The 71,747-nt window shown below is 37.6% G+C and overlaps 5 protein-coding genes and 1 pseudogene across 7 annotated transcripts; 2 read left to right on the top strand and 4 right to left on the bottom strand.

Moving 5' to 3' along the window:
* Positions 1–26,163: 26,163 nt before the first annotated feature.
* On the top strand, positions 26,164–26,780 carry LOC100801751 (uncharacterized; annotated as a pseudogene).
* Positions 26,781–34,312: 7,532 nt separating this feature from the next.
* Positions 34,313–35,502, bottom strand: LOC102664585 (protein MAIN-LIKE 1-like). The gene is made up of 3 exons (XM_006584290.1): positions 35,470–35,502; positions 34,771–35,148; positions 34,313–34,675 (listed from the first exon to the last, which is right to left on the bottom strand). The coding sequence occupies exons 1-3, from the start codon at positions 35,500–35,502 to the stop codon at positions 34,313–34,315; spliced, it is 774 nt and encodes a 257-aa protein (XP_006584353.1).
* Positions 35,503–39,567: 4,065 nt separating this feature from the next.
* Positions 39,568–41,123, bottom strand: LOC102667953 (uncharacterized). The gene is made up of 2 exons (XM_006583661.3): positions 41,077–41,123; positions 39,568–40,769 (listed from the first exon to the last, which is right to left on the bottom strand). The coding sequence occupies exon 2, from the start codon at positions 40,703–40,705 to the stop codon at positions 39,950–39,952; it is 756 nt and encodes a 251-aa protein (XP_006583724.1). The 5' UTR covers positions 40,706–40,769; positions 41,077–41,123; the 3' UTR covers positions 39,568–39,949.
* Positions 41,124–44,394: 3,271 nt separating this feature from the next.
* LOC102667572 (heat shock 70 kDa protein 4) lies at positions 44,395–49,207 on the bottom strand. Of its 3 annotated transcripts, none has more exons than XM_006583658.4 (4): positions 48,918–49,207; positions 47,843–47,936; positions 46,299–46,521; positions 44,395–46,188 (listed from the first exon to the last, which is right to left on the bottom strand). In XM_006583658.4, the coding sequence occupies exons 3-4, from the start codon at positions 46,516–46,518 to the stop codon at positions 44,546–44,548; spliced, it is 1,863 nt and encodes a 620-aa protein (XP_006583721.1). In that variant the 5' UTR covers positions 46,519–46,521; positions 47,843–47,936; positions 48,918–49,207; the 3' UTR covers positions 44,395–44,545. The 3 variants fall into 3 exon arrangements, with proteins under 3 accessions (XP_006583721.1, XP_025985075.1, XP_006583723.1); XM_026129290.2 differs by having other exon boundaries at positions 47,843–47,925; XM_006583660.4 differs by lacking the exon at positions 47,843–47,936.
* Positions 49,208–50,614: 1,407 nt separating this feature from the next.
* LOC100800667 (microtubule-associated protein 70-2) lies at positions 50,615–58,666 on the bottom strand. The gene is made up of 11 exons (XM_006583656.4): positions 58,057–58,666; positions 57,846–57,931; positions 55,050–55,115; positions 54,792–54,962; positions 54,503–54,673; positions 54,255–54,410; positions 53,994–54,140; positions 53,770–53,841; positions 53,158–53,691; positions 52,863–53,056; positions 50,615–51,128 (listed from the first exon to the last, which is right to left on the bottom strand). Exons 1-11 carry the CDS (start codon positions 58,253–58,255, stop codon positions 51,089–51,091), a joined length of 1,836 nt encoding a protein of 611 aa, XP_006583719.1. The 5' UTR covers positions 58,256–58,666; the 3' UTR covers positions 50,615–51,088.
* A 12,410-nt stretch (positions 58,667–71,076) lies between these two features.
* Positions 71,077–71,415, top strand: LOC100798557 (uncharacterized). The gene has a single exon (XM_006584289.1). The coding sequence runs from the start codon at positions 71,077–71,079 to the stop codon at positions 71,413–71,415; it is 339 nt and encodes a 112-aa protein (XP_006584352.1).
* The last annotated feature ends 332 nt before the right edge of the window (positions 71,416–71,747 follow it).

Here is a 71,747-nt window from a genome sequence, read left to right as displayed (position 1 = left end):
GGGAAGTGTGCTTGTTGTTTTGGCTCAAAATTTATTCTATAATTGGAAATTTCAATTGAAAATTAGTGTGAAGACAAGTGCCAAAGCTAGAGGTTTGTTGAGTCTTTTTTTTTAGTTGGTCAAAAATCTACCCTAAGGTTCATGAGAATCCTAGGGCCTTCTTTAGTAGCTCTAGCCCAAACCTCTTGGATTCTTCTATCCAATATCCTTAGGGGGTAGGATTGCATCACACAAACCAATTCATGGTTCTCTAGATGAACCAATGAATTATGCTTCACCCCTTGTGGAAGCTTCATTTCAACCAAAAGTTATTTGTCATTTACAAGCTGAAACTTTAGGTTCTATACATGCACTTGTCCAAAAGCTAAAACTAACTTATGATAAAGCTAATACGTAGAAATTCTCTCATTAACTTGTTCAAAACATGGTTTTAATTTATGAATAAGCTAGTTTTAACTTAGGGAGAAACTTCATTTTTCCTTCCTTTATTTATGAAGAAGCTTCTTGTTTTCTTTTCCTGTAAGTGGTTACTAAGAAAAGCAGTTTTATTATATGGAAATCAGTTTTAGTAAGTAAGAAGGAAAACTCAATCGAATTTGGAAAACGCGGAACACGGATTAATTAGAAATAATGGACACACTGGTGGTAAAATTGAAAAATCAATACCTAACATTTATCACAAAGCACACTAAAACTTTAGGAAAGAAAGTAGATAACGAAACACATAGCAAAGTGAAAGAGAGAAAAAAAAAAAAGAAAGCTTACTGTCATACCCTAATTTCGCCCAGGGACGATCGTTTGCCAACATTTGGATCCTTGTTGGCTGAATTGAACTGCTTAACGCTAATTGTCGTGCAATCTGTAGAGTTTTGTGATGTTTCGGAAGGAAATGTGCAAAATATTCAAATGAAGGGCAAAATGATCACTTTTGGGACATTTTTCAGCCCCTGCGCCCACTAGAAAGCTTAGGGATGAAGTAACCAGCTCGCCTGGGCGAGCAAGTTACTTCAGGAGGAAGCAAGCAGCTCGCCTAGGGGAGCTACTGTGCAACCTCCACCCCTCATTTCCTATAAATAGGCATGAGGGGGGCTGAAGGAAGGGTCCAACATCTGAAATCAAGAGGATTTGAGAGAAATTAGTTAGAAGAAGGAAAAAGAAGAAGAAAAATCAAGGCCGAGACACTTCTGTAATGCTTCCATAACATTTTCGTGATCATTCTTCGTCGTTCTTCATCGTTCTTCGTTCTTCGATCGGTTAGTTTCTATTTTTGAAGCTTTGAATTCATTCTATGCATCCTTAGGGGTCCATCCTTGTTTTATATGTCTACATCTTCATTCTTCTACCATCGGTGATCTTTTTCTTTGTTTAAAGCGAGTTTCGACCGATTAATTGTGATGTAATCTTGTTTAATCACTGTTAAAATGAATTCTAACCGATCGTATATGTTGTAACCTCGATTAGTCATTGAAAAATAAGTTTCAATCTGTCATTTGCTTCGTAAGTCCTCTTTTAATGAGTTGGAAAATAATCAAGTGAAATCGAAGCTAAAATCAGCTCATAATCAAGCTTTTGTCCACAAGAAAATCGCTTGAATCCGTTCAAAGGTCCAATGCCTTAACGGTCTTTTTACATTTATCAGTTAAACGAACCTTTCAAAAGTCTAAAATCAATCCCACGCGTAACTTTCTTGTTTTAAAGAACTACATAGGTCTGAGTTCCTCATCGCAATTGAGGATACGAAGGAGCAAGAGTCTCACTCTTGTCGACCCCAAAAAGATTAAAAAACATAAAAAAGGGAAAATAAACTAAAGATTGAAGTCATGATTTTGCACATTTGATTAAAGGTTGTTGTCATACCCTAATTTCATCCGGGGATTATTACTTGATGACATGCAACCTTTTGAGGTACTTGGCGTCCTTTGTTGCACAATGAATGAAGTCCCGAGACGTGTCAGAAATCAAAAGGAAGCAGGCTTGCGCAATCCGTGAAATTCCGTAATATGGCGGAAGTCGAAAAGAGGTGTTTTTGCACAATCCGTAAGTTTCCGTAACTTCTTCGAAAGCTAAAAAAGAGTAAATACATAATCCGTAAAGATTCGTAACCTTGCGGAAGGAAAATAAGTATCGTTACGAAATTCATAAAGTTTCGTAACGTTACGGAAAAAGAATTACCAAAAAAATAGAAGGGGTGCATTTAGTAAAAAGGGGGGGTGCAAAAAGCAACTAGGCCCACTTGGGCCCTCCAGAAGATTCCTCCAGAAGGCTGTTGCTTCTGGAGGAAGCAACCTTGCTCGCCTGGGCGAGCTGGGCGGCAAGCTTCTCCCCTATTTTGCTATAAATAGGGGATGAAGTGAAGAAGAAAAGGGTTCAGCCCCTTAGGCACTTCTCTCTCTTTCGAAATAGTTGAGGAAAATTAGTTCCGTGAAAAAAATCCAAGCCGAGGCGCTTCCGTAACGTTTCCGTGAGTAATTACGCGAAGATTCTCGACCGTTCTTCAAGATTCATCGTTCGTTCTTCGTTTTCTTCAGTCTTCAACGGGTAAGTACCTCAAACCAAGCTTTTCAATTCATTCTATGTACCCGTGGTGGTCCACATTTTGTTTCATGTATTTTTGTTCTCGTTTTCATTTACTTTTTATACCCCCTTTTGACTTGCTTAAGCCATTTATTTAAGTCATTTCTCGCCTAATCTAAAAATAAAATAAATTTCCACCGATCGTTTGAATTGTATCATCCGTTAATTTTGGTTAAAATGAATTCCGACCGTTCGGTCGTGCCGTAACCACGTTGGAAATCAAAAAAGAGGTAAAAATAATATAATAATCAAAAAATACCTTTTAGTAAAATAAAGCGAAAAATCAATCGGACGTTTCTTCTTTGGGATTTCTCATTCTTAATTGAATTGACTAATAACTAAAGTGAAACTAAGGCTAAAATCAAACTCGCCTAGTCAAGCTCGTCCACAAAAATAGGTTTTTGAAAGTTTATCATTTCAGTTTCTTACTAAGTAAAAAAAATCATTTTTAAGGTCCAACTCCTTAAAATAATCACCTCTCAAGTAAAAAGAATCGCTTGATTCATGCATAAGAAAGAACTACGTAGGTCTGATTTCCTCTCCAAAGGAGGGTACGTAGGAGCAAAAGCCCCGCTTTTGTCGACCTCAAAAAATAAAAAGAAGTAAAAGTTAAGATAACACAATTCCACAATTCTAAAAAATAGGTTGTTGTCCTTTGAGACAAACGTGAGAGGTGCTAATACCTTCCTCAAGCGTAAATACAACTCCCGAACTTAGAATTTTCATTTTGACTGGTTTCCTCCGGTTTTTCCGATGTTTTCCACAAATAAACGTTGGTGGCAACTCCGCGCACCTTTCCTCCTTTGGAAAGCGCACCCGTGAGCCTCGCCCTCGCTCGCCCGCGAAGGGCACGTTGCGACAGTTGGCGACTCCACTGGGGACTTTTGTGAGTTAGGCCTATCTTAGGAATTGTGGAATTGTTAAACTTTGTGTGTGCTTTCATTGAACTGTGTAAAATGTAAATAAACTATTGTCTATTTTGCATTCTTTACACTGTATTCTAAGCACCCACGGGTTTTGAGTAAAAAGGGGCCCTACACCCGGGTTCATGGGAATTTAAGGAGTGGAGGTGAATCTATCATCATGGTAGGTCTCCAACTTGCTTGATAATAGTGAAACCTCGTCTAGAGCTTTCTCTCTTTATAATATGTTGTCGCTGGTATTCCATACCGCCACAATATTATTATCTTGAGTGATGATACCTCTAGAAAACAGCCGTGTGAGTTATGAATTGTTGGGGAGTAGTTATTAGAGACCCCTAGATATTGTCCTATAGGTTCCCAAATAGGGGCAAAGAGCAAACATGCTCCGTGCCATTTGTTCTCATGCATCTTTTGATAAATAGCACTAGTTTATAGTTTTTGCTAGTGGTGTTTGGTTTCTTTAGAGTAATACATAACCTTTTTAATGCTACGTTGAGGCGTCATCATGCCCAAACGTAGCATTAAAATTAGATCTCTGCGGTCTCGTGTGTGTGAATTCCCTCTTTGTGTTGTTTTCCTCCTGTTTCATGCATACGCATTGCATCATTCATGTCGGAGTCTTGATCCACCCCTTTTTTAGGTAAATGATGGGGACAAATCAAAACGGCAAAAGGTTTTATCAAGTCAAGGTTAAAAGTCTAGATGTCACTAGCCTCAAGGAATTAGGACGATTGATGGGACCTCTCCAAAGGCAAGCCTTCCGCAAAGTGTACGGAAAGATTCTAGATTTGGCCGCAACGGAGGTATTTACGGAAGCTGTCGTATCCCTCGCCCAATACTATGACCAGCCGTTGAGGTGTTTCACGTTTGGGGACTTCCAAATGGTCCCAACTATTGAAGAGTTTGAGGAAATATTAGGATGCCCTCTAGGGGGGAGGAAACCGTATCTTTTCTCCGGTTTTCTTCCTTCCTTGAGCAAGATTGCGGCTGTGGTTGGGGATTCAGCAAAGGAGTTGGATCGCACGAAGCAAACTCGGAATAGCGTAGTGGGCTTGCCTCGGAAATACTTGGAAGGAAAGGCAAGGGATATGGCGAGCCAAGAGAAGTGGGGCCCGTTTGCAAATATTTTAGCCTTGCTGATTTTTTGGGGTTGTCCTCTTCCCAAACGTCGCCGGTTTGGTAGACTTAGCCGCCATTGATGCTTTCCTCGCATATCACCATAGCAAGGAAAGTCCAGTGGTGGCTATCTTGGCAGATTTGTTTGACACCTTTGACCGGAGGTGTGAGAAAAACAGCGCGCAGATTGTCTGTTGTTTGCCCGCTCTCTGTGTATGGTTGATTTCACACCTATTCCGACAAGACACGAGACACCCGTGTCCGCTTCAAAGCTATCGCTCATGCGCCGAAAAAGGAAGAGTCGATTGGGACCAACATTTGGCTGGGATAGGGGGCAGCGCGATCAATTGGTTTCCTCGTTGGAAGGAAGGCAAGGAAAGAGTTCTTTTCTCATGTGGGGACTACCCTAATGTTCCACTGATAGGGACTAGGGGTTGTATTAATTATAATCCCGCACTCGCTATAAGACAGCTAGGGTATCCCATGAGGGGAGCGCCAACCGAAGAAAGTCTCTCGCCTTTCCTTGTGAGGGATCTAGGCGCGCAAGGTCTCAAGGTTATACAAAGAATCCACAAGGCGTGGAGGAATCCGTTGAAGAAAGACAAGGAGCTTAGGGGCATCCGAAATGGCGTCATTGGAGGTTATCATGGATGGCTAAGAATTCATGCGCGAGGGTTAGATTGGCTCTCCAAATTGAAAGTTATCGATGAGGAGAATTTCGAAGCTCCGGAGGAAGATGAAGAAGTCCGAGCTCTAAAGTTAGAGTTAGGGAAGGCAAGACTCGCCAAGGAGAAGTTCAAGTCAGCTGCTACACACATCCGGAAGGAGTGCACCGAGTTACAAGAGGAAAACGCGGCCACTGTAAAAGCCCTTGAACAAGAAACCAAAAGGGCCCGCAAGGAGGAATATGGCCGAGAGAAATTCCGAGGAGCATTGTGGGGTAGTAACAATGAGCTCAAGCTCCGAAGAGAGGACAGAGATCGGTCATGGGTGCATGGCATGATATTAAAAGAAGAGTTAGTTGCTTGCGCGAGGTCTAAAAGGAGTTTGGCTCAACACTTGGAAGCCACGGAGCAAAGCATGCTAGCTATCATAGGGCAATACAAGGAAGAATTGAACCAGTCCATGGCCCATGAACAAAAGCTAGTGGAGGATTTTGCACAAGTGTATGTCGAAAAAGAAGCAAGAGGGAGGGTGATTGATGCGTTGCATCAAGAAGCGACTATGTGGATGGATAGGTTCGCCTTGACCTTAAATGGAAGTCAAGACCTCCCGCATCTATTAGCCAAAGCAAAAGCCATGGCCGAAGTGTGTACTGCCCCCGAGGAGATCCATGGGCTAATCAATTACTGTCAGCACATGATAGATTTGATGGCCCATATAATTAGGAATCGTTAGGTTCTTTTGTAACACCTTTGTATAATCTTGGCTAGATGAAAGCTTTGTTCTTTTTATAAAATGAGAAGTTCTGGACTTATTATGTTATCTAAAAATCTTGGGGTGGATCCAAGTGCTCCGATCATCCATTTGCATACTCATGTTTTGGTAGCATACTCACCGTTGTTTATTTCTTTAGGAATTTCATCATAACTAAGAAAACACCAAGGCACCCCTATAACACTCGATCCAGAAAAATGGATAATGAAGAGGGTGTGCAGGAACAGATGAAGGCCGATCTATCGGCCTTAAAAGATCAAATGGCTTCCATCTTGGAGGTCATGTTAAAACTTCAGAAAACCATAGAGGATAAAGCCACCGCAACCGCCTCCAGTACAGTTAGGGAAGCGAAGCCGGTGCAGCAGCCTACCTTGAATCCGGGCCTAGACAGAAACACGGTCGTGTTTGGTCGAAGGTATAGTCCGCAAGCTTATCCTTATGGCCTGCCTCCGGACTTCACCCCCCGTGCCACCCCGGAAGAGTTAAGCCAAGCCCCTACTTTTGAGGGGCAACTCCCACCTTATGAAGACTATCTCGGGCAAGACGATGGGGAAGGAGATACCCATCTTGGCCCCCTGCTCCACCTCAAAGATCCGTCCCCGCATGAACTACCCCAACCGAACATAGTCCGTCATACCCCGGCCTCACCCACACCCGTAAAAGAATCTGTTCCCTTTGCAGAAGATAAGGGAAAGATTGAGGCGCTTGAAGAGAGGTTGAGAGCAGTCGAGGGCCTCGGCAATTACCCATTCTCGGATTTAGCGGATTTATGTCTCGTGCCCAACATCGTCATCCCTCCCAAGTTCAAAGCACCGGACTTTGATAAGTACAAAGGTACGACATGTCTGAAAGGGCATCTTCGGATGTATTGCCGAAAGATGGGGGCGTATTCTGCGGACGAGAAGTTGTTGGTCCATTTCTTTCAAGACAGCTTGGCCGGAGCAGCTGTAGCATGGTATACCAATCTGGAAGCTTCCCAGATCCGATCATGGAAGGACTTGGCAACTGCCTTCATTAGGCAGTACCAGTACAATACGGACATGGCTCCCGATTGGAACCAGCTTCAGGGTATGACTAAACGAGAGCATGAGTCCATTAAGGAATATGCCCAGAGATGGAGAGATCTCGCAGCCCAAGTCGTACCGCCCATGACGGAGAGAGAGATGATCACAATTATGGTAGATACGTTACCCACGTTCTACTATGAAAAGCTGATAGGCTACATGCCAGCTAACTTTGCGGATCTCGTCTTCGCCGGAGAAAGGATTGAATCCGGGCTACGAAAAGGCAAGTTTGAATATGCTGCCAATATGGCCCCCAACAACAACAGAAGAGCCCCATTAGTGGGCGCGAGGAAAAAGGAAGGAGATGCCCACGCAGTCACCACCACCCCAACATGGATGAAAGCACCCCAAAATATCCAAAGCTCATACCAGCCCAATCCCCCAAATTTTTTAATCCGAGCCGGGAACTCCCTCCCGACTCAAGTAAAAGGACCACCCGCAGCAGAAAGAGCGTCGGCCCAATGCACAGCTCCAGCCGCACCCCGGCCAGTTAATAATACAGCCCCCGGCGCGACTTATAAATATGCACAGCACCCGAAAGACAACTTCCCTCCTATTCCCATGGCATACTCCGAGCTATGGCCTTCATTATTGGAGAATCATTTGGTGGTGGCCATACCCGGAAAGGTTCTCCAGCCACCCTACCCCAAGTGGTATGACCCGGGTTCCAAGTGTGTGTACCATAGTGGAGTTCCCGGACACAATATTGACTCCTGCATCCCGTTCAAGTATAAGGTGCAGCACCTGATTAGTGTCGGCTGGCTATCGTTTCAGGAGGAAGGCCCAAATGTTAAAACCAACCCGCTAGCTAGTCATGGAGGGACTAGCGTGAACGCCATTAAAGAGGATGAGCCGCCACGGACGAAAAGGTTAGGAGAGGTAGCTACTTCTAGGCGCTTCATCTATCAATCACTGCAAACGGCATGCATGGTCTCCAGTGGTGGAGGCGAAAGAGATGAATGTTTGTTTCACCTCGGGGAGTCGCATGACATGGAAACCTGTCCCGCGGTAGAAGAATTGCTTCAGCGGCTCATGGATTGCGGGCAGCTTGAAGTGTCCATAGAGGGGGGGGAAGAACCACAAGTTTGCATGCAGTCGGAAGAGAAGAGGGTTCCTCTAACCCCCAAGGCCCTAGTAATATGTTTTACTAGGAAAGAGACCGGCTCCACACCCATATACCCCCGGGCGGCGCCCAAGCCGACGCCATTTGCATACCAAAGTAATAAGGCCATTCCGTGGAAGTATACCCCTCCCGCATCCAGCGAAAGAGTTGCAACCGAAGTTGACCCCCTATCGGCTAAGGTAACCAACATCACCGGCCTCAGTGGCGTAACCCGCAGTGGTCGGGTGTTCGCTTCCCCTCACCCGGCGGAATTGCCCTCTAAAGGGAAAGCGCCCATGGTCCAAGAGCCCACAAACATAGCCACCCCCTCAAAAGAAGTAGATCCTCCAGTGGGAAGAGGAGCCGAAAAGAAAGAAGGACTTCAAGGAAAAACAGTGACTTTGGAAGAGGCCCATGAGTTCCTCCGCCTCATCCAGCAAGGCGAGTTTAAGGTAGTCGAGCAACTGAATAAAACTCCGGCAAGGATCTCCTTGCTTGAACTACTCATAAACTCCGAGCCTCATCGTGCGCTGTTGATGAAGGTCCTTAACGATGCCCATGTAGCACATGATATCTCAGTGGAGGGCTTCGAAGGCATCGTTAATCATATAACCACCAACAACTACATCGCGTTTGCGGAAGAAGAGATTCTCGTTGAGGGGAGAAGACACAACAAGGCTCTACATGTGTCGGTGAGATGTATGGACCACATTGTCGCAAAGGTACTTATCGACAATGGATCGAGTTTAAATGTAATGCCGAAGACCACTTTGGAAAAGCTTCCTTTTAGTGCGTCACGTTTAAAACCAAGTTCGATGGTGGTGCGAGCCTTTGATGGTACTCGGCGGGAAGTGATGGGGGAAATCGACATTCCCATTCAGATAGGCCCCCACACTTGCAATGTGGTGTTTCAAGTAATGGATATAAATCCCGCCTATAGCTGCCTCTTGGGAAGACCGTGGATTCATGCCCTGGGAGTGGTCCCTTCAACGCTTCGCCAGAAATTGAAGTTCGCAATGGGTGGACTTTTAGTGATAGTGTCGGGGGAAGAGGACATGTTGGTGAGCTGCCCCTCCTCCGCACCATACGTAGAGGCGGCGGAAGAATCATTGGAAACGGCTTTCCAATCCTTTGAGGTGGTGAGCTGCGCCTCTGTGGAACCAAGTCCGTCGCTACCTTCTCTCTCCAAAGCGGCCATAATGGTGGCGCGTGTTATGCTCAGGAATGGATTTGAGCCCGGAATGGGTCTAGGCAAGGACTGCCTCGGGAATGCCGACGTGGTCGATATCAAGGGAAATCCATACAAATATGGATTAGGGTACGAACCCAGGATGCCGGGGAGGAGGAACGTACCGTCAAGATTTCGGGCGGATAGGGTATGGCCCGGCCGTATTAGCCATTGTTTCACCAGCGTTGGAATGGTGTCCGAGGAGGAGGTGGCCACGATAGAAGAGAAGTTCCCTCAAGACCCACCAAGTTTTGTGCAACCATGCCACCCCGATTCCCAAGTGGGGAACTGGCGCGTGATAAGCCAGTCAGAAGTCTATACCACCGATTCAATGTAATTAGAGCCTATAGATTTCTGTTCTCTTTTGTTTTGTGAAACCTACCTTATTTAATAAACAAAGAGATCTTGTTTCATCTGTTCTTGTGGTCCCACCTTTTCTCATATCATTTTGCATGTTTTTGTTTCTTTTGTCTTGTTTGGTATAGATATGAGGGTCGATTCTTTGAGGATCCTAACAACGAGGGTTTGACAATCGATTTCGATCGAGATATAAGCCAAACGATAAACGAGGAAGAGGAAGAGGACGTCCTGTCACCAGAGTTGGAGAGGTTGGTCGCTCAGGAAGAACGTGAAATGAAGTCTCACCAAGAAGAAACCGAATTGGTAAACTTGGGGACCACGGAGGAAAAGAAGGAAGTAAAGGTAGGAACCGGCATGACCGCGCCTATCCGCCAAGGCTTGATAACCCTTCTTAAAGAGTATCAAGATGTCTTTGCGTGGTCATATCAAGATATGCCCGGTCTGGATTCCGACATTGTGCAGCATAAGTTGCCTTTGAATCCTGGGTCTTCTCCGGTTAAGCAAAAGTTATGAAGAATGAGACCCGAGATGTCTTTAAAAATTAAAGAAGAAGTAAGGAAGCAATTTGATGCAGGTTTCTTAGCTGTGGCACGGTACCCGGGGTGGGTGGCCAACATTGTCCCAGTCCCGAAAAAGGACGGCAAGGTTCGAATGTGTGTAGACTACCGGGACTTGAACCGAGCCAGTCCTAAAGACAACTTTCCCCTGCCACACATTGACATATTGGTAGATAATACAGCCAAATTCGCCCTCTTCTCATTTATGGATGGTTTCTCGGGGTATAATCAAATAAAGATGGCACCCGAAGATGTAGAGAAGACCACTTTCGTCACCCTATGGGGAACGTTCTGCTATAAGGTGATGGCCTTCGGACTGAAAAATGCTAGGGCAACCTATCAGCGTGCCATGGTGGCGTTGTTCCATGACATGATGCATAAGGAAATAGAGGTCTACGTAGATGACATGATTGCCAAGTCTCGGACTGAGGACGAACACCTTGTCAATCTGCGTAAGCTGTTTGGAAGGTTGCGGAAATACCAATTAAAACTAAACCCAACCAAATGCACCTTTGGGGTGAAGTCAGGGAAACTGCTAGGATTTATCGTAAGTCAGAAAGGGATAGAGATAGATCCCGAGAAAGTGAAGGCCATCCTTGAAATGCCGGAACCCCGCACGGAGAAGCAGGTTCGGGGGTTTTTGGGCAGGTTGAATTATATCGCGAGATTTATCTCGCAACTCACCCCTACCTGTGAGCCCATTTTTAAACTGTTACGTAAGAACCAAGCGGTCCTATGGAACAGTGACTGCCAAGAGGCCTTCGAGAAGATCAAACAGAGTCTCGCGAATCCCCCGGTGCTTATGCCACCTATAACAGGAAGACCTCTTTTCCTGTGCATGACCGTGTTGGACGAGTCTATGGGGTGCGTGCTGGTTCAGCATGATGATTCTGGGAAAAAGGAGCAAGCCATTTACTATCTGAGCAAGAAGTTTACCGCATGTGAGATGAATTACTCAATGCTGGAAAGGACGTGTTGTGCTTTGGTATGGGCATCACATCGGCTTAGGCAATACATGCTCAGCCACACCACGTGGCTTATTTCCAAAATGGATCCTGTGAAATACATCTTTGAAAAACCAGCCCTCACGGGACGAATCGCTAGATGGCAGGTACTATTATCTGAATTCGATATCGTTTACGTCACCCAAAAGGTGGTAAAGGGAAGTGCCTTAGCGGATTATTTGGCCCAACAACCCCTCCAGGATTATCGGCCGATGCACCCCGAGTTTCCAGATGAAGATATCATGGCCCTGTTTGAAGAGAAGCGGACGCACGAGGACATAGACAAATGGATTGTTTGCTTCGATGGGGCATCCAATGCTTTGGGCCACGGAGTAGGGGCAGTCCTTGTATCCCTGGGTGATCAGTGTATTCCTTTCACGGCTAGGCTAGGTTTTGATTGTACCAACAATATGGCCGAGTACGAGGCATGCGCCCTCGGGGTTCAGGCGGCCATTGATTTTGATGTAAAACTACTCAAGGTGTATGGAGACTCAACTTTGGTCATACGCCAGTTGAAAGGAGAATGGGAAACTAGGGATTCGAAGTTGATACCCTATTAAACTCACATCTTGAGGTTAGCCAAGTACTTTGACGACATTTCCTTCCACCACATACCTCGGGAAGAGAATCAAATGGCTGATGCATTAGCCACCCTGGCATCCATGTTTCAACTCACCCCACATGGGGATCTGCCGTACATCGAATTCAAATCTCAAGGCAGGCCGGCATATTGTTATGCAATAGAGGAAGAGCGGGATGGGAAACCATGGTATTTCGACATCAAGCAGTATGTCGAGAACAAAGAATACCCACCAGGGATTTCCAACAATGACAAAAGGACATTGAGGAGATTGGCTACTGGTTTCTTTGTAAGTGGTACTATCCTTTACAAACGAAACCACAACATGACCCTCCTACGATGCGTAGATGCCAAAGAGGCGAACTTCATGATTGAGGAGATCCACGAGGGTTCCTTTGGGACACATGCCAATGGGCATGCTATGGCCAGAAAAATCCTCAGGGCCGGCTATTATTGGCTCACCATGGAAAGCGATTGCTGCGCTCATGTCAGGAAATGTCATAAATGTCAGGCATACGCGGACAACGTCAATGTTCCGCCACATCCTCTGAATGTTATGTCCGCCCCTTGGCCTTTTTTTATGTGGGGAATAGATGTCATTGGGGCCATAGAACCCAAAGCGTCGAATGGTCACCGCTTCATTCTTGTGGCGATAGATTACTTCACCAAATGGGTCGAAGCAGCTTCTTATATTAACGTCACAAGGAATGTGGTAGTTAGATTCATAAAGAAGGAGTTGATTTGTCGATACGGACTCCCCAGGAAGATCATTACTGACAATGGCACCAATCTGAACAATAAGATGATGCAGGAGATGTGCGAAGACTTCAAGATCCAGCATCATAACTCTACCCCTTATCGGCCAAAGATGAATGGGGCTGTAGAGGCTGCGAATAAGAATATCAAGAAGATTGTTCAAAAGATGACGGTGTCATACAAAGATTGGCATGAGATGTTGCCTTTCGCCCTACACGGGTACAGAACCTCGGTGCGAACTTCTACTGGGGCAACGCCGTATTCCTTGGTTTATGGGATGGAGGCAGTACTCTCGTTTGAGGTAGAGGTTCCTTCTCAGAGGATAATGGCGGAGTCAGGCCTAGAAGAGTCAGAACGCTACGAACAACTTAACCTTATTGAAGGTAAGCGTTTGGCTGCCATGAGCCATGGGCGTTTGTATCAACAAAGGATAAAGAACGCATTCGACAAGAAGGTACGCCCGCGCAAGTTCAACGAGGGGGACCTTGTGCTGAAGAAGATGTCCCACGCTGTTAAAGATAATCGAGGCAAGTGGGCCCCGAATTATGAAGGACCTTTCGTGGTGAAAAGAGCTTTTTCTGGGGGTGCTCTGATACTCACCCACATGGATGGCGAAGAATTGCCTTCGCCCGTGAACTCCGATATAGTTAAACGATATTACGCTTGAAGTCTGGGGCAATCGAGAGGACCGTTGCATGGTCTTTTAATTCTGAGTTTTTGTGCTTCCTGGTTTCCTCCAGGGATTCCCTTCCTCTGTATTTGTCTTGTTCTTTTAAAAAGAGGAAAAGATGGGCGAGGTTTTAGTCCTCCCTTTGGTTCCAAACTTTGTGTTTTAGATTTGTTATAAGCATGAGCCCTCTTTGCTCGGTGTATGGGGTGCCCCAAACGCTTATTTAAAATTGAACCTAACCAGCCTTCACTAAAATAAAATCATCGCATTAGAAACATTCATACATGCACATGCACATGCATATCTTGTGATAGCAAGGAGCAGAATCGTCTCAGGTCGCAGTTAGAAGTCAAGACAAGTTGACTGCGGAAATCAACCAAGGTAAGACGATGAACGAACACGATTGGCCACGGATTTTGTTTCCTACTTGCAGGTACATGGGGACGGATGCAAGTGGGGATAGGGCCACGACCGACCGATCGTTGCCCTTTCCCGGCGCTAAACAAGCAGAGAACATCGCTGCAAGGCAGCCCAGTATCCTTTGCATTCACGGTTTCTTTTACTATTGTTTGTTTTAAATAAGTAATCAACACCTAATTCTAGTTTTAGTAGGTTCAAGTAGGCAAACGCTACCCTAAGCCACTTTTGATCGCGTTTTGCTTTCGTTTTTTGTGTTTCTATTCACTCCAACAAGTAAGTATTCCATCCTTGATGTTTTTGCTTCCCATTGATGTGTTTTCTTCATCTTTTGGTGCCTTAAATTGTGAGAACATGCTTATATTTGTGAGGCAGTTTTGGTTTGCTTTGGTGCTTGTTTTCTTGAATTGAGGATTTGAATGAAAAGGCCTTAGGCCTAGGTTGTATTCTGAAGCAATGGGGCATGCCACATTGCTCCCATTCTCTTGCAATTCATGTCCAAACATGCGCTCACCAAGTACTCGGTGAAATGCCCCAATGGTGTATGAATATGATTTTGTAAAAATTGGGATAGTGGGGCTGTTTTTATGTATGTAGGTACAGCATAGGAGATTCAAAATAGGTGTCCAAATGCAATTCCAAGCTTAGGAACCCAAACTTGTAGCTTCAATGCAAGGAAACATGCTTGTGGCTAGGAATCCAAAATTTGGTTTTAGGATTAGAAAAGCATGAAAATAGGGATTTGTTTGTGAGAATTTGGGCTGCCCCATGATTGGTACTTTGCACCTAAGTAACGTGGGAAATGCTTTTCAATGGTGTATAGATATATGTGTGAATATAAAGGGCATGAAATTCCTTGTAAAGGGTGAAGGAATATTGAGGTCCCTTCCTAAATGAATGTATGATAGCACGGGATTCCCTTTTGAATGCAAGTATGTGCATAATGTTAAATATCTTGCCAATATTCATAAGTGTGAGTGAAACAATGAAAGTTTGTATGGTATACATATTTTGAGTGTGTGTAGGTAGTTTGTGATAGCAAGCGTTTAGGACATAGTTAAGTGTAAATTTTGACGCAATGCCTTAAGCGAGAATGTGTGTTCTTTTCAAAATGCATATATATGTATGACAATTAGAATGTGTTGGATGGCCTCTATGTTGATATAAATAATAGGATATTCTACACATACGCATGTGCATAAATGTGTTACTTTAAACGTGCGCATGATTTCGTTCTAAACCGGAGGGGTTAGCATGACATTTTTGCGTTAAGACAAGCGTTATCTTGTAAAACTAACTTCTAAATGTTTGTTCTCGCAGGAAATGGCCCCGAGGAAACTTGCCTCAAAGAGATCCAGGAAGGATAAAGCGGCTGAAGGAACCAGTTCCGCTCCCGAATATGACAGTCACCGCTTTAGGAGCGCTGAACACCAGCAGCGCTTCGAGGCCATCAAGGGATGGTCATTTCTCCGGGAGCGACGCGTCCAGCTCAGGGACGATGAGTATACCGATTTCCAGGAAGAAATAGTTCGCCGGCGATGGGCATCACTGGTCACCCCCATGGCCAAGTTCGATCCAGACATAGTCCTCGAATTTTACGCCAATGCTTGGCCTACAGAGGAGGGCGTGCGTGATATGAGATCCTGGGTGAGGGGTCAGTGGATCTCGTTTGATGCAGATGCTATCGGTCAGCTCCTGGGATATCCTTTAGTGCTGGAAGAGGGCCAGGAATGTGAGTATGGCCAGAGGAGGAACCGGTCCGATGGGTTCGATGAGGAGGCCATCGCCCAGTTGCTATGTATACCGGGGCAAGATTTTGCCCGGACTGCTGCCGGGACACGGGTGCGGATCATGCGCACCAACATGACCACCCTGACTCAGATATGGATGACTTTGCTGCTCAGCAACATCCTGCCCAGCGACCATAATTCCGACCTCCCCCTGCCGAAGTGTCAGCTAGTGTACGCCATCCTGACGCGGATGAGCATTCATGTGGCTCAGTTAATCGCTGATGCCATCTATATATTTGCAGGTATGGCACCTACCAGGCACCCTCTGGACCCGGATAAGCCCAACAGGGCCCTGGGATTTCCCGCCTTGATCACAGGACTCTGCCAGTCGTTCGGCGTCCCCGTCATACCTAGCAAGGTGATTCAGCCGCCCATCACCCGAGCTTTTATTGAGAAGTATTGCACGCAGAGACAGGTCCAGGGTGATGCACCACAGGCCGCGGACGCGCCGCCACCACATCAGGCTGGTCCAGCCGGATCATTTTGACACGGAGCAGTATTTACGGCATTTGGTTCGCCAGCAGGCGACCAACCACCGGGCACATGTACAGACCCACGATTGTCTTTACCAGATGAGCCTCAGCCTGCAGAGCCAGGGTTTTACTTCTTTTCCGTGCCCTACTCCGGACCAGTTCAGGGCAGAGGTCGCATGGCTTGGAGATTGGCCTGAGGCCCGGGCAGGAGAGGCACCAGCGGAGGCACCAGCAGAGGCTCCCGACGAGGCAGATGAGGCCCGCGAGGACGAGGAGATGACCGATTTACTGGATTTCTTAGGAGGGAGCGGGGCCACATAATTGGGAGATCTCTTGATTCATATTTCTTTTTGTTTCCATTTGTTTTTTTTCTGTTACATATCATCTTATTTTTGTTTAACTAAGGGACTAACGTTTGTTTCATGTTTTGACTTTTGTTTTGTACATACATATCGTTTGAGTTGTTACGTCGGTACTTGTTTCATTGTTGTCAATAGTGTTTGTTGAAATTCCGGAACCGTGTAGAGTTTTTTATTTAGGGACGTCGTCCTAAAAATAAAATGAACCAAAAATCCTAATAAAAAGGAAAAAGCGTTGTGAATAAAAGTCATGTTCATAAAGAAAAGAAAAAGGTTTTTATTTATATATGTGTGTAAAAGGAAAATGTGTGTAGAAGGTTTTTGTGTGTAAATGATGCGTGGAAAGGAATTCTTGTGTGTGTGAGCAACGAGTGTATATGAAGAAACTTTTGTATGAACCATAAGTGTGTGTGGGGAAAAATGAAAAAATATTTGAACGTAAATAGGGTTTGTATATAGACCGTGTGACGTAAAGAGAAAGAGTTCCAATGCGTGTACAGAAAAAGTTTGTCATGTATAAAAATATAGATGTACAAAGAAAGGTTTTCCTCATAAAGGACCACAGTGTATAGTTTTAGTGAACATATATAAAAATAAAACAAAAAGTAAAGAGAAAGAAAGACCGCGAAGGTCGACATGTTATAGTTAAGAAGTATATATCATTCGTAAAGAGCAAACGCATCTTCTGGAAACAAGGGACTGATGCTAAGAGTTTATTTTCCGGAATGAACCGAGATAAGGATGGATGAATTCATTGAACTGATGAAAGAACATAACTTGGAAACGTTGGATCTGTCTGTGTAAACTCCCAACCATAGTATCACAATGCCATAAACAGGATGCTTGAGTGCCCACCTGGCTGTAGCCATGACTAATTTTGCACGTTGTTTTCAAATCATCATTGTCACGCGTGCCTTATGGAGTGATAGGGTTTCGGCCCGAGATCGACACCTTGACACCCAAATTTATTTTGCCCCAGATATCAAGATTGGGTTCCCACGATAAAAGACCCCATTGAGACATAACCTTAGACCTTTTTGAACCTTGGCCTGTAAAAAAGGAATCCTCGTTCTTTCCCCCGAAGCAAAGGACAGCGGAATCTCCTCAAGGGAGAGCGAATAGAATGCTAAACCCGATTTCCCAAAGAAAGGGATGGGAAGGAAAAGTGAAAAGAAAGAGAAGGAAGAAATGGAAAAAAAAAGAGAAAAAGAAAAATAAAGAAAAGAACAGAAGAAAGGAAAGAAGGGTTCCCGATCAAGGATCGAAAAGGAGTGAAAAAGAAAAAAAAAAGGCAATTCTCGATCAATGAAAGAAAGAGGACAGAAATTCTTCAAAGCCAGATTGCCACTCAGAATCATTCTTGACTGGCAATATCCCACCCCACATGAACAAAGAGGAAAAGACCGAAACACCCAGCTTCCTCTCCAAAAACGCTGACCTCGAGAAAATCCTATTGGTCCGTGATCGTACGGTTGATCTTTGATTCGATAGGAAGTCGCGTGCAAAATAGAGTCATGGTGCAGTTATGGTTTGGGAATAGAACAAAACACTTGCCTTGTGAGTTTTATACACTATGAGTGATTTATTTTCAGCTTAGCCCGATGTTTCCCCTGCGTGTTCATTTGAAAGCTAGAAGTTGACATCCTACCCTTCATTCTCGGTTACAAGGAAGATTACCCTTGGCACAAGTATATTGTTTCTCTAAGATGTGGTGCTCTCGCGAATGATTTATTTTTCTTTGCAAAAAGCGTGTTATCCTTTTAGGTGGAAAAACCCGGTGGACCGTTCGGTCCCGCCAACACCCTTTTCTGGAGCCACATGAATGTTATTGCTTAGGGTTGTTCATGTGTCCTCCACTTTCGAGTTTGGAGCTGTGTTTCATGATTGCCTAAGTGAGGACCCTTAAGGCAATCCTCCATTCTCATCCTTTTCCAGAGCCACATGAATGTTATTGCTTAGGGCTGTTCATGTGTCCTCCACTTTCGAGTTTGAAGCTGTGTTTCATGATTGCCTAAGTGAGGACCCTCAAGGCAATCCTCCATTCTCACCCTTTTTCGGAGCCACATGAATGTTATTGCTTAGGGTTGTTCATGTGTCCTCCACTTTCGAGTTTGGAGCTGTGTTTCATGATTGCCTAAGTGAGGACCCTCAAGGCAATCCTCCATTCTCACCCTTTTTCAGAGCCACATGAATGTTATTGCTTAGGGCTGTTCATGTGTCCTCCACTTTCGAGTTTGGAGCTGTGTTTCATGATTGCCTAAGTGAGGACCCTCAAGGCAATCCTCCATTCTCACCCTTTTTCAGAGCCACATGAATGTTATTGCTTAGGGTTGTTCATGTGTCCTCCACTTTCGAGTTTGGAGCTTTGTTTCATGATTGCCTAAGAGAGGACCCTCAAGGCAATCTGTAACACCCTGATATATATATATATATATATATATATATTATATATATATATATATATATTATTAGTAATTATGTTTGATTATTTGTTGTGTTATTTTCATCCGTAATTATTTTTAAGGAAGTTAATTTAATTAATAGAGGGGTGGATAGATAAGGATGTAGCTTCTCAAAGAAGCCTCTTGAGAAAGCTTCTCAAAGAAGCCACGAGGAAGCTTCTAGAGGAAGCCTCTTAATGAAGCTTCTAGAGAAAGCTACATGTAGCGGCCTCGGTAAAAACGCTGCCCAGCCTTCATTAACCGTTGGATCTTCTCAAAATTTGGTCTGCAACTTCACAAAACACTTTTCAATGATCTGACCGTTGGGATCTTTGAGAAGATGTCTGGAGTGTGCTAGAAGCCTCTTAATGAAGCTTCTGGAGGAAGCCTCTTAATGAAGCTTCTAGAGAAAACTACATTAAGCTGCCTCGGTAGAAACGCTGCCCAGCCTTCGTTAACCGTTGGATCTTCTCTAAATTCGGTTTGCAACTTCGCAAGACAATTTACCATGATTTAACCGTTGGGATCTTTGAGAAAATATCTGGAGTGTGCTAGAAGCTTCCGTTCCCGAGAGCATCTCTTATTTAAGCATTTCAGCCTTTGCTTTCTTGTAGCTTAGGAAAAATGTCATTTCTTCTTCTTTCTTTCTTCCAAATCCATTTCTAAAGTTCCAAGTACTTTCTCCATCACCCACATCCACCATTAGCCACCACAAACCATCATTTTTCTCCATTGAAAACCCACACCGAGAGGAACCCTTCAACCGAAGCAGAATTTCCAACTTGGCTTGCGGTTTCGGTAGAGAACGAAATCCCTAATCTGATCTTTCATTTTCTTTCGAGGTAACCATGGTTCTATGCTTGTTTCTTGTTAGTTTCATCTTGTCTTTGCATCTTTTCTAACTTTGCAACCGCCATTGCATGTCTTATGCTTCCTTTGAAAAACCTTAGAGAAAGAGACTTTGTAAACGTTATCCTTTCATGAAATACATGTTATTTTCATAACCTACACTGAACCCCGGTCACATTGGCGTGGTCGGAATTTCCAAATTACGTTCCTTTGTAAAACCCAAAATACTCTCAGCTCTTTCATGTAGTAATGTGGGTGTTTGACCCAGAGCACTGTTACTAGCTTTGTTTTCTTAAATCCATACTAAGTCTCCTTCGTTTTGGCATGGTAGAGGCTTGTGTGGAATCGACAAGCAAGGACAAAAAGGAATCTTCAAGTGACGCGACGAGGAATCCGTGGGGTAGCTCACTATAGGTAAGGGGAGTTTATTATAAAATTTACCATTTTAACACCATAGTCAGGGAACCTAGCTATGAGGATATCTGCCTGTCCCTGTTGCATGCTGATTTTTCTTCAAAGAAAATTACGTTTTAACTAATGGGATGCGATATATATATGTATTGTGATGAATGATATTGTTTTGGCTGTTTGAAGACTGTGCGTGTGGAAATGATATTGTTGTGTTTGTTTGAATTGTTGTTGATGTTGCTATTGAGGATTTTAATTGATATGTGATGATAATGATGATATTGATTTGAGATGACATTGTTAATAAAGACCATGTCAACATGAATTGTTATTATTGATGAATATGTGAATATGAAATGAGGTTGTTGTTGTTGTTGATAACGTCATTGAGATGAGATGATATTTATGTTGTGAATGACATGGAAATACGATTTGTTGATTGATGTTGGAAATGCATTGGCATGTTCATGTTGTGTATGTTCGTGGGGGGCACTGTGCACTGACCTTTCAGGGTCTTTGGCACTAGCTTTTGGCCACGTTCATACGTTGGATGTTGTGTATGATCGTGGGGGGCACTGTGCATTGACCTTTCAGGGTCTTTGGTACTAGCTTTTGGCCACGATCATACGTCGTATGAAGTGTATGTCATAGGGGGGTAGAGTGCACTGACCTTGTCGAATGGCCCAGACGTGGGTAACTAGCGTGGTTAGAGAATCTAAGCATTCCTGAGGGGATGCTTAGGTGCTTTAATTGGTCCATGGTCTTTGGCATTTACCTTTGGTCGTGATCATAGCTCATACGACACAGGAAATAGAGTAACTGTGGCCAAGTGTACTTTGTACTAGGGGGCTGTCACCTGGTAGGGAACACCTTTGGGCTCCCAGGCTGATCACCTATGGGAGGGGGGCTGTTACGTGCACAACCGGGTGGTCTCGACAAACTCAGCACAGTTCCCTAAGTGAGAGTGTCGTGTAGACACGCTTAGGCTATTTCCTGATATTTGGTTGTTGTTGGTACGTACCACATTGCATCTGAGTGTTGAGTTAGGTGCATGCATCATTCTGTACAGTCTTGATTGGGTCCATGGATGGATGATGAGTAATTGTTGGATGTGAATGATGATTATTTGTTGGATATGAGTGTTGAATAATGATTGTTGTGTATGCTTATCATGTTTGCCTATGTTCCTTGCTAATTGTGGTTATTTGGAATTGGTATTGGTTCTTTTATAATAAACTCACCCTTGCAATTTTGTATCGTGTGGTTGATACCTGTGATGATCACGAACCTTGTTCGTGGGAGCAGAATGACAGTGGCAGGGTGTAGGGAGTAAGATTCTGGTGAGGAGCCGCCGAGCCGACGTGATGACGTTGGCATTATTTTGGGAGAGAGTTGTGTTTTGTAATCAACTCCTCCGTAGTTGGCTTTTAAGTTTTATTTTGTTGAGTTAAAGATGTAAACCTGGAATTTTAATTATATATATATATATATGAACATATTTAATTTTCGTTATGTGTATGACATGTACTGAATTATTGTTTCTATGTAATTATGCATATTCACTTAAGTAATGACGTGTTGTTGGATGAATTTATGTTGTGACAAAATCACTTCTATTTTCATAATCAAAAATTAAGGGAGTTCTTTTTATAAAAATTGAAATTATCGAATATTAGAGTGTGGATACCGTAGCGACGAGGCGGGTCGTTACACAATCCTCCATTCTCATCCTTTTCCGGAGCCACATGAATGAATTGCGTTGTCATTCATGTGTCCTCCATTTTCGAGTTTGGAGCTGTGTTCCATGATTGCCTAAGAGAGGACCCTCAAGGAAATCCTCCATTCTCATCCTTTTCCGGAGCCACATGAATGAATTGCGTTGTCATTCATGTGTCCTCCATTTTCGAGTTTGGAGCTGTGTTCCATGATTGCCTAAGAGAGGACCCTCAAGGAAATCCTCCATTCTCATCCTTTTCCGGAGCCACATGAATGAATTGCGTTGTCATTCATGTGTCCTCCATTTTCGAGTTTGGAGTTGTGTTCCATGATTGCCTAAGAGAGGACCCTCAAGGAAATCCTACATTCTCATCCTTTTCCGGAGCCACATGAATGTTATTGCTTAGGGCTGTTCATGTGTCCTCCACTTTCGAGTTTGGAGTTGTGTTCCATGATTGCCTAAGAGAGGACCCTCAAGGCAATCCTCCATTCTCATCCTTTTCCGGAACCCCATGAATGAATTGCATTGTCATTCATGTGTCCTCCATTTTCGAGTTTGGAGTTGTGTTCCATGATTGCCTAAGAGAGGACCCTCAAGGCAATCCTCCATTCTCATCCTTTTCCGGAGCCACATGAATGTTATTGCTTAGGGCTGTTCATGTGTCCTCCACTATCAAGTGCGAAGCTTCTGGTGACTGGGAAGCATGTTATTCTGTTGTTTTCCAGATCGGTTCCTTCGCCAAGTATGTGTATATGTGTATATGTGTATTATATTCGTTGTTCTGGTTGTTGTTTGTATTTTGTTTTGTGTAGAAGAAAAAAAGAAGAAGTAGAGATGAGAGTCGTCATCACGGAAAGAGTAGGACGGACGAAACCAGTGTCCTATCTTTGCTTTCCTCTTATCTCCGATGAGAGGTAAGTAAAGAGGGGCAACTATCATACCCTAATTTCGTCCGGGGATTATTACTTGATGACATGCAACCTTTTCAGGTACTTGGCGTCCTTTGTTGCACAATGAATGAAGTCCCGAGACGTGTCAGAAATCAAAAGGAAGCAGGCTTGCGCGATCCGTGAAATTCCGTAATGTGGCGGAAGTCGAAAAGAGGTGTTTTTGCACAATCCGTAAGTTTCCGTAACTTCTTCGAAAGCTAAAAAAGAGTAAATACATAATCCGTAAGGATTCGTAACCTTGCGGAAGGAAAATAAGTATCGTTACGAAATTCGTAAAGTTTCGTAACGTTACGGAAAAAGAATTACCAAAAAAATAGAAGGGGTGCATTTAGTAAAAAAGGGGGTGCAAATAGCAACCAGGCCCACTTGGGCCCTCCAGAAGATTCTTCCAGAAGGCTGTTGCTTCTGGAGGAAGCAACCTTGCTCGCCTGGGCGAGCTGGGCGGCAAGCTTCTCCCCTATTTTGCTATAAATAGGGGATGAAGTGAAGAAGAAAAGGGTTCAGCCCCTTAGGCACTTCTCTCTCTCTCGAAATAGCTGAGGAAAATTAGTTCCGTGAAGAAAATCCAAGCCGAGACGCTTCCGTAACGTTTCCGTAACGTTTCCGTGAGTAATTACGCGAAGATTCTCGACCATTCTTCAAGATTCATCGTTCGTTCTTCGTTTTGTTCAGTCTTCAACGGGTAAGTACCTCAAACCAAGCTTTTCAATTCATTCTATGTACCCGTGGTGGTCCACATTTTGTTTCATGTATTTTTGTTCTTGTTTTCATTTACTTTTTATACCCCCTTTTGACGTGCTTAAGCCATTTATTTAAGTCATTTCTCGCCTAATCTAAAAATAAAATAAATTTCCACCGATCGTTTGAATTGTATCATCCGTTAATTTTGGTTAAAATGAATTCCGACCGTTCGGTCGTGCCGTAACCACATTGGAAATCAAAAAAGAGGTAAAAATAATATAATAATCAAAAAATACCTTTTAGTAAAATAAAGCGAAAAATCAATCGGACGTTTCTTCTTTGGGATTTCTCATTCTTAATTGAATTGACTAATAACTAAAGTGAAACTAAGGCTAAAATCAAACTCGCCTAGTCAAGCTCGTCCACAAAAATAGGTTTTTGAAAGTTTATCATTTCAGTTTCTTACTAAGTAAAAAAGATCATTTTTAAGGTCCAACGCCTTAAAATAATCACCCCTCAAGTAAAAAGAATCGCTTGATTCATGCATAAGAAAGAACTACGTAGGTCTGATTTCCTCTCCAAAGGAGGGTATGTAGGAGCAAAAGCCCCGCTTTTGTCGACCTCAAAAAATAAAAAGAAGTAAAAGTTAAGATAACACAATTCCACAATTCTAAAAAATAGGTTGTTGTCCTTTGAGACAAACGTGAGTGGTGCTAATACCTTCCTCAAGCGTAAATACAACTCCCGAACTTAGAATTTTCATTTTGACCGGTTTCCTCTGGTTTTTCCGACGTTTTCCACAAATAAACGTTGGTAGCGACTACGCGCATCTTTCCTCCTTTGGAAAGCGCACCCGTGAGCCTCGCCCTCGCTCGCCCGCGAAGGGCACGTTGCGACAGTTGTCGTCCCTTGTGACGGATGCGTGGGGTGCTAATACCTTCCCCGCACGTAAACAACTCCCAAACCTTTGTTCTTAAAATTCGTAGACCCACTTTTGGTTTTTTCTAACGTTTTCCTCAAATAAACATTGGTGGCGACTCCACGCGTTTTCCTTCCTTGGAAGACGCACCCGTGGCCTCCCATCACCCTCCCGCCGAAGGGTAGGTTACAACACTTACAAGATGAGAAGGGTTCAGTTTGGCCAAATATGTTTCACAAGAGTCACGAGAGGCTAGGGGTGGGCCGGCACAAAAAGGTAAGTGATGAAGAGGCTAGCAAGCAGTGACCTGAGTGACGAAGGGGTGACCTGAGTGTATGTAGGGCAAGTGAGTGTACTGAGGTCACGAGAGTCTGACTAGAGTCATGTGACTATAATTCCATGCAAACCACGACGGTGTCCACAAAAGCAACGTCGTGGAAGTTTCCGTACAGCAGTTCGAAGACGGGTTTTTACATGACTGTCTTCGTTTTCGAACTTCATAATTACGAAAGTGCCACCGCGTATTATACCACAGCGGTTTAGGAGGACTGATGTGGTAAGTGTGTCATCAAAAGAGCTTTTTTTAGTAGTGTATATCTACTTTCAAGAGCTTCCAGGAATGAAATCCCTAGGTTCAGATTGTGGGCACAAAAAAAATGACCCTAATTTTTCTCACTTTGCATGAAAGTACCGGAATAATTTGCTGAATGTGGAATATATCAAAGATTTAGATTAGTTCGGTTCATGGAATTATTTTAACATATATATTAAATTGTTTTTTTACTGCACATATATTAAATTGTTAGAGATATATAGTTCCGTGTGTATATATAGTATAAAGGTTTTAGCATGTTAAATCATAAAATATTGATCTCAGAAGAGCATTTGTTAAGTTTGATAACATTATAACTATTGGTGAGGTCCAACCTTATGTCCAAAAGCTCACATATTTGTATACTATTAAAAAGAATAGAATAGTACAATTAATAAGATTAGGGAATAACCAAATAAAGAATTGTTTACAAATTACACTGTATTTTGAAGATCTTTTACGATATTCTAACATATTCTCTCATACACTAGATATTTTGTGCATATTCTAACACCAGAACTAAATGAGTTGGACAAGTATAATAAGAGTGTCTTACTGACCTTCAAATGCAACCTTGTACCTTTCCATGAGTTTCTTTTTTCCATGTTAATATAGAAAAAGTAGCTGACAATCGTTATCAACCTGTCAACACAACTAGAAATTAGTTGGGAGCACCTGCAACAAACTAGTAGCGGCCATTTGATAATTGGAGCAAGAGACTTTATCCAACAAGATATGTAATAACTTGATGATACCACCTCAAAGAAAATCAACTGAAGAAAAACAATTTGGCCTTAAAGTCTTAAAGTATCATAAACGAGATACAGAAATTAAGCATGAGGAGCATTTTGCTGCTTTTATACGCGCCCGATGTAGAGAGAACTGGATACAACTAAATATTGTGGTTAGAACATTGCCATCTTTCTTTCCCCCCTTCCTAACCCACCTTCTCCAAATTTTAATCATTGTTTAAACTATATTTATCCCAAAACCACCTCCCTAATAACCCCTTAATTTTTCTCTCAGGCACACTTTTCTACATCTCTTAGACTCTTCATGCTTCTCTCTCCCTCTAGTCAAAAGAGAACACCACCCTTTTTCCTCATCCTCTTCTTTACATGACATCACTTTTTTTTCATTTTACCTACAACACAACAACGTGAATTAAACAAAAAACACAATAACACCACACAGCCATGACAGACAGGGTGTATCCATCGGCCAAGCCCGCCATGATTAATGGCAGTGCCACCAACCCATCTTTCCCGACAACAAAGGCTCAACTTTACGGTGCCACCCACCCCACCTATCGCCCTCAGCCCCACCATCAACGTCGGTGCTGCTACACCTTTTTCTTCTGGCTGATCCTCACCGTGCTGATCGTCACCGTGTTGATCCTTCTCCTCCAGATCGACATCACCGACAAGGTGTTCTAACTCCTCTACCGTTCCCACCACCCCACCTTCATCGTCATGTCTTTGAAACTCTACTACTTGAACCTCACCTCCAACACCCTAAACTCCTGCTTCGACATCATTGTCTCTGCCATGAACCCCAACAAGAAGATCCTCTTCGCCTACAACCCCACCTCCATAACCATCCTCTCTGGCTACATCAACGTTGACGACGGCACCATCCCCGGCTTTCAGCACCCGAAGAAGAACACCATGCTATCAAAGCCTCCATCCTCAGCTCTGGCCACGTGCTCCAAAGTGACGAAGCCTCACGCTTGAAATCCAGCATGAAGAGCTTGGCGCGGCAGAAGTCGTTCCCCTGTTCGAAGGGGACGTCAATGACGGCGATGTGGATGTAGTTTTCTATCGGTGGTTGGAAAAGGTGGTGGCGATTTTGAAAGGTCTGGAAAGCTATGATAATGATGGTGTTGAGGAATGTGGTGTCGTTTCAATTCGAAGATGAGTTTGTGTGTGTGAGGGACAGATAGACAGAGGGATTCAATTCGCTCCTAGCTTTTAAATAATTTCAAAAACATTTCATGATGGTTATATAATTAACCATCGTTGAACATTACTTTCTAAGACGGTCTCTACAAAACCATCATTGTTGAAAACCATATTATCGAATTGTCACCACAAAGACATTTTAAGACGGTTTTTGAAAACCATCATAATTTCGTTGTCAAAGAATGTAATTTTTTTAATAGTGATAATATTTTCTGATATTACTTTTTTTTATTATAGGCTCCTTATTTATTGCTTTTCCCTTAAATGAAATTATTCCTTCAAATATAGAAATAATTCGTTGGAAAATACTCTTGGTTCTAGAAAATTTTACCTAAATGTCCAATATCTTGCAATAACATTGTGTTGTGCTTACATGTTGAGCAGGTTTTATTTTCAAACATTTATAGAGAATATTGGTGGGAAATGAACTCTTGCTTGGTGGAACCGTGGAAGAGTACTTAAAGCAGCATTCATAATTGTTTGGTGGTCTATTTCTCTTTATCATTTAGAAATAAAAGAAACAATATTATAAATTCATTCTACAGTATCTTTGGACACAATATATAGGGGAATTCCTAGGGGCACCCAGCAACATTGCTGGTGCACCCAACAATTTTTCAAAACCCCCAAAATACCCTAAACGTTTTTCTTTTATAAAAAGATGCTTTTTATTTTTTTTTCATCGTTGCTTTCTTTGTTTCTCCGTGGTGCTTGTGTTGTGCGATATTTCTCCGTGCTGGTTATGCTTGTGCTCTGCTTTGGTGTGATATTTGTCAACTAAGGTACATAGCTTTTGTGTGTATCATTGTTTATTTTGGGTAGTGGAATGGTGTAAGTGTCTGATTTGAAGCAAATGAAGAACATCTTCTGCGAAATTCCACGGAAGAAGTTTTCTTCCGCTATTGAAATTACAACTGCGGAAGAAGGTTCTTCCGTGGATTAATTTGTTTTATGATTTGTAGTTTTAAGATTATTTTGAATGTTATTTTGGTTAATTCTATTTGTAATGTATGTGAAACATAAAAATATATTTCTTGGTTGAAGTGTTGATTTTTTTGCCTAGGTTGAAGTATTTTTTGGTTAAATGAACTTTGTAGGTTATAATTTTGAATTATGTAATTAAAAGTTGAATTTGGTTGTTGTTAAAATATTGATGTATATGTAGATTAAATATTTGTGTGAGGTTGTCAAATGTTGAATTAGTTCGATATTCATAGTTTGTAAATTTTTTTGGGTTGTTGTATTGCTCAAATTATTTAGTTGAATGTTGAATTAGGTGATAGTTAGAGTTTGAATTAAGATGGACGAAGATCAATGGGCATATTACAGTACGATGTCCGAAGAAGTTGATATGGATTTTCAAGATGAACAAGATTATGGTGTGAATGAAGGACATGTTGATTGTTCAGACGCTTTTAATACTTCTCAGGTAATTATGTCGATCAGTTTGAGTTGTTTGGTTTAATGTATGATTTGTGTAAAAATTAATATGTTGTGGTTGTGTCCTAGGTCTTCGCAACCCGAGAAGATGTTTAGCAGTGGGCTCGAACGGTTGCCCATGAAAATGGTTTCGTGGCAATAGTTATGAGGTCTGATACATATACTGGTAGTAGAGGAAGAACTTCATTTGTGTTAATTTGGTGTGAAAGGAGTGGTAAGTACAAGTGTAGGAAGAAAGAATTTGTTAGTAGAGACACAGGCACTAGAAAATGTGGTTGTCCCTTTAAGATTCGTGGAAAACCAGTACATGGAGGTGAAGGTTGGACGGTGAAGCTGATATGTGGGATTCACAACCATGAATTGGCGAAGACCTTAGTTTGAAATCCATATGTTGGGATATTGACAGATGATGAGAAGAATATCATTGCTGATATGACGAAGTGGAATGTGAAACCAAGAAACATCCTGCTAACGTTGAAGGAGCACAACGGCAACAGTTGCACCATAATCAAACAAATCTACAATGCAAGAAGTTCATATCGTTCTTTAATCAGAGGAGATGACACTGAAATGCAACACCTAATGAGGTACCTTGAAGGTGACCAATACATTCATTGGCATAGATTGAAGGATTAAGATGTGGTGCGTGATTTGTTTTGGTGTCACCCAGATGCAGTTAAGTTATGTAATGCATGTCATCTTGTTTTTTTGATAGACAGTACCTACAAAACAAATAGGTACAGGCTCCCATTGCTTGACTTTGTGGGGGTGACACCAACCGGGATGACTTTCTCTGCTGGGTTTGCATATCTGGAGGATGAGCGCGTGAACAATCTTGTATGGGCATTGGAATGGTTTCAAGACCTTTTTCTAAGAAACGATCGCCTCCCTGTTGTTATTGTCACTGACAGAGACCTAGCCCTGATGAATGTTGTGAAAGTTGTGTTTCCGGAGTGTACGAATTTGTTGTGCAAGTTTCACATAGACAAGAATGTGAAGGCAAAGTGCAAAACGCCAATTGGTCAGAAGAATGCTTGGGACTACGTAATGGATAGCTGGGGTAATCTGGTAGATTGTCCTTCGGAACAGGAGTTCCCTGAGCACCTTCAAAGGTTTCAAGTAGTGTATTCCCCGTGGCCAATGTTCATTGACTACGTATGTGAGACATGGATTGTCCCACACAAGGAGAAGTTTATCACGGCCTGGATGAATAAGGTGATGCACCTAGGCAACACAACAACAAATAGGTATTTACATATTTTATTATTTTGTCAAGTTTGTTTAAATGATTGTTTTAGTATAAATGATTGTTATTGATTTGTGTTGTATGTTGTGTGTTTTAAATGTAGGGTTGAATCTGCTCCTTGGTCTCTGAAAAGGGTATTACAAAATAACGTTGGAGACCTCTGTAGTGTTTGGGATGCAATGAACAACATGATGACGCTACAGCACAATGAAATTAGAGCATCATTTGAAACAAGTACGCATGTCGTTGGTCATGTTTTTAAGAAAACCTTATACAAAAGGCTTCTGGGAATGGTCTCAAGGTATGCTTTAAATGAAATTTCGGTTGAGTTTGAGCGCGTACGTCATTTCAAAGACAATCCGTCTTCTTGTGGTTGTGTCTTGAGAACCACACTAGGTCTTCCTTGTGCATGCGAGCAACAAAGGTATGATGGTGGCAGCATCCCACTGGATGCAGTCCATATGTACTGGAGGAGACTTAGTTTTTCAGACCAGGGGCTATGTGAAGAAAGAGATGGATAGAATATATAAAAGATTCGAGGAACTTGATGTTTGCGGGAAAGTTACTTTCAAGAGTAAACTCCGAGAATTTGCGTTTCCCGATGAGACCTCTATGTGTCCTCCTCCGCCAAAGGTTAAGACAAAAGGTGCCCCGAAGAAAGTAATGAAAAGAAGAGAAAGATCGACAAAGTGTGATCCATCTTATTGGGAGTATGTTGATGCTTATCATTCGGTTCAAAACAGCAACACCTCAGTCAGACCTAGTGCATCATCTTTTGAACCACTGAAGCCAGCAAGGATGATCCCGATGTTGGATCAATTTGCACCATTTATGCATGGTTTCATTGAGGACGTTGTTGATGTGAAAGCGGATGGTAATTATGGATATCGGTCAATTTCCACTTTGTTAGGTATGGGAGAAGTGTGTTGGGCCGTGATGCGTAACTAATTGATTAAAGAACTTGGCAAATGGTCACAAGACTACATAAAGATCTTTGGTGGCACAGAGAGATTTGAACAGCTGAGGTTGTCCCTACACGTGGATGGGTTATCCAAGGTATGTGTTTTATTCTTTTTATTTATATAAATAATGTTTACATGAGTGACACGTGTATTTTTTTTGTGATTTAGGTTAGTGTGGACAAATGAATGGATATAACGGATATGGGATATGTAATTGCGTCAATATATAATGTAATCCTTGTATCGTTGTCACGACAACAGAGCTTCACATTTTTACCTCTCAGAAGTCGGTCATGTGTTTGGCAGTCATTTTGTTCAGGTCCATTGAAAATTCGTTTACTCAAATAATTTCAATTATTGAATGAGTTGGTTTGTTCGTTTAAGTTATTATTGTAATTTCACTTACAACAGGTTTATCTAAAAGATCGTTGTCCCTTACCGCCTATAGCATTGTTGTGGTCAAACAATTCGTATCCGGAGGCAAAACAGTGGCCAACTGCATATATAGGTAGAATGCAGCACTACTTAAGCCTAATAACAATTAATACAACACACGTAGACCTAAGCAGACACTGAACTTGTAATATTTATGTATCTATATTTACGATTGGATTTTTGTTCATTTAATTAATCAGTATTGAAATACTAATGAATTGTTGCGTGAACAAATTGACTAGCTTGTCCATTTAAAAGCAATTACGTGATAAAACAATTACTAGTGTGAGTCAACATTGATTGATGTGACACGATAATTACTGACGTGACACGATAATGCTTTACTTGTAAACTTAAAAATGAAAAATATTCACGGGTCTGTTAAAAGTGAAGCCATGCACCTGCCTGGGCCATGTATATAAATGAGACATGGGCATGTCCATGGTACTCAATAGCAAGTGGTATTCATAGTCTGTCAAAAGAAATTTCGATAAACAATGACATTCTTAGGAGAAACTTCGTCTCAGACAATTGTCAACTCAAAGTTGGCATTCATTTTTCCAAATGGAGCCATCATTCACAATGAGTGTGGGGTTTATTTTCAAAGTTCTACTCCAGTGCCCATGAGAGTACCAAACCTGTGCGATTTTTCAACTCTTAAAAGCATAATACATAACACCCTTCAACTAAACAACAATCAAGTTGTGGATGAAATTCATTACCGGCAACCGCTCAAAGATACAAGTAACAATATTCACTTCCAATGTATGCAATTGAAACATGACATGGATGTGAACACCATGTTAATGTGTAATGATCAATTTTCATGTGTTGGATTGATTGAGTTGTTATGCACCGTTGGTAGAACACCAGATGCAATTTTAAACTTACTTGAATGCCCCAGCATCCCTACTCATGATGCGGTTCTGTATTACAATGAAAGGTGGAACATGCCATGCCAAAACAACTTTGTGGGTTACGCGTTCACAGGAATAAATCCCCAAAAAATTAATATTCCAAAAGGATGTACCATAGATGAACTGAAGGATTTGATCAAGCAAGTAGCACCTAAAGGGAATCCTCCTCATGGGATTCATGAATCCCAACTTGTAAGGCGTTGGTTTTATCGACAACCTGCTCATTTGGAGTATTCTGACAAAGTTTTAAAATTTGAAATTATTGAGCTGAAATCTGACGACGATGTGTTAAAGGTGTTGGTAGAGTCCAATTACTGGAAACAATTTGTGCCAATAGAAATTTTGGCTCTCTTTAGTAAAGTGGATTTGGAAAATGAGGACGAGGTGCTTACGTCCTTGCATGTTTGAATGCTAGTTATATGTTGTGGTGTTTTGTGCAAATTATATTTGTGTCCATCATGTTCAAGTGAATGTAATGTGTTAGTGTGTCAAATTGTTATGTTTGTGACCCATTTGTTATGTGTATTATGTATGAAACAGGGGTACTTAGGCATGTTTCTAACAGGCCCAAAACCAACTTTTTTTTATTTTTGGTGCCTCGGTTTGAGGTGCGATTCGATGGAACGGAGCACTGCTTTTATTTTTTTTCGGTTCCTTGACGTGCAAACATCACAAATAGGGGCCCTCGACAGTCTCAAGCGACTCCCACATAATTTAAAAAAAAGCCCAAACAGGGGTACTTAGGCATGTTTCTAACAGGTCCAACTTTTAAATTTTTTTTCTTTAATAAAATTATGATGTCATCATTTTTATTTTTTCTTTCCATGTTTGAATGAATGGAATAAGATATTATTTTCAATATGACAATTTTTTTCTTTTCCTAAAACAAATAATATTTATATATTTATATTAAATTACAAAGCAGGAGAAAATCTCCTTGTTAAATTATTTTATCTTCTTTATTTTATATATTCAAATACCATTATAAATGTGACTCATGTGTGTGGTTTATATTTAAATTTCAAAGCATATATTTATAGAGAGACAAACATAAATCATAAATGATGTAAGTAAATGTGTTTTATCACATACATAAACAAATACTAAAATTAATAATTTAAATACAATAAAAATATAAATCCTAATCTATGCGGCGTCTCTGTCGCGGCCTAAGACTTCCATCAGCAGCGTCACCTCTAGCTCTCCTCAGACAACGAGTCATGATGTCATATAAGTCAGTGCCTTCAGTGACCATCCTAAGGTTGATGACCCGCTCCAAATCCTCAGCAATCACTCCTAAATCCTCAACCATCCCTTGACATCCTTCACAATCAACCTGTCAAAGTCAAAATAACAAAGTCAGTATCACATTTTTAAAAAATTTAAATTATGAAAAACTACACAAGTTATGCTTACCATTGAATGCGTAGGGAGATCGGACGCAACTGAAACCTCGGGGATAGGTGGCTCGACGAACTCCTCATCATGAGAGGGAGGCGGATGTCTCGGCTCAGCAGTCTCCTCGATCGGCGTGACGAACGGGTGCAAAATCCAAAAAAACCAGTCCATGTAGTCTGGTGCCACCTGCCCAAGAACTACACAGAGCTCCCCTACAGGCACCAAATGGTCTGAAAAATGCAGTCACCGGTCATCTATATCATCACCCATCAAAGAATCACAAATCAACAGCGGAGGGACGGTCTGAATATAGCCAAACTGTCGAAGAACCCGCTCAGGTGGAACGTACACGACAATCTGACCCCATCTGAGCTGGCCGGTGTACGACGATATCAAGTCAAAGCCCCTGACTCCTCGATGCTTAGCATAGGGCATCCAGCACACGTCAGTCACAGTCAGGGCATCCATACGTCTCTGATATGGGGCTCCCTTGATCCTCGTCATATGAGCCTTACCCATAAGCCACCTGCAGGCCCGTGGGCTCCCCTCATCATAAGCATCATGAACGACGCATGTATGCACTGTAGGAAAGTGCTCATATATCCAGCACTACAAACACATAGTGAACATCAATAAAAACAAAAGGATTCAATGCTACTTCAATTTAAATTATCAGTAATAATACATACCTGAAGAAGTGTAATGTAATCGCCCATCTGCCGTGTAGAGGCTTGCGACGCGTCGTTCAGATGCTCGTACATGTGGACCAATGCAGCCGCTCCCCAAGCGAATCCCCCTGCCTAGACTAGGTCCCTGAAAGCCTCCAGGTGCACGACATGTACATGGGTTGAACTCTTGTTGGCGAAAAGAGTGCAACCCACCAAGTGGAGCAGATACGTGCAGGCTGCTACAACCCATCGTCTGGCCCTACACTGGCTCTCATACACGTCCCGAAGCCACCCCAACCGGACATGAGGCCCACCAGCCTATCGGGTCTCAGCTGTAGCCTCCTCATGACTCACCTCAAGAAGCTCCGTCAGTAGACCAATCGCGTCTAAAGTAACCAGCGGCTCAAACTTATGCAGCACGCCAGTGATGGGAACGTGTAGGAGTGACGCCATGTCATCCAACGTGATCATCAACTCGCCTACTGGCAGGTGGAACGTGTTAGTCTCACGATGCCACCTCTTGACGAATGTGGATATGAGTCCAGGATCAGTGGTGATAACAGAACACCTGATCAGTGGACTCAATCCGGTGGCAGCAATCATGCCTTCGATCTCAGGCGCTGGTCTCCCAATTTTATCTACTTTTCTACCATGGGATACCAACTTCAGATCGGGTCCTTCCTAAATTGAATAAAAATTTATAATAACGTGTATATAAAAAACAATCCAACTACAAATAATTTTTATGTAATTACTCAACATTAAAAAGTACGTACATGTCCACTCCAGATGCTGTGTGCGACATGCTCAGCAAAACCGGTCAAAACTGATGGGTCACGTAGCCCACAGGGGAATCCCTCATCTCTAGCAAATGACCCCAAGCTCCCATCAGTAGCCACTCCCTCTATGTGAACAGCATCGACGGCGCCTGTCATCTCTGGGGTAGCATTAGACACATGAGGAACATCCTTATGCAACTGAGACACATCCTCGGGTCTCTGTGTAGCGTCCTCATGCACACGAACCCATTGCCTACGTGCTGAAGTAGTAGGCCTGCGACGCCGAGGAACATCAGCCTGATGCGCATCCTCACTAATGCCTCTACCTCTACCAGTTCCTAACACATGACCTAAACCTCGTGTTCTAACTATGATCTGAAATCATGAAGAACATTTACTTTTTTCGGTCAAATTAAATATTCAAATAATTGGTAACAAAGCTTTGTCATTACTAATTTGTTCAAACACATGTTTTGTATGTTTCTCACTAATGTACACACAAGAATTTGCTAGAGTTGGGAGATTCATTTATTTGTAGCTTATTCCAACATATACATTGAATGTTTTTTCTTTTTTGGTCACTAAGGGTGCATGAAAGCTATCTTTCATCACCACCTAGGGTGCAACACAAACAACCACCAAGGGTGCATCAAAAGCAACAACCAAGGGTGCATGAAAAACAAAATCACCACATACATATACAAACCTTAAAGCCTCAAACACCCACATAATACATATAAGTCATAGCTTAGGTTCATTAATCAAAAATTTGCCTTATACAATATCTGCATCTAATTCATATATCAAAGGCAACAATTTCTCATTTCTCATATACATATACACTTTGTAATAGCAAATAAAAAAATAACTAATAATATCAATAAATTGGTGGTTCAGACATAATTTTCAAGAAAAAAAAACCAATATACAACAAAACACGGTCCACAGAAGAAGGTTCCGCAAGTTCTTCCGCGAGAAGGAGAGGTAGCCTGCGGAAGAAGGTTTCGCAGGTTCTTCCGCGAGAAAGAGAGGTAGTCTGCGGAAAAAGGTTCTGCAGGTTCTTCCGCAAGAAGGCACGGGCATCCGCGGAAGGCAAGGTTCTTCTGTGCGTTAGAGTCGGTTCGCCTTTCACCTGCGAAAGAAGGTTCTTCCGCGGGATCTAGCGGAAGAATGTTCTTCACCTTCTTCCGCTTGATCCCGCAGAAGAACCTTCTTCACCTTCTTCCGCTGGATCCCGTGGAAGAACACCTTCTTCCGCTCGAATAACCACAGTCCACTTTCACACGCGTGGAAGAAGGTTCTTCTCCGTGGAAGAACCTTCGTCTTCAACCTCAAGCACCACACATGTCACTAATGTCGTCTATCCTACGACCATTTACGTGATTCACAGAGATACGAGGTTAGAACACTAACCTGGATGGCGGAAGGAAATGAACAAACGGAGGAAGAACCCAATGGAGGATGCCAATGGAGGGGAAGCCGGGGAGAAGAAGCAAAGACAAGAAGAAGCCAACACGGAGGAGAAGAAACGAAGGGCACGAAGAAAGCAAATTTGGAATGCAAATGTTGGGTGCACGGGGGCAACGGAGGAAGGAGAAAGCAGGCCGTGGAAGAAGAAAGACTTATTTTTTAAAAATATATTATCTTCTATTTTTAAATGAAGGGTAATATTGATACTTCATCGAATTGCTTGGTGCACCAGCAATTTTGCTGGGTGCCCCTAGCAACGCCCAATATATAGTGATATGAGGCCGTACGTGTTTACTGCATAGGCCTGCCTTAGGCCCATAAAAAAAATCTCATATATATTTAGTTATTGAATTTTATTGGTTCAATTCTATACGTAAAAGTCTGTGCATGCCATGATGAATGCCTAATGAAAATAGAAAGTGTGAAAGCTCAATTAAAGTCACCGATGCTAACAATTTTTTAAGCCAATATTTTAATGATTTATATGTTAAGTTCTGGAATGTATTTTCAAGGTTATAAAAAGGATAATTAGATAAAGTTATCCTAATGATACACAAGTCATTTTTGCAAATATAAAGTCTATCTTTTTAATATAATAGTAAATTAATAAGAGATAAATTTATTATTAAAATAGAAAGCAGGGGAGCTAGCTTGAGTTATTTTCGGCGATAATAATTAATTGCTAACTACAAATTGGAAAAAAAAATAGCATTTATTACTATTATTATTATAAAATCTAATATTTCTATCACTACTACAAGAAAAAATAATGACATAGCCTACCACAAAAATCATCACTAAAAATGCGTAGATAAATATATTATAAATTTTATTCTAGACCGTTAATTTTAAGGGATCATTTTTTTATTGTTGAAACTTCAAATATTATTTTACATTTGAACATATTTTTATCACTTAATATTTAAATATATATGATTCATGAATTTAATATTTTTTATATTCCATTCTTATAATTTTTAATTACATGAATGTACCCGTGTTCTATAAAACTAATATAGCTTAATACATATCATCTAAAAATTTATATTCTTAACTAAAAAGTACTACAAAGGAATGAAATAAACTAATTAATCATTTTTCGTAGTATGTTATTAAACAATATTACAATTATTATTAAAAATGCTAAAAGATGAATGAAATAATTGATTAAGAATAAAAATTCTTAAAAATAAAATTGTTTGTGTTTAATAGAATAATAAATTAGCTCTAATAGATTGAAAAATAAAATACAATCTATTTACATGATTTACCTGATAGAATAATATTTATTTTAGTTATTAATTGAATTAAATAATATCATTTAATATTTTTGAAATGAATAACTATATAATTATCAAATGAAATTATCCCATAGAATCAAACATTCTTTTATATATATATATATGGGGGCGTAGGTTGGCTGCCTATTTTATAAACTTCATAGGAAAAAAAATATTTTTCTCGTTCATCCCATCATTTTTTCTCTCTTTTATTTTCATCATCATATTCTTTTGAATACTTAAAGTAAAGGGTTAAAGTAGATAATTGATAACAAATTTTTGCAATAAATAAATTCATTATTTTCTCTTTTTTTTTCTTTTGCTTTTTAGTATTGTAGTAAAATATCAAACCCGAAATAGGACTCGGTTTTTGAAAAATTAAATAAAAAGGCAAGAAGATTAATATATATAAAAATTAAAAACCATTAATAAATGATTTTATGACTCAAAAAATTAGAAAAATAATATAAAAATTAATGTTTAGTATTATTTTAAGTCTTTTTAAATTTTTGTGGCCTGGTGATACCAAATTGTGATGGTAATGGATTGATGATTCAAAATTTAGCCTGCTGGTTTATTGTAACGATATCAATCTCCCAAGGATTATTCATCGAGAATGATCAGAATATATACATGAGGTTACACTTTAGTGAAACTACAATTACTCATACTATTACTCCTGGACATAAGCTAAATATATGCTTAATAATTAGCCTGTCATAACTATTGTATATTCTGCATGATCAATTTGACAGATATACTGAAACTATATCTTCTATGATACGGTAGTATTACGTCACTATTTACACCAGATTCTTTGCTAGCTGATTACAGCGTTAATATTTATTGCTTATTTTACATCATATCAAATGTCATGCATGCAGCACTTTCTCTGTAGCTAAATTGAGAATGGCTGAATTGGTGACACACAAGAAAAAAAAAAGTGCAACATCAAATTTCCACGAAGTTGCTGTGTATGAACTTCTTCATTTTCATGCATATTTTCTTTCACAAAACCACCGGAGCTACATTGATAATGACTGAATTGTTGAAGAAATTATGTTTGTCAATGACAAATTTCCAAGAAGTTGCTATGCTAGATGCCACGTCCGTGTTTAATTTTTAAATGCCCTCTTCTTTTATTTTCTTTTTTGAGGGATTCAAATTTGTGTGCTATCTAGAAAACCTTCTAATTGACACAATTAAAATCTAGACATTAAAATGACACATTTATAATAGTTGATTCAACAAAACTGAAATCTAAAAACTAAAATTACACAATTACACACTACTCAAGAAACTAAAAGTACAATTAATCCTTATAAAAACCAACCGGTGTGCCTCGACGACAATTAAGCTTCCATTATGTTTGCTATACATGACCTGCCAAATTTCAAGCACATTTTTTTCTTTCAAAACAAAGCCAATATATATAACCTTAGAGGGGGCGGTTAAGGAGGCTCCCCTCTTTTGGACTTTTCGTTCATATATATATATATATATTGATTTGTATAAAATTATGTAAAATTAATTATGTATGTTGTTATTATAATAATAATTAAAGTTAAGTTATGTAAGATTGTATAATAGTAGATGTGTGATTTTTGTTATTATGGAATAGTTAGGATGATAACTAATGTAAAATTATATAATTAAAATTAATTGTGTATTTGTTATTATTATAATGGTTAAGGTTATTATTATTTTAATTTTATTTATTAACTAATTAAAATAAAAATTAATTTTACTTTTTTGCGTAAAAATAATAAAATACTTAAAAATTGTTATTTATTAAAATTTAAATATTTAAATAATTATAAAAGAAGAAAAAAATTCATCCCTTCTTTAATAAATTTCTAGATCCGTGTCCCTGACTGACCCTGTGTGATTAAATTTTTATTTTAGCTAATTCAAATAATTCTAATTTTTTTCAAGAATTGTGCATTCATTTAATAATTGAACGTAAGTTTACAACTGCCGCTGGAGCTATACATTGAAAACGACTGGAGGGGGAAATAAAGAAGAAAGGAAAATTATATGCCTCTTTACAATTAAATTTCGAAGAAGTTCATAATTGAACAACTCCGGTCGTACCATTAATGTCAAACTGCAACACTTAAAAGTGACCAAAAAAAAAAAAAAGAAAAAAACAGCAACACCTTACAGTAACTATTAAAAAAGCAAACAGCAACAAACAAAAGACAAAACCTAGCTATATACAACTACTTTTAACTGGTGTGCTTTTAGTGATGTTTAACAATAAAAACTGGAGTTTCAACTCAATAAAAAAAATTATGCTAAACATCAGCATAATTAAATTATTGAGGTAAAATTCTAATTTTGATCGAAGAATAACACTATAAATAACTAATTAAGTAGCTATATCTAAGTTCTGCCCAACAAAAAAAAAATGTAGGATATCCTGATCAATCAGAAACAAGGGCTTCCACAAGGGCAGCAATGGCAGATATAGGATTTCCAAAAATAGCTGAAACTACTAACTTGAACACCAACACAGCAATCTTAGTGTACTTCTTGATTCTTCTTGACCTTCTTCCACTTTGCACCATCGCCATGCTTCTCAGTGCAATTTGAGTGTTCTCGCTATCACTACGCATCCCAGTTGAATTTGTTTCTTGAGAGAAATAACCCCTCTTCCAATTCTCAAAAATCAGTTCCTTCACACACGACACATGGTAACAATAATTCCCCCCAGAAGACACATAAGACCACCCTTTAACTCCCTCCACAACATTCCTATGCTTACACTTCCCACACTTGGAGGGAACCTTCTGGCACAGTTCAAGCGTCACGCGCCCTTCTTCATCAGAAAGGCTATGTTTCAGCTTCAAGCAGCATGGATGTAGGTCATATCCTGTGGTAGAGCAGTGGTACACAAACCCCAGCACATCTTTTCCACAGCCATCACAATACCTAGTGCGGTTCCCCGGTGCTTTCTCATGAAACTCGAAATCGCTCTTGGGGAAAAAGGAATGGAAGGCTAGAGAAACAGCTTTCGCACACTCTTCATGGAGGGTGTAACTGCAGTTGCTGCTTTCGCAGTGGTAACTGCATCCTAACCCCATTTGTTTACATCCACTGCATTTGAATGGTGCACCTGGTGGCTTCAGTTGCATTGGTTGTGCATGGCTTGGACAACCCTTCTTAGTACTCATTTCCATATCTCGATCTTGTGACTTTTGATTGTGATGAAATCAAGGACAAGTGTGTGAATATATGTAAATTCTGTTGAAATTGAAGGAAAAACAAGATTAGAAAATCAATGTAATGGTCAAAATTCAAATGCAAAAATATTGGAAATTTTGAGATATATATATATATATATATATATATATATATATATATATATATATATATATATATATATATATATATATATATTATAAATTAACAAACTACATAATTCAACTGTGACCAGATATAACAGGAGATTCAATAGATACAGTTCAAAGATGTGAAAGAACAAAAGAAGTAAACTCTACGATTATTGTGAAGATAATAAGAATAATAAGAATTAGAAATTAATACGTACCAGAAATACCACTGTTATATAGGAAAAACGTCTATAATTGCCTTTTTGTTCATAAACATCGCATAATATTACTATTTATAGGCAAAACGTTCAAGTAATGGCTTTGTTTCTTTAAAATAATACTAGTTACTTGGAAAGTAAGGTAGGTCGGTTAATATTGTTTCCGTATCTTGTTTGATACGACAGAAAACGCGTAACTCAGCTTGTTATTGCTTCTGATCCTTCTTTTTTGTTTTGATAGATGCTTCTGATCCTTCTAAGTAACACTTTTTTCATTTACTATTTTATATTTTAGAAGGTGATTTTCCCTTTAAATTGGACGCGCAAGCATGCATGGGTATATGAATGTTGAGGTTAGTTTTCACCTAATTAAAACGGTAAGCTTAAAATTGACATCTATGGACGAATTAGAAATGGTCGTATTGAATTACAGAAATTATGTAATGGTAGTGGTTATCTTTAAGCTAAAACTTGGTCAAACGTAATAATATAAAACCATCACAATTACATGGCAGTAAAAATTGCTTTACTTTTTCTTTACCGCTAAAGTGGAGACAATATTCTTTTCAATATATATTTTGAGAGAGCATTTTTTATATGAATGTATATGGAGAAGATAAAAAGGATGTGAGATAAAATTTAAATATATCAAATATAATATTAATTGATAATTGTTCGATGTACAAATAATGTAACTGCGTTGCATTGAAAACAGGTGAATTGGCTTAAAAATTGCATTTAACTTGTACATATTGGTGATCGATGACAACTTACGGGAAAGTTCAGCAGCATTTTCATGCGTTCTATATTTTATGAGATGACATTAATCTTTTTTACAAGCACTTTTCTTTCAGAAAATAATAATTTATATCAATTCATGCATTTGCGCAGAAATTGAGTTAATATCGTTATCTTTCCAAACATTTACAACAGATGTGTCCTCAACTAATTGGTATATGATTTTGTGTTCTTCTCACTAGCTAGGAACCCCATTTCATAGAAATGTGGTTACGAATTGCGATATGATTCTACAATCCACATTTCCTGTAGTTTCTTTTATTGTATGACTGGCAAACGCGTGTTTCAACTTCTTGTCTTTCAAAATTATCCTTTGTATGCATATTTTAAATTATGATATTTTTCCTATGATTATAATCCAACCGAGCGACATATATAGTACGTCACGTTCAAATTGTATAAAGTAATTAACTATTATATCTACGTAAAAACTAGCCATAGGTTAAGTTGGGACAATGCATTAAATTTACATTATTAAAGTGTATGTTCAGCTTATGCGGGGCATTATATAGGCTTAACTTTCTTTTTTTGAGATAGGCTTGACTGGTACGTGGCATTCATATCAGGTGTTTCAACTTTCAATAATTATAAATAGTCTAAACTTTATAAATATTGGCTTAGCTGGTATGTGTTCAATTATCGTCATCGATCCTTACTTAATAGGAAATCTAAGTTTTCGCAAATTGGGCATATATGGTCTTAAAAAAAACAAAAAAGCCTGCCTCTAAAGAGTACTTTAGGGATCAAAATGAGAAAAATATATTATTTTAAAGATTTAAATGAAACTCTATAAAAAAATTTAGAGACATAATTGAATTTTTTTAGTTTTAGAGATTAAAATAAATAATAACAAAATACAAATTCAGAAATTAAATTAGTTATATATACTCTTATATTATGCACGGCACACCAAACAAACTCTTATATCCTATTGTTTTTAATCATTATAGATTTGATTAATTGACATATCGCTATTATGATCACAACACATATTTAAATTATTTATGGATTACTCAATTTATGATTTTTTTAAATATTAAAATTGAGTTTCTCACTTCGTAGTGCACATTTTGTCCACTGGATAGAAATGCAACTTTTAATGTGACGGATGATTGATTTGCATAGATTATCAAAGGAATATATATATATATATATATATATATATATATATATATATATATATATATATATATATATATAGTCGAATCAAAAAATATGAATGAATCCATTTTATTTCTTACATTTTCATTCAAACATTTGATATTTTTTCATTTACAAATTTATTCAAATCAAGTGATACTTTCTTTACATTTTCATTGATCATTGGACAAAATTTTAGGAAAAAGAACTTAATTTCAACAATTTTAAAAAAAAAATATGACTTAAAAATGAGATAGTTTAAAATTTTATTTAAGCCTTAAAAATGAAAAAAAATAACATGAATTTCTAATAAAAATAAAAAAATGAGAAATTAACAATTAATAAATATTTTTTTCAAACGTGTGTGTATGCAGTGACGGAGCATTTCAGGGGTGGGGGAGCCACGGTCCCCCCAATTTTTCTTTTCAAACATGTATAGGTATAGATAATTGGCCCTCATTAATACGATTTTTTTTTACTGCATATGAAATATTTTTTTAACATGTGGTTGTAAAAAAACAAAAAGTGAGAGGGTCTTGTCTTAGGATGTGGTTGACCCTACAAAAGTTAGAGTAAATATATGTTATAAAGATACTTATAAAAAAATTAAATCAAATGAATTACTTTAAATCATAAGTTGATCGTTTGGAAAGGGATATGTTATATTATAGCCATGTTGATTATGAATTACTTAGCGATATCGAAAGCTTGATTTCTTCATTATTATTCTTAGCTGTTTTGCTGTACGGTCTACCAATAAGAGCAACTTCAAGGTAAATTTGGATCTATCAGTAGCATTCACTTTGCTTTTAAAAAAGATTAAAATTATTAAATCAATTTTAGCTATAGTATATTATATGTGACTAAAATTAATTTCTCTCACTCTTTGACTAAATATGTCCCCTTTATACGTGTGTAAGAATGTATATATATCTTGATAGTCAAAATTAAAATTTAATTAAATGTACAGGACTAGTTAAAAAATTACAGCATGTCTATGCTTTAGTTTTTATTATTTGTGTAAAATCTAAAAGTTAAGATTTAATTATTTTTACTTTTAAATAAACATAACCCTCTCACTTATTTTAAAACAACTATTTTTAACAAAATTACATCTTACCTTTGTTAAAATACTCCAAATCGTTCATCAATAAAACAAGAGTGTGAACTAAGGTGAGAAAAATAGTTTCTATCAACACCTCTGGTCTAAAGCCGAGAAAGAAAAAAAAAAAAAAAAAACCACCACCACTGGTCTAAAAATCTCAACTCTAGAATTAGCTAAAGAAAAATGAGATGTACTCAAGAGCCCAACACATTATGCAAAACAAGTTAGCTGTTGGCATGGAAGGAGTCAAAGGATCAATCAGAAATGTTAAGTGCTCAAGTCAATAATAGCAATAATTTTAAGAACACATCCTCTGCAAAGTTATCAAACTTCAGCTATTTTAGCTCAACATCAATCATGAAAGTTTGCATTTATCACACACAAAATTCTAAGTTAACACCACAGGAAATTACAACTGAACAACAACTAAACAATTTTGCCCATGGCCTTCATGCGTTCAATGATGCTCTCAAGCTCTTTCAGATTATCCTCAAACACAGCTATGTCATCCTGCTGGTTATTACCTTCAAGCAAATCTGTAGCTCTTGTAATTGCAGAACTAACATCCTCCTTTTCTTTTGAGCAAAGCTTTGAGCTGATATCCTTTTGCTTTAAAGCATTCTTGATCTTGTAAACGTAACAATCCAAATCATTCATTGCTTTGGCCTTCCTAAGGAATTTCTTATCTTCAGCCTGGTAATACTCAGCTTCTTGAATCATTCTTTTAATTTCTTTGGTTGATAACCTTTCTTTGTCATTGGTTATGGTAATCTCATTCTTATTGCCAGTGCTTTTTTCCTCGGCAGAAACAGATAGAATACCATTTTCATCTATGGCAAAGCAAATATACACAAGATGGTTACGAGGAACAGGAGGAATGCCAGAAAGCCTAAAAAAACCCAGCAAATTGTTATCACTGGCTCTTGTTCTCTCACCCTCATAAACCTCAATCAGGACAGCAGATTGGTTATCTACAGCTGTAGAGTATGTTTCTGTCGTCTTTACAGGAATGGTAGTATTTCTAGGAATCACCACACTCATGAGATCTCCTTTTAGCGATATACCAAGAGACAGAGGTGTAATATCCAACAGGACCAAGTCTGGAACATTCACAATGCCTTTACTCAACAAAGCAGCCTGCACAGCTGCACCATAAGCAACAGCCTCGTCAGGGTTGATGCTCTTGCACAGAATCTTCCCATTGAAGAAGTCCTGCAATAGCTCCTGCACTTTTGGAATCCTAGAAGAACCACCAACAAGGACAACATCATGTACACTGCTCTTGTCCATGTTGGCATCAGAAAGACACCTATCTACTGTTTCCATACACTCTTCAAAGAGCTCCATATTGATTTCCTCAAATTTTGCACGGGTGATTGAGGAGCAAAAGTCAATGCCCTGGAATAAAGCATCTACCTCAATGTTGGTAGTCACTGCATACGAGAGTATCCTTTTTGCCCTCTCGCATGCACTTCTCAACCTCCTTAGGGCTCTTGCATTCCCACTAATGTCAACTTTGTTCTTCCTCTTGAACTCTTGTACAAAGTAGTTCACCATTCTGTTGTCAAAGTCCTCCCCTCCAAGGTGAGTGTTTCCTGCAGTGGCCTTAACTCGGAAGACCTTATCCTTAATTATGAGGAGAGACACGTCAAAAGTACCACCACCAAGGTCAAAGATGAAGATGCTTCGCTCTCCAACACAATTAGTTCTCTTGTCAAGCCCATATGCAATAGCTGCAGCAGTAGGTTCATTGATTATCCGCATAACATTCAGGCCTGCAATAGAACCAGCATCTATGGTGGCTTTACGTTGTGAGTCATTGAAATAAGCAGGCACAGTAACCACTGCATTTTTTACAGGTGTTTCCAAATATGCCTCTGCAATCTCCCGCATCTTTGTGAGGACCATAGATGATACTTCCTCGGCTAAAAGGTGTTTCTCCTGGCCCTTGTAATTAAGGGAAATCATGGGTTTGTCATTAATACCAGCAACAATCTTGAACGGCCACAACATTTTATCTTTTTGAATAACAGGGTCACTAAATTTCCTACCAATCAACCTCTTAGCATCTACAAAAGTTTAAAAAATTCTGATCATTCATTTGTCCAACTAAAAGTCTAGGAGAAATCTTAAACTTCAAATTTTTAAAAGAAAGCACGGATAAAAATAGAAAACTTACCAAACACAGTGTTCTCTGGGTTGGTAGCAGCCTGGTTTTTAGCAGCTTCACCAATCAACCTTTGATGGTCTGTGAAAGCAACACAAGAAGGGGTGGTATTGTTGCCTTGGTCATTGTGGATGATCTCCACTCGACAGTGCTGCTCCAGCCACACTGCAACACACGAGTAAGTTGTGCCAAGGTCAATTCCCACTGCACATCCCTCGTATTCTCTGGCCATGATCTTTCAAGCAAATGAAATAAGATCAAAATGGTTCAAGTCAGGACCGGGAAGAAATATAGCACAGTCAAAGAAATCATGCTGGTTGTTACAAGTAATTCCCAAGTATTAGAGTTGGGTTTCAGCCAAATAGATTTATTATGATGTACATGTAAGCTTTTAAATTGTGGATGGCATCTTTGCAGAACAATTCATATTAAAAATGCTTTCATTACAAATAGCATAGTAACTATATTAAAATTAGATGAGGCTAACAGTTAAAGTAGTTTACATCTACTCTATAAAATGAACTACCTGATTTTCCTTCAGAAAACAGAAGTCACAAATCATCTCCCATGAAATTATAAGGTTGGCTTGGTAATTGAAGGGAGAAGAAGAAAGGGAGAGGTCGTGGATTCAAATCCCCCCACTAACAAAATATAACAAACTAACAACTAACATTAGCCAATAAAAAAAATCACCTCCCTTGAATAAAGTCCCACTAATTCAAGCACACTTTGGTTTAATCATATTTATAAGTATGTTAAAATTATAAGTATGCTAAAAGATGAGTAATACAACAAATTAGTTGCTAAAATTTCATTCACCAATTAATGTAGCCCCTAAAATTATGAAAAAAGAAAACCAATTCCTGAATTTGACAACAATCAATCAATTTAGTTCGTTAGGAACCAAATTAATTGATAGGCATCAAACTCAAGGACTAAATGGATTCATAATTGGAAAACATAGGATCAAATTGACAGGCACTAAAGTCAAGATTAAATATTGGACCAATGTCAATTTCAGGTACTAATTTCAGGGACTACACTCATCGTTGGTATGTCGAACTCCAAATCTTTTCTGGCTATCTTTGGCTAATATTATTTCAGTATGACAGTGAAGAAGTGTTAAGTAGCTTTTCTAAAAACTGTTTTCAAAAGAATTTTCCTTTATTTATCAATCAGTTTATTATCTAAAATCTATTGAATTTTGGAAACTGTTTCCAGAAGAAAAAAAGTGTTTTAAAAACTAGAAAACAGAAACAGCTTAAAGAAGTTTTCCTTTCCAGTTCTACATGGCAGCAGATAGGTTAAAATAGCAAACACACTCTGTAGCTGGTGGAGTGACACAGGTAAGCTGGAGGCTGCAACTGAAAACCAGTAGCTATTTCCATTTTAACTTAACTAAAAAACTGATTGCACCAATCAAACAAGTTTTTTTTTCTACTTTTTAGCTTTTGAAAACTAAACATAGTTTTTAAAAATGGTTATCAAACATACCCTAAGTGATGCAAGTTTTAGATAAAAAAAAATACACAAGGGTGTTGATTCAGGACATTTACCTTAAATTAATGGAATAACCGAATCTATCTATGGGTCCTTTTTCCTTCTCAATCCCGCACTCTTTGGAGGATCAAAATGAAAGCTGTGTTTTATCTAATACAAAGGTTTGTTAGGCACGAGTATACAATCAACTGAAATTCAGTAATGTCGTTCTTTTCAGAGTCTAATAATACTTCGCAACGAAGCTACTAGTGTTCGAGGTCTTTGGCTTTTAAAAAAAAAAAGGGGGTTGTCTTAAAGTTGGGGAAAAAAATAGAATAAAATTAGAGGAATAGAGATGAAAAAGTTGTTTATGTAAGTTCTGACATAAGTTGAAAAAAAAAGTTAAATATGTTTTTTTTATCTATCTAAGTTCTTTTTTTTCTATCTAAGTCTTTTGTAAAAAAAATCATTTCTATTCCATGTAAATTTACATTATTTTAATTATTTTCAGATATTTTGCTCAGTTTTTATTTCATATAAATTTATGTTTTTAATTTTATGCGAATCCATGAGAATTATAAATAAAAAATTAAAATTAAAAAATATAAATTTATAAGAACTATAATTTTAAAATAAATATGAACTTACAGTAATCAAAAATAAAAATTACTAACTTATATTAACAAAAACATATTAAAGCAAAAAAAAAAAAGGATTGGGCAATATGTAAGTGACTGAGCAACTGTAACCGGCAATAGCAAGTTGTAACGGGTTACATAAAAAGTGATAATTGCTGATATGGATTCACAATTTCTCACATTTAGAACAAGAGACTTATACGAAATGGTCAAGGACGTGCAGTGAAAATGGTTGGCTTAGACTTGAGAGTAATGTTTTGTTAGCAAAACGGTGTGTTTCAAGCAAAAAGCAGTGCTACCCAAAAATAAAATAAAAGGTGACTATAGTACAAAGGAGGGATGATAAATAGGGTTCGGCACTAGTATTGATCGTAAGCACAGACAAAAAAAAAAAAAAAAACAATTGAATAGGGTCCAGAGGTGGCGAAGAAAATGTGAGCAGGGTGATAAGAGTAGAAATAGGAAGAAAAAAATTGCAGTTAGAGAACAAGACTTAAAATGCAGAGTTCTTTACCTTGAAAGGAATGGTGAAATGGAAATAAAAACCCAGAAACAACTCTCGATCGCTCTTTCGGTGTCAATGGCTGTTGATCGTGCTACAGAAGTAAACCAGACAAGCAACGAGAAATACGCAAGCGTGAGAGGGTGCCCAGTGCCCGGTGCGACGAAAATATAGAAAACTACACCTTAATGTATTAACACTTTTGACTATTTTAATAAAATTATATATTAACTTTGTACTTTTTTTTTGCTAAATTATTATTTTTGTTTTTTTATTTTACTATTTCGGTCCTATATAATCCAAATTTCTTACTCTAGTGATTTTGTATTTTCAAAAGGTTTAATTTTGATCATTTTATGAATTTTTCTTTAACAATATTAATAATTTAAATTTTAAAATAATCAATTTAATATAATAATCACTAAAAATTGCCAATGTGTAAATTTCTAATGATGACAAACAAGTATACTTCTGTGACTTCAACTTCTCAACGTGTTTATGCATTCTTCAGTGTGTTCTTGCATGAGAACAATAAACCAAAAGATTATCAGGTCTTATGCATTTGGAATTTACATACAGTGAAATTAATTTAAAATTTAAAACATTGACGCTGTTAGCAAAAATTTGACAAAAAGATGAAAATGAAATTTTCATAAAACATACGGGACTAAAATAGAATTTTTAAAACATAAGAACGAAAATAGAAAAAAAAAAAAAACAAGAGAACATAAAGGATCATAAATCGAGAAAGAGAGGACATTCAAGACCAAAGACAACACCCTTCGATCGTTGTCATCACCAAGCACTGTAGTTGGGCAATCAAGGTCGCGGTGGGCGGCACCAAGACCATGGCTCAATTGGAGTTGCTGCAAATTCTAAGGACCAAATAATTGTTAATGAGCTCAACATCTTAGTTGAAGGCGCTGAAGGTGAAGATGTGACCTTTAGGGAGAGGGGAGGCTCAAAGAAAGGAATTACAGCTTGGAGTAAGGCTTGAACTGTGGAAGGGGACGAGAGTGGAGGGGTCATCAGAATGATGCCTAATCTTAATCCAATACTCTCCTTAGATTTTATCTTGAAAGGTTATGCACTACATTAGCTTCTCTTATGATTAAGCTTATAGTGTATGCCTTTTTAGGTAGTTTTGTTCATGTCATTTTATAATTTTATTGTTTAATATGCATTTATATTAGTCAAGGCATTCTAACTCAATTTATTGACTCAATGACCAGGATGCATCAGTTATTATAAACGTGTCTTTGATTCTCATGAATAAATAATAATAAAAAAGTGCATTTATATTGCTTATCCAGAGCTAGCGATAGTGTGCGACTAACTTGCAAAGACTTAGAGGTAATTCATTAAAAATAATTAGTGGCTTTTTACTAATTAGTTATTTTCCTATTCGCTATACCAGCCTCGTTAATATCTTGATATAGTAAACTTGCACTCAATTTATTAATCATTATCGCACTCAATTAGTTATTTTCCTATTCACTACTCATTAAATCTGGACAATCTTTTATTAATCATTATCGCACTCAATTTTATTAGCAATAATATGTCAAAAAAATTGCATTTATTTTCTATAAAAATATTGTGTTTTGACAGATCAACCTACAAATTATAATTATAATCAATATCTAATTATAAGAATTATTTTCAAGGTGTTTTCTAACAAAACTAGGAATAATTGTGAGTCGATATCATTTCACAACCAAGCAAATACTCCGTGCATGACACGGACCAACCGCTAGTATTATATTGACAAACCCTGAACCATCACAATCACACTATCTGCATATTACAAATATAAACTGCAAAAAAAAGGAGTAAAGGGGGGAATAAAGCTACCTATACAACCACACCACTCAGAAATGCCGAAAGAGTGAAAGGTTAGTCCAAGTTAATTGTCTTCCATTGCCTGCCTTCTTAGCCGGTCTCTCTCTCTCTCTCTCTCTAACCAGAGAACATAACACTAGGTCAGAAGATATGCATACCGAATCCTGCAATTGTTTTTCTTATCCCAATCCATGGCTAATATCAGTAGTAACACTGGTCCTCGGCATGCCAGTTACATAACCTTACAATCAATTGGACAAAAACACAAGGGAAAAAACAGAGGGTAGAAGAATGATGCCTATGAAAGATTACTCCCAAGCACCACCGTAATAGACTAACTGTCATTGGGTGCTGCGTGTTAATCCACCCCGTGTCACGTTTCTGTGCAAATGAGAGACTCTGTTAGTCATCCCAAATTAAGAGGGAGAAATCAGAAAGAAAAAAAAAAAGAACAACTTACAAAAGAAAGCAAAAGAGTGTATCATACTGAAAGATTTTGTCTATATTCATTGTTAGTCCAATTAACATAAATATTTCACATTCTGAACCCATCATTCCCTTGTTTAAAAAATTTGAGCGTTCTAAACTTCAAATTAATTTACCTAATCAATAAAACAAAACAAACAGCAACAAAACTCGAGGAAAATTCTAGGCTCAACTATGAGTGTCGGAAACTCACGAGACAAAAAAAAAAAAGATAACACAATAATATAGAAAGTATCAATATTCAATACCAACATGTCGCCAAAAAGTATTGATGAATGTCAAAATCTAGACAGTTTAAAGAAATCAGGAGATACTTGGCTTTAAGAGGACACGGTCAATTCATCTTTCTTGCTGTTTTTCTTTATAAAAATCTTTCTTGCATATAAGTGATTATGGGGAGTAGGGTTTGTGCATGTGAACTGGTCCAACGCAGTCCACTCAAGCCTGCAATAAAACTGATCAACCCATATAAGCCTGGCTGCATTTAAACAGGCTGGCCCAGATCTCTTTCAAGTAATGCCTCTCTTTTGTCCCACTCAGCTGACTAAGTCACGACCCCTTTCCTCTCCCACACAGCATGACATTTCTCCCTTGTTTCTCTACATTCTCTGTCCTGAGTTTGACACCTCTCATTTTGATTTTTCTTCTCTCCCCATTTTTGACCTCTCTCTATTGGATCACTACTTGTAGTGATTCTTGTGTCTTTTTCTTTCTTTTTTTTTTTTGTTAGTTCCTAACCGTCTCTAGGATCACTTTGGTTTGTGTGGATCATACTAATAACCCTTTGTTGGTTGTTTCTGAAACTCACATTGGGCTTATTCTGGGCCTTTGAAATATAACTTCTGATTTTGATTTCTCTTTCTTTTCCCCTTTCTGCTTTTTTTTCTTCTTTTTTCCTTTCCATAATCATTATCAAATATAAAATAGAATTGAGATATTAATAATAAATAACTACAAGAAAACCGAAGTTCCTAATATGCCCTATTAGAAGATTTTGTTTCGGTTAAGCAAAAAGTTCAAGTAGCAGAAACATTTGATATTCTTAATCCACCACTCTCGTTTTAAAAATGTGAACGTTTTAACTAATTTGTCTAGTCAAGAATCAAGAATACAAAACAAACAGTTATACAACCTTTAGTGGCAAATTATAGATTCAATTAGGAGTGCTGAAAATGCATTAGCCATAAGCCCATAACAAAATGAACCCATCTTTACAACAATAGAATTAACTCATTTTTCTTTCTTGGTTAAACCGTGTTTAAAACACCGGCAACAACAACAACAACAACAAGAAGCAGGAGACAAAACCCAGAAACCAAAGCACAACCAGGAGCCCATGATCCAGGAAAATGAAATAGTTTATATCCATGGACATTGGACAGACAGAAATCCCTTATGAAATGTCCTTCGAAAGTGAGATCAACTACATGCATCACAAAATGCCATGGACTTGGTTAAAGACCAAATTCTCAGGGATGCTATTCACTATGGGATCTCTCTTAACAGAATAAATCCATTTGATGGTTAAAATTCCCAGCCTAAAATCATTTGTAGAAAAAGGCAAAGAGAAAAGAGTAACAAGCCAGTAACTACATATTATGGCAAGGAAACCCCAAAAATAACAATTACCTTCCAGAAATTAGCTGTTGCTGAGCACTGTTTACAGGGCCCTTTACATTGCTGAACCGCTTTGCTCTGTTCTCTTGTTCTTTCTCCACACGCATAGCAGCTACCTCCTTCTCCATAGCAGCTACTTCCCTTCTCATCTTCTTTGCCTCAACTTCCATGGCTTTGGTCAATGTATCTACCTTCTTTGCTAACATCTGATAGATGATGGCCATTGGAAACAATTAGCAAGGACTATCATTTATAAATAAGAAGTCAAGGATTATATCCAAATACAATAAATAGACCAAACATTTACCTCAATAGCATCGCCTTTATCTTTTAGGCTTTGATCTTTCTCATGACCAGCTTTCCTCAAGGCTATCACCTCTTTTTGCAGCAAGTCATATAAAACACCAGGAACACTATCCACTAAATCCACAGTTGGGAAATCATTTGGCTTATCATCTGAATTTCCTTTCCAATTATCACTTGCCTCTCTCTCTTTGGTTTCTTCAAGAGATTGGTTAAATGAGTAACTCAGAGGTGTTCCATTCAGCAGCATTTTACTCCTTTCCAGTGATCTTGTACCACCATCAAAAGATTTAGATGTTCCTTTAGCATGCTTCAAAACTGTGCTAGAGGATAGGGATGACCTCAGTTGAGAGGATGGTGATCTTTTAGATAAAAACCCATTAGAGGTTAGTTTTGAGAAGTTATCAGCTCCGCCTAGGGATTGACGACGAGAAGGGCCGTTGCTCATACTTCTTCCCTCTGGGGTACCGCGATTACTACTGTTAGAATTTCCTCTCAAACTCTCCTCTAGCACTTTAAGTCGTAAATGATATTTTTCCTGAAAATATTTAAAAGTTCACCTTGAATAATGGGAGAACTAATCACCTAAGTCAATAGATAAGAACCAGATTATTACTTTCAATTGTGCTTCAGACTTTGCAGCGCGCTCAACTATAGCAAGCTTGTCACGAAGTTGCTGCATTTCTCCCTATAAGAATGCAATTTAATAATAAGCGGAAAGCGAAGCCAAATGTGGGAAATTAATATAAAAGAAGAAATATAAGCAAAAAGAGTCATGGAAGTCAAGAACTCAACCACTAAATTCAGATGAATTGGCAGAGTAAAGCAAAAAAATATTACCTGCAAGAATCGACGTTCTTCAAGCCACTGTTTGACAGGCATCACTTTATCATTAGCATCTTTCCATTCATTTGCAACCACAACAGCTACTCTGTTTGCTGTTACCTTGGCACGAGCCAACTCCCTGTCTAGAGTCTTTCTTTCCTCCTAAAGAATGTCAAATAAACCGTGCAAAAATAAATATGATCTTAACTAGAGGCAGTACAATCAAGAATAAAGCAAATGTGAGTTTGAACATGCTGAAGACTTTTCACACATTACATTCATTTCTTGAACTTTCCGCTGATAATCCCTCACTGCATTTGCGGCTGCACCACCTGCAAGGACAGCCTCTTCTAGCTCTCTAACAGTTTGGGTGAGCTTTTCAACCTCTGCCACCTTCTGTCTATGCATTTTGTCCAAAATTTTATTTTCTTCCTGAGGAAGTTGATGGCAAAGTCAGAGATAGAAGTTACATATTATGATTCTCACACACCAGGAGAGAGAATAATCATACAAGATTGCAATACCTGGCAAATCTCAATCTGTTTAATTAGCTCTTGATTTTTGTTCTGCAGATCATCCACCATGGATGCCTTAGCCAGGGCAACCTGGACAGTCCTCTCAGCTTCAAGTAGTGCAGCTTCTTTAGATTTGGTAAGACGATCTAAAGCTTTGTTATCATCTTGTAGTTTAGCAATCTGCAAGGAATAAATGGAAGTACAAAGTAAAAAACCACTCATTTTAAGCCAGTTTCAGTCCTTCCAACAGCTCTTTCTCCAGGGGATTATAATATGAACTCCAAGAACAAGGTAATACCTCTTGCCGAGCAAGCTTGAGTTCAGCTTCCAAAGGTGCAAGAATTGCTTCTATTGGAGGCATGTCATCATCTTTCTGGGCAGCATGGACCCTTCTAAGAGTGGCTTCAGCTGCAAACTGAGCTGCCATTGATGCTTTCTTTTCATCGTTGATTTTTTTAATTTCAAGATTCTGCCAGAAATATTCGATTCAGAAAACATACCACCTAACCTGGGAAAATGACTATTTCCTAAAGTTGATAGAGGCTTCATGCAATACCTTGCTTTCTAGAAGAGATTCGGTTAGTTTTAGCTTCCCATCAACCTTTGACAGTTCTTCCGTCAGCTAAATACAAGCAAAAGGCAGAAAAGTTACATTTCAAGTTGACCTAAAGCATACAAACAATAGGACGAAATGCAAAACAGCTTAAGAAATATAAACATGTCAAAGCATGGTAGAGAGTAAAGCTTCAATGTGCTGCAGTAGCATCATGAAAAAAAACATAAAGAATTATTAAACTGCAGAATAAAGGAAGAAAAAAAATGTATCATGACAATTGAGTTAAATACAAAACCCACTCAAAGAAACCACCTGCAATCAAGACATAAGTACTATTTATATAAGAAATATTAATATGGAAAGAATGTAAGTACAAGAGGACAAGGATAAAATTAAGGTATCAAGCAATTCAGTAGGGCAAACTACAATTGCTGCATTAAGATTTAAGACATAATAAACTACTAATGACTCAAATATAAATTAACAACATTAGACAACAAAAATATTAATTATCATGATTTCATTTATAATAGAGAACAAAAATATTAAAAGCCAAATCAATATTATCCAGAAGTCAACACAAAGCTAGAGATAAGAGCAAAAGTACAAAATAACATACCATGTAACCAAGGCAAAAAGAGGAGAGAAAGAAAAGTTTCCTTTGATAAGTAGTTCTATCAATGTTCACTTTTAGCTTTCATTTAAGATAGTGCACAATAATTAAAAGAAAAAATAACATTTTACTGAATTATCCTTTATTAAAATACTCTGAAAACTATTATCACTCTATTAAAATTCTATCTGACTTATTAATACCAAGGGAAGAAATAGAAAAAAAATATTTAATGCTTCATTACTTTTTTAAAATGACAAAAATATTACAAAAAAAAAACAATGTACCCAGTGCCCGAAGGCTTCTCGTATGTAAAGGTATGGGGGAGGGTAAAGAAATGGAAAGGAGTAATAAAATAAATGTTTTTCTAACTACTGTCCTACGGGTACTAATGAAAATGGAAAGTATTAAATGAAAAGTAAAACTTTTTAAGTTCACAATTCAAATGCTTACTTTTCATCAAGTACTTTTTTATTTTTTTTAATCCCTTAAGATGTGTCTTAGGGCACTCTTTAGCAAACCAAAATTCATAAAATAAATCAGGTATTCTCTGTGAAAACTGGAAAGTAAGCCTTGACAGTCTAGCAAAACCATATTGATTCAAGTTTACGAGAGAAGAAACTTCAATGGACAAACATTGGATGGATCATAGCATCCCCAACATATCCATAGGCATTGAGTAATGTATTTTATGTTATGATCAAGTCAACACAAAGTTTATTACAACAACTTTAGACTTTGAGTGAATGCCAAATTTAACTGAGACAGATTCTTTCAAAAGTCCAAAAAAATTATAATGTAGCATCAATGCAAATGCCAAAAGGGATTGTTCAACAGCAAGAGTATTCTCTTATGCACTTCTGTAAAACAGAGTGTCCATTATTTAATAATGGATTAAATCAAAAGAAAAAATAAAGAGTAAATTAAACATCCCTTCCCTAAGAGACTATTTAATTATATATTGTCCTCTCCTCTAATTTTAAGAAGTACACTATCCTTATCTAAAATATGAACTGTGCTACACTTAGTCCATCTTAATGTAAACGATCTTCTTACTTCTTAGTAACAGAGAATAGCTATGAGCAAGCCTCCCTGAGCCATTTTTCCTATATCTACAACAATTAGTATTACCTACAGCTAATTTAGAATATCCAATTATTGATTTTAGGACTTTAAAAGAAGAAATGGTGGTTCTAAATACTCCTATTACCAGCTTGGAAACTTTACCCAAAATCTTCATTTCATCTTCTACCTTCCCAGAGCTTATAATATTAATAGGGATTCAAAACTAGATGTCAATGATACCAAGAGTCACACAGAAAAATCATCCCTAAGAAGCTCATTCACATTGAAATGGACTAAAGTTTAACACATACTAATCTCTCAAGTGAGGAAAATGCAATGTGGTCAACACAAGAAAGAGTTTAGTACAATGACTTCAGAGTAAGAGTGTTAAATTTAACCGAGAGTCCGAGACACTTTCTTTCAAAACTCAAAAGTATTAGAAAAAAAGAAAGCAAGAGAAATTGCTACACGTAGCCAAAATGTGAAAGGAAGTATCGATGCAGTTGAGAGAGTTTTTAGTTTGAGAGAAATTGCTTGAGTGTTCTACACTCAGCTGAAGCTTTTATAAATATATGAAACAACAAAAAGGCTACAACAGAGAAAAACAGAAAAGGCAAGAACTGACTATTACGAGACACTTAATAATAAAATACATCTATTAATTTAACAGATGCCAAAACAGGATGGTCCAACTCCCACATGAAGAGTATCCTCCAATGCACTTTTGGACACATAAATGGAAAGAATAGAATCCATTTTTCTCTGCTATAACTTCAACGTCCAAACATAGTAACCACACCGAAACATTTCCAAATATGCCACCAATGTGTTCACTCACACTAGGAAATGATACGAGACCTTATTTAACACCAACAACACAACCAACATCATAATTAATGAGGATGCTATTGGCACTGCTGTCCTCAGATTGTAATTGCTTGCTTTTTTCTTTATTCTACTTGCAATACCAAAAAAATATGGTAATTACTAGTAACTACTAGCATGATAACATAAACACAAAAATGGATAATTCATGATAATCTTCAAAAAAAGACACCATCAATCATTACAAACAAAGAACAGAAACAATTAACAATAATTGAAAAATTAGTGGTAACCTCTTCAACGGCCTTTTCTCTGAGCCGTTCAGAGAGCCTCAAGGCTTTGATCTCAGCCTGCGCTTCCGATAATTCTCTGTCCTTATCTGCAAACACACACAAACAAAAATACAAAAAAAAAAAAATCAAATTTCAAAACTCAAAATTCAAAATTAAAAAAACACAAAAAATCACGGTGAAGAACACTTCGGATCGAGCTGCATTTTCTTACCTCGAACTTCATTCTCGAGGCGATTGAGCTCCACTTTCACCGGATCCGAACCGTGCAACAAATTCATGAACTCGTCGGCGTCCATGCTCGGCGGTCTCACTCCTCCTCCGCCGCCGCGTCGCCTCGCCGAGCCTCTCCCCTCCTTGAACGATCCCGACACCGACAGCGTCGCGCCGCCGTCGCCGGGAACCTCCGCCATCGCCGATCTAACCACCGCGAATCCAAAAAGAATCAAAAAATCCTCTCTTACATTCAAATGCTCGCACCACCAGATTCCAAATCGCACGCGCACACTACAACGAAACACGGATTACACACCATACATATAGAGCCAGAGAAAACGCGACCTCGAAAATGGTGGTTTTTAGAGAGAGAAAGTGCGAGTGTGTTAGAAAACGAGAAAACGAGAGAGAGAGCAAGAGAGAGATGCTTTTGGTTCTTTCTTTCTTTCTCCTTATGTTTCTTTTGTCTTGTTTGTTTCTCTCTCTATATCTGCGATTTAAATCCGTTTTCGCGAGAGTGAGATTTAACAAATCAATAAATAAAAAAAAAAAAAAACAGTGCTCTGGTGATGAGTGAGTGAGGTTTGTTAATTTGTTTACGCTTTTTGCAGAGAGAAAAAGGCTTTTTGGCTTTGTTTGCGGATTTTAAAGTTAAATAGTGAGAGTGAGAGAGTGTGAGTGAAACTTCACTGCGATTTTAAACTCTTCGACGTTACTAATCTAATCTTAATTAATTGCTTGTGCTTACCGTGTGCCTAAAGCGTAGTGCGCACCCCGTGAGGTCGTAGTGGGGGCTTCATTTTTTGGGTGGTAGTACGCGCTGCGGCGTAGGTTAGTGGGCTGAGAACTTAGCTGGTTTAAACCTGTGCGTGTGCGGACAAACTACCCACCCTACCAGCATGTAGTAATGGCTTAATTGCACATTAACTTGTTGGATTTAGAATGTCTTTCGATCCAAGTAGTTCCATAATTTCAATGCCAGTTGTAGGAAACTTGCTTTCAGCTAATTATGATCTGAAATATCTCTTGCTTTTGTATTCAACTGATCATTAGTCAAATTCGTCTCCCAAAATATAATATAATAATAAATTAATCCTCAAATTAGAGGCATTTTGAATATGCAAAAACATGATAAATTATGCAAAATCATGATAAATTAATGGGTTAATTAAGTTTTAAATGCTCAAATTATAGGTACTTTGAATTTTTGGTCTCTAAACTATTTTTTAAAAAATAGTCCTAAAGAATTTGTAGTTATAAAAAATAGTCTTTGTCATCAATGTGTTTTGTTAAGTATTGATTCATCACTTAGCAAACAACATTAACGACAATAATTATTTTTAATAACCGCAAATTCTTTAGGGACCAAATTTATAAAAAAAAAAACAGTTTGGGGATCAAAAATTCAAAATCCCATCATTTGAAGACTAAAAACTTACTTAACCCTAAATTAATCATGTTGTTAAATTTGTGTGATCATTTTAGTATTAAGTTGTAATATTCAAGGATCAATTTGACGATAAAATATATTTTTCAAGAACTAATTTAACATTAAGTCCTAAAGTATAAGAATAAATTTGTCATTAAATTACCTATAAGACTAATTTGTTATATTTTTTACATATTCATGATTAAATTTAAATTTTTAATCATTCAATGATCAATTTATCATTATCTCACACTTTTATGATTAAATTTTACTATTTATTAACAATTTTTATTTGTATTATTAGTTTATTATCATCGTCATGTATACGACATACTTGCATATTTCTTTTGAAAAGTCTTAATTATAAATAAAAAGTATATGCTAAAAATATTTTTTATTTTATTTTTTTAACTTTTAAACACATGTTTTATATATTTTTTATTTAGATATTCTTGTGCAAGAGAAATTAAAGTAAATATTTTCATGACGATCAATGTATAAGCGTTGTTTTGAAGTTAGGATACTACTATAAGATAATTAGTTTACCTTGCTTTAATCCATTGTTTAGTGTTAAGGATGTTCAGGATTCTTTACTAATGGTGTGCAAAACAATGGAACAAATTAACAAAAAAACAATGAAAAGAAAGTGAGAAATGAAAAAAAATTAAAAGAAAATTTAAAATTTTCTAATAGAAGTCAATTTTTCTGTATTTCATTTACTTTCTTTCAAACTAAAAAAATTATAAAATATATTATTATTCATATTTAATTTTTTAATTATTCATTTGATCGCTACTGTTAAAAAAGGCTTTACATTTTGATCTTTATACATAAAAACATTTCATTTTAATATATACACATATCATTTTGAATCACTCTTAGTCTCTATATATCTAATATAGTTATAATAAAAGAGTAGTCCAATGAAAATCCTATTTTGCCCATGCCTAAGCTTTTGACACGTGGCACATTTCCTGGTTTTATGGTCTTTTTGCCCTTCCATTTTAAACCTTGTTTGCTTCTATTGGCCAATGCCACGTGTCTCCTATTAGTCATCATTTACGACTAACTTTTATATTGAATAGTTTTATGAAATTAACATCTTTTCCTTAATTTATGGTTCTTTTTGTAGGATTTGTACATATTTTCATGTTTAGTTTAATTTTGCTCAGTGGATACTCCCATTTTTGTGAATTAACGTGAATCAACTTCAATTTCAGGCTAAGAGAAGAAGAAGGTCAAGCAGGTGGTGTCTCGCTAAGCAAGACATATGCGCTTAGCGAGTTACATCCGCTAAGCGAGACACTCAGCCCGCTTAACGCGTGGGGAAACCCTACAAGAGGATCAGTCACAAATGCTCGCGCCCAGCGCGCCGCAAGCTCGCCCAGCGAGTAATTTGTCTATTCTCGCGATTAGCGTGCCCAACTCGCTAAGCGAGAATTCACTAACTCGCGCTTAGCGAGAAAATGGCACTAAGCAAGCCTTTAGAATCTGAAACATCAATGAGCCTTTAAAACACTAAAGTTGGCATAAAAAGATATAGAACAGAGGGAGGAAACGAAGAGACACACTGAGAGAGACGATAAACAGAGCAAAGCCCCAGCCTTCAAGAGAGTTTAGGTTTTAGGAGTGATTTTAGGGTTCTAGGGATGGAGGAGACATCCTCATCCATTTGTAACCTTAGTTTTTCTTCGAAAATCTATCCTTTGTGCTGAAAGTTACTAACTTGCAATGGAAGGTTAAACCTTTTGTTGGAGATTTCTGCTGAACATTTGATGAAATATTCTCTCACTATCTATTTAAAGTTATTTTTATGTGTTCATTGCTTCTATCTGCACTTATTTCTTGCATGCTTGTGGCTTGATCACTCATTTGTATGTAAAGTTAGGATTTTTAGTATTGGGAAGTGCTTTAAAACCTTAGAACTTGATAAAGCAGGCTAGAAAACTGTATGTCTAGGGACGGAGTGCAGTGATTTAGTTTATATTATGTTGTAATCTTAATGCAACTCTTTTAAACCAAGTTTTTTGAGGGATCAAGGACGAAGTTTATATATTCACTCGAGGGATCTTGGTTTGGGTAGTTGTTTTCAACATAAGAACACTAAAACAATGTTAAATAGAGAAAAATATTTAGTAACATCAAAGTAGGTTCAGTAGAATGACCCAACATTTTTACTTGACTGTTTTTACCTCTCACTGTTAGATACTTTAGTTTGTAGTTAATTAGAATTGTAGACAAAACCCTCTTTTGATTATTTACTTGTTTTACACAAATGTTTACTTATTGAATGCACATTTTCTGAATGAAACAAGTTTCCTATGATTCGATACTTGGTTCTTACCGTTTTATATTACTTGTGCGACTCAATACACTTGCTGATTAGCATTCATGGATCATTATTCCCGAACAAGTTTTTGCCGCGAAACATCTCCCTGTCCAGTTTGTTGTTGTCATCTCTGTGTGGACGTATTGTCGGCGCTTGCACTCTGTAGCTCGCCTGCTTCCTCTGCTCTCCATTGAATTGTCATGTCTAGCATACAGAGCATGGCCCTCTGAGGTCAGCAGAAAAGCTAGTTCTTCTTTTGTGTTAGGGGTTCATCGTTGAACTCTTGCTTCTTCAGTTTTCGCTACTTCATGCTTTTGTAAGGTCACCCACGGAAAAGCATCCAGCAGGCAAGGTTTTTTTTTTGTTTGTTTTTATGCATGTTTGCTTCCTTATTAATTGTCTTCGCTTTGCAAGGTCACCCACGAAGAAGCATTCATCAGGCAAGGTTTTTTTCGTTTGTTGTTATGCATGTTTGCTTTCTTACTAATTATCTTCACTTTCTTTGTTTACAGTACTCAAACTTCTCTACCGACATTCACTTATATTTGTCTACACCATAAACATCAGAGAACTGACCTTGGGTTCCTAATACGGTATTTTTTTCTTATCCAATGTTCTGTTCTTCATTATTTTGTTGGTTTTGATTGTTTTGAGTTGAAGCAGTCTGGCCTCGAGGGTAAAAGTTTTCATTCAAACTTTTTTTTATTAGGATGTACTTTATACTGTTTACACTGTTTATTTTGCATTTCTGCTTGATCCATCTGGGTTTTTAAGTATCTATTAATGGGTGTCTGTGATCTTAGGCTGCACAAAAAATTATTTAACTCCCATTCAAAGTTGCAAAAAAGGTCTTAGAAGATTAAAAGGGTCCTCCCTTGACTTGGTTCCATTGCCTGTTGCTTAAAAGAGTAGTCCAATATTTTACTTTCCTTTTTGACTTTGTAACTTTCAATCTTCATGGGTACTTGAGATTCAACTTTTTTACCCCCAAAGTTTCAATTTTTTTAAACAAGCGTAGAAAATAAACTGAAACAGATTCACAGGTACTTGAGATTCAACATTTTTACCCATAAATTTCAATTTTTTTAAACAAGCGCAGAAAATAAATTGTTGCTTTGTTGAGTGGGGAAAAAAATGAAGTTTTAAACAAGCGCAGGTCTTCTTTCTACTCTCTCTTAGTTTGTGTTATTTTTTTTGTTTACTTATTATTATTATTATTATTATTATTATTATTATTATTATTATTATTATTATTATGTAGGCTTTAGCTGAAGGAGGCCCTTTTTTATGTTGTAATGACGGGAGTGAACACTGAGATTTTTCTTTGAGGTTCCTGGTGTGTGTAGGTGGTGATAACAAAGAAAACCATTTTTCTTTTAGAAAGCGTTAACTGTCATGCGGTTACATTGTTGGTGAAATGGGTTGTAAGTTATGTGTTTGGTGAAATGTCTAAATGAAGTTTTAGTTTTTAATCTTAAAAATCCATGTGTGTGATGGTTTTGGGATACCTCCCTGCTTATGATTTCTGAATTAATGAGTTTATTTGATTTTAGAGTATGCACCCAAAGGTGATCTTTACAAGGAATTGCAAAAATGCAAATATTTCAGTTAAAGGCGTGTAACTATTGTAAGTATATATCATACAACAACATTCCTTCTTTTCCTCTCCCCATATGTTGTTGTTTGTGGATTACAAAATTTCATACTGACTAACAAATTAATGTTTATTTTGTGATTGAGGCAGTACATTGCATCATTGGCCCAATCCCTTATATATTGCCATGGAAAACATGTAATACATAGGGATATTAAACTAGAGAACCTTCTTATTGGTTCACAAGTGATCTCTTATACCCAGACTGCTGTTATACTTAGATTTGCTTATTAACAAAAACAAGTTTGTGATTTCTTATTTTTGAATTGATTTCTTAATGAAGGGTCCCAATGTACAGTGAAGCTAAGTTGGAATTTTTCATATTTTTGTGGTACCCTAAAACTAAGGTATAAAATTACTTGCTGTGTTAGAAAATCTGATATCATTATCTTATTTGCTTCTCTTCAATATGATAGTAAAATTTAAAATTTGTTAGGGAACAACATATGTGTATGACTCCTTCTTCAGACTATATGTTGCAAAACATGCGACAGAAATTGATCGCAACTTATTGGAACTAAGGACAAGGGCAGGGGATATTGCAGTTTTGTATTGGCAAAGAGTTTCAATTATAGAATATATGACATTTTGCAATTTCTTGCTGCACAATCGACTCCATCTTCTCGACCTACTCAGGTAGTTGATTATGGTTATGCATATTTGTGTTTGCTATTATGTTTGAGGGTGATTAAGTATTCTAGAATATCAATTGTCAGCTTTACCCGTGCATTCGCACGGGTTGTTATTTTTGGTTTTGCAATTTTTGGTTGTTTAGTATAAAAGATGTTGTGTATGTTTAGGATAATTTTGTAAATAAATTTTGTATTAGATAACTAAATCATGATAAAAAAAAATTTATTTTATTGTTATATTTTGGAAAGTTAAACTTGGAAATAATTTAGGAATGAACATGCTTAAAGTGAATATTTAGACTGTATTGAGTATAATTTTTCAATAGTTGTCATTTGATACGTTTTCCTCTCCGATGATTGAAAAAGATCCAAATGATGCAAGTATTTTTGTTCCTCTTAATAGAAATTTTTAATTTCATTTTTTTGGGATTATGACTATTGTAAATAACATCCAAGTTTATAGTGATCTATAGTGATCTGTAGCAACAAAGGTGAACAATTTTCTTAGTTTTTATTTTCTTGATTGATTTTGGTTGGGACTAATTACTCTATGTTTTTTTCTCCTTCATCAAAATTTCTCTAATATTATGGGTTAAAGTATTTTGTGGAAAAAGATACTAAACAAGTCTTCGTAAGAATAGATGGGAATTGTAGAACTTTTTGAATATTTATTTGATTTAGTTTTAGACTGATTTATTGGTTGCAAGTTATGTGTTTGATCAAATGTCAAAATGACATTTTTGGGTGGGTATGTTTTCTTGTTTCTTATTTTAATTTTAAATTTATGACACTTTTAACATTATTTATTTTTCACATGGGAACTTTTCAATTGATTCCGTCAGTTTGGTATTATCTTATAGAATAAAAACTTTTCACGTACAATCTTTGGCTATTGTTTCTTATCTTTTGTTAATATTACTCCTCTTTATAATCAATAGTTCAATTACATTCCTTTTTAAAAAGGTTAGTAAATGGAACCTGATGTTTATTGCACAGATTTAGGTGAAGGGGCAGAGGATCAATGGAATGTTCAATTGTGAAATTTGATGTAGGACCACTATAAAAGTGAGCATTGACACAAACAAAAGTGAGTAATTGTAATCCAGATGATGATTGAGTAGAAGATGAAGGCTACTGGAGAAAAGATGATTAATTCGTCATTAATCATTAAATTAAGCCCTAAATTTAAATTTAGGGATACATTTATCATTAAATTACCTGTAAGACTAATTTATTACATGTTTTACACATTGATGATTAAATTTAAATTTTTAATCATTTAATGATCAATTTATCATTATCTCACTCTTTAATGATTGAATTTGACTATTTATTAACAATTTTTATTTGTGTTATTTGTTTATTATCATCATCATGTATACGACATACTTACACATTTCTTTTGAAAAGTCTTAATTATAAATAAAAAAGTATATTTTAAAAAATATTTTTTATTTTATTTTTTTGTTTAACTTTTAAACACATGTTTTATATATTTTTTATTTAGATATTCTTGTGCATAAAGGTAGAAATTAAAGTAAAGATTTTCATGACGATCACTATATAAGGGTTGTTTTGAAGTTAGGACAGTACTATAAGATAATTAGTTTACCTTGCTTTAATCCATTGTTTAGTGTTAAGGATGTTTCTTTACTAATGGTGTGCAGAACACGGGAACAAACTAACAAAAAAACACGGAAAAGAAAGTGAGAAATGAAAAAAATAAAATAAAATTTAAAATTTTCTAATAGAAGTCAACTTTTTTGTCTTTCATTTACTTTCTTTCAAACTAAAAAAATTATAAAATATATTATTGTTCATATTTAATTTTTTAATTATTCATTTGATCGCTACGGTTAAAAAAGGCTTTACATTTTGATCTTTATACATAAAAACATTTCATTTTAATATATACACATATCATTTTGAATTACTCTTAGTCTCTATATATTTAACGTTAAAAAGAATTAAAACAAAATTCTTTAAAAATATAAAAGATTAAAATCAAACTTTTAAAACATAATATATTAAAACAAAAGGTAAGTCACATTTAATTTTACAACTATAATAATTTAAATGTTATTTTCAAATATGCAACATCTAAAAGTTTACATTTTAAAAAAATTCAACTAATATTTTTAAAGTATACTTATTATTCGATATCACCATTAAAAATTTTACAAATTTGTATGATGAATAATTTATTGTTTATCAATTATTTTAAAAAAAATAAATTGTTTGATTAAATTAAAATTTATGAGATATTTCAAGGGTCACAAGCAACATACATTGTACATAACTAAAAAATATGGATTCAAAAAGAGATTATAATAAATAAAAAAATGACTACACAAAAGCATATGATTGTACAATTTTTAGCTTCAGCAAACTAGGGAACCAATTTGGGACTCTATGAAATTGGAAAAAATAAAAAGGAAAAATGGAATTAGAGAAGGAGATGGAAAGAACATTGCCACAATCTTGGAAGATTGATAAGTTGAGGATGATTCACCACAAACAATAAAATTCTTTAACAAGGACCTAAGCTTTCACACAAGAAAAGAGACACTCTCTTAACTGTGTCTAATCTGAAAATTTCATAAAAACTACCAAAAAAGTGGTTAAGGAGTCTATTTATAACTCCTACTAATAATCCTAAACTAGGACTAAGGCCCAATAACTAATCTACTAATTAAAAGACTTAAAAATAATAATAAAAAAGGTAGCAGTCCATTACAAGTCCAAAAATAGGTCCAAAAAATATAATTAGAAGCAAAAATAAATCTTATTCTGAAAGTTTGCTAAAATAAATAAATTTCATTTCTTCTTCTCTTTTCCCCATGAGAGAATTTAGTCTCTTGGAAAGCTATTCTTGAATTCTCTTACTTCTTGCTCAAGTGATTGGTCCATCTATGTTTAGTCCACTTAAGTCAAACTATTCTTCCTCGGATAGTCCTCTATCATACCCTTTTCTTGGAGTTTAGATTTCCTTTTGGAAGTTTAGATTTATATGCATTATAGTTTATGCATAAAACTTGAAAAGGACCATCTCCCTTTTCTTGAAGTTTTGATTTCCTTTTGGAAGTAAACCTATTCTTCTTCAAGTGAATCCAAACCCAATCACCTGGTTTGATAATCATTTCCTTTCTCCCCTTATTGGAATATCTAGCATATTGTTCAATCTTTTCTCAATTTGTGCTTTCCCCTTCTCATGAAAACTCTTAACAAAATTGGCTTTAGAAATCCCATCCATATTCATCATAGCATAAGTGTTAGGCAAAGGTAACAAATTAAGAGGGAAAATGGACTAGAACTGTAAACTACCTCAGAAAGATAATAAGTAATGGTAGAGCTTACTACCCTATTTTAAGAAAATTTAGCATGGGGTAGGCATTGCTTTCAAGCTTTCAAATTCTCACCTACCAAGCACCTTAGAAGTTGATATAGAGTTTGATTTACCAGGATGACAAGCATAGCACATGGGCTCAAGATTTCTCTCACCCATCCTTCTTCCATTAAGCTTTCCACTTGCCTTTGTATCTCCTTTGTCCTTTTCAGATTGCTTCTATATGTTGGCTTATTTGGTAAGGAAGCTCCTGGAATGAGATCAATTTGGTGCTCCATCCCTCTCAAAGGAGGTAACCCATGAGGGGTGTCTTTGGAAAAAACATCCCCAAACTCCTTCAATAATTCTTCCACACCTAAAGGCAAAGAACTATCAATCAAAGACAAACAATAATCATGAGGCATTAGTAAATACATAGGTTGCCTAGCTAGTATCACTCTCTTCACCTCTTTTTCTCTCATGAACAAGCTCTGTATTTTCCTCTCTTGAGTTTTTTTTTCAGTTTCACTCTTTATTTTCATCTCTACTCTTTTCTTTCTTTTCTCTCCTTTCATGTTTCTCCCTCTTTTCACCACTTTTGTTTTTCTCTTCTTTTCTCTCTTGTTCTCTTATCACTTTCATTTTTGTTTGATCCTCACAAACCTCACTTAGAGACAAAGGTTTAAGAGTAACCTTTTTCCCTTCATGTACAAATGAAAATTTGTTTGTGACACCATTGTGGACAACATCCCTATCATACTGCCAAGGCCTTCCAAGTAAGAGATGACTAGCCTCCTAGGGACTACATCAAACAGTGTCTGATTAACATATTTTCCAATGGAGAAGCATATAAAAATTTGTCTATCTACAACTAGCTCCCCATTCTCACTCAACCATTGTAGTTTGTAAGGCCTAGGGTGAGGGGAAGTTTTCAAAGCAAGATTTTCAATCAATCTTTGGATAGCTACATTAGTGCAACTACCTCCATCAATAATCAAAGAGCATATTTTCCCCATGACCATGCACCTAGTATGAAAAATGTTCGCCCTTTGAGTTTTATATCTATCCTCACGCACACTCCACATTAACCTCCTAACCATCAAAAGATCACCTTCTAAGGGCGGTACATCACATCCACTTTCACTCTCACTAGAAGAGCTAGAAGAAGATGCACTAGTGATATCCCCATTACCCAACACAACCATAGTGCTTTTGTTAGGACATTGGGAAGCAATATGACCCTTTCCCAAACACTTACATTTAATAGAACTTGTCTTTGAAGAAGTGGGAGTAGGGTTATAATTATTTTTACCAAGGGAAACACCTTTTTCCTGAGATTTGAATGAAGATCCTCCCTACTTCTTGAATGTCTCCTTATCTTTCCAAGTTGAAGAGCCATAGGGGGACTTCTTGTATGTTTGCTTCCTGTTTAATTGCTGCTCCATCATGATAGCTTGATGAATGAGATCCTCCAAAGAGGCATAGTGATGCAACTTTACAATGTATTGGATCTCCCTATTGAGACCATGCAAAAACCTTGCCATGGTGGCCTCTTGAGACTCCTCAATTTGAGTCCTAATCAAGGAAATATCCATCTTTTTGTAATACTCATCCACACTCCTATTTCCTTGAATTAGTCTTTGGAGCTTGTTGTGAAGGTCTCTTCCATAATCGGACGACACAAATCTCTCTCTCAAAACTCTCTTCATTTCTTGCCAAGTATTAATCAAAGGCCTTCTCATCTTCTCAACATAACTCCTCACTTGATTCCACCACACTAAGGCATGTCCCTCAAACTCCAGGGAGGCTAATTTGATCTTTTTTTTTTCTTCGTTGTAGTTGTAGTAAGCAAAGACTTGCTCAACTTTCATCTCCCACTCAAGATACACTTCTGGATCATAAGTCCTTTTAAAAGTGGGGATCTTCACCTTCACTCCCTCAGTTCCTTCCTCTCTTTGTCTACCTTCATATCTTCTATGATTTTTTCTCTCCCTATATCTCTCATTCCTCCTTCCTCCCTCATCCTCTTCATACCCCTCATCTTCTCCATGAGAAGAATTAGATGATTTTACGTCTCTTCTTCACTCTATATTTTCAATCCTTACATTTAAAGCTTTACTACTCCTATGTATTCTTCCCAAACTCTCCTCATTCTCCTTTCTCATTCTCTTCATCCTTTCTTTATCTTCATAACTCATTCTTCTCATTTGATCACCAAGTTTAATCATCTCCACCCTGAGCCTTGCTATTTTTGGAGATGATAGAGTAGCATCTCCACTTGAAGAGGCCATACCTACAAGAAAAGTTAATGCATAAGTAAAAAATTGAATAGGACCTCACCACTCAACTTACTATTTCACTCAAGTTCACTCGTGTATCACTCTTTCAAGGTTTTTTCTTTTTATAATATGCACTTTTGCCTTTTACCACTCTTGCTTCTTTTCAGTTCTTATGAAGAACCTTCAAGCTCAAAATCAAGAAGTATTCAATGTGAAATATGTCACAAATCAAAACTCAACTCAAGAAGCCAAGAAAAGAAATACTCTAAGACAAAACTAAGGAATTTTAAAGACAAACAAAAATAATGAAAGGAATACTCAAAAGGAATGCCAAGGGAGACAAACTAAAAGACTCCAAAATGAAGAAAACAATTGCCCAAGAATTGAACTATATTAGATGTAAATAACCCATAAGGCACAATTTTTTTTGAAATAGAAGTATGTAAAAACAAGAAAGACTCTGAATGCCTAAGTCAAACTCTTCCTCCTCGGATAGTCCTCTGTCACATTTTAGAACTTTCAAATCCTAATACACATGATCACAATTCTAGTGCATAAAAAATTAGAAATAAAAGGCAACAAAACGAGAAAATCTATCAAACTAAACATATTATCACATGAAAAAATATAGACTCAATCATCCAGTAATAATCAGTATTCACCAATCAATCATTTTCACTTTTATATTCTTTATTAACATATTATCATTTTTTATTTCTTTAAAATTTAAATTTTGGTTTGTCTTCATTATTTTGTTAGTAAATGAAAAACTTTAAGTTTATATAATGAAATGTCATTGTAAAAAAAAAGTCATCACAAAAAAATAATTAACCAAGACAGTGGTATTTTTGAATCACATGTCACATTGTAATTTAAAAGGCAAATGTTAATTTTGATCCTTTATATTTTAGTGTTTTTTTCGTTTTGGTACATTAAATTAAAAAAATCTCATTTTAGTCATTATTATTTTTGAAGATTTTTATTTTGGTCCTTTTTGTTAAAACATTATATGTTAACAGAAAAAATGTAACATGTGCACTACTGCAAAAATTACTTTCTACGACATAGATTTTACATCGATTGATCGAAACCGACTTAGAAAGAAACACGATGACAGTTTTGTAAATAGATAGAATAGGTTTACGACGGTTTTGCAAAAACCGTCTTAGAAGTTTGTTATCCTCGTCCTTACTCTTTTAAATATTTTTCACTCTTTTAAATATTTCATTTCTCCCTCACTCTCTTGTGCTTTCACTCTTCGACTTTCCATCACTCTCTAGGGTTTGCCACTATTGCGGCGTCGCCAGAGGGACTAAACCTTCACCAGAAGAGTCTCCTCATCCTCGTCCTCTTCCACAACGAGCGTTCACATGATAGCCCTAGACGGTCTGGTGAATGTGAACTCCCTCTTCACGATCGTCGTCTTTGAGGGCCTTTCCCTCACCACCCCGGGCCAGCACAGCCTCGAGAACAACTCCTTCTGTGACGTCGGCGTTGATGTAGCCAAAAAGATCCTCATCTTTGAAGTGTTTAGCTTTTTCTTCTTCTCATCACTGGTGGCACTAGGGCTGAAGTTGGCACTAAATCTGCTCAACAACAAGGATGCTAACGAGGCCTTCCAGACCTACATCAACCTCAAGGCCCTAAGGCTCGACATGTTGGGCTCTGCCATTGCCTCCATCATGGGATCGTTGTTTTCACAGCATTAACAATGGTGGTGGTGGACGATCGGTTCAAAGATTTGAACCCTAAGATGTGCGTGGTTTTAGGCGACAAAGGATTCGTTGGAAGATCTTTGGTGTTAAGGCTATTGAAACTCAATAACTGGATTGTCTAAGTTGCTGATTCCACTCAGCCTCTCTAACTCCACCACTCTGAGTCTCTCGTTGAACAACTTGTCTCTTATTCTCGTGCTTCTTATTTCCATGTCGACCTTCGCGACAAACGGAGCATTATCAAAGGTGCACACTATCTGATTTTATTTCAATTTTGTTTCAAATGCAAATACTCATTGTTTATGGAAAAGAACAACATTGTTGAA

Source organism: Glycine max, chromosome 7, assembly GCF_000004515.6.
Source record: "Glycine max cultivar Williams 82 chromosome 7, Glycine_max_v4.0, whole genome shotgun sequence".
Taxonomy (NCBI): Eukaryota; Viridiplantae; Streptophyta; class Magnoliopsida; order Fabales; family Fabaceae; genus Glycine; species Glycine max.
This window is presented reverse-complemented; position numbering and strand designations above follow the sequence as displayed.

Excerpts from the sequence above, each read along its gene's own strand:
- LOC102664585 (XM_006584290.1), bottom strand. The coding sequence starts at position 35,502 with ATGTGGGTGTTTGAGGCTTTAAGGTTTGTATAT. Across the intron at positions 35,149-35,469 it reads AGGCTTTAAGGTTTGTATAT|ATCATAGTTAGAACACGAGG; the intron begins GTATGTGGTGAT and ends TCATGATTTCAG. Across the intron at positions 34,676-34,770 it reads ACAGCATCTGGAGTGGACAT|GAAGGACCCGATCTGAAGTT; the intron begins GTACGTACTTTT and ends TATTCAATTTAG.
- LOC102667953 (XM_006583661.3), bottom strand. The coding sequence starts at position 40,705 with ATGGAAATGAGTACTAAGAAGGGTTGTCCAAGCCATGCACAACCAATG.
- LOC102667572 (XM_006583658.4), bottom strand. The coding sequence starts at position 46,518 with ATGGCCAGAGAATACGAGGGATGTGCAGTGGGAATTGACCTTGGCACA. Across the intron at positions 46,189-46,298 it reads CCCAGAGAACACTGTGTTTG|ATGCTAAGAGGTTGATTGGT; the intron begins GTAAGTTTTCTA and ends AAACTTTTGTAG.
- LOC100800667 (XM_006583656.4), bottom strand. The coding sequence starts at position 58,255 with ATGGCGGAGGTTCCCGGCGACGGCGGCGCGACGCTGTCGGTGTCGGGA. Across the intron at positions 54,674-54,791 it reads TCAAGCTTGCTCGGCAAGAG|ATTGCTAAACTACAAGATGA; the intron begins GTATTACCTTGT and ends TATTCCTTGCAG. Across the intron at positions 51,129-52,862 it reads CAACAGCTAATTTCTGGAAG|AAACGTGACACGGGGTGGAT; the intron begins GTAATTGTTATT and ends TCATTTGCACAG.
- LOC100798557 (XM_006584289.1), top strand. The coding sequence starts at position 71,077 with ATGATAGCCCTAGACGGTCTGGTGAATGTGAACTCCCTCTTCACGATC.